Source organism: Electrophorus electricus, chromosome 15, assembly GCF_041902795.1.
Source record: "Electrophorus electricus isolate QZ-2024a chromosome 15, ASM4190279v1, whole genome shotgun sequence".
In the NCBI taxonomy this organism is placed as follows: domain Eukaryota; kingdom Metazoa; phylum Chordata; class Actinopteri; order Gymnotiformes; family Gymnotidae; genus Electrophorus; species Electrophorus electricus.
In genome coordinates, this window is record NC_137511.1 from 21,097,646 (window position 1) to 21,169,734 (window position 72,089).

Consider the following 72,089-nt stretch of genomic DNA (forward strand, 5'->3'; position numbering starts at 1 on the left):
AATGCGTTATAAGAAGAATCTTTACTTTGAAACTCTGTTCTTTACCTTTTTCACACTATGAAACAGCTTTCTATTCGCCTTAAACACTGTTTCAGGGCAAGAGATTGTGCTTTGTACTAAAATGTAATGCATTATGAGAAGAATCTTTACTTTGAAACTCTGTCCTTTACCTTTTTCACACTTTGAAACATCTTTATATTCACCTTAAACACTGTTTCAGGGCAATAGATTGTGCGATGGACTAAAATGTAATGCGTTATAAGAAGAATCTTTACTTTGAAACTGTCCATTACCTTTTTCATAATTTGAAACAGCTTTCTATTCGCCTTAAACACTGTTTCAGGGCAAGAGCTTGTGTTTTCGACTAAAACGTAATGCTTTTTAAGAAGAATCCTTACTTTGAAACTGTGTTCTTTACCTTTTTAACACTATGAAACAGCTTTCTATTCGCCTTAAATACTGTTTCAGGGCAACAGATTGTGCTTTAGACTAAAATTTAATGCATTATAAGAAGAATCTTTACTTTGAAACTGTCCATTACCTTTTTCACACTATGAAAGAGCTTTGTATTCACCTTAAACACTGTTTCAGGGCAAGAGATTGTGCTTTGTACTAAAATGTAATGCATTATAAGAAGAATCTTTACTTTGAAATTCTGTGCTTTACCTTTTTCACATTATGAAACAGCTTTGTATTCAACTTAAACATTGTTTCAGCGCAAGAGATTGTGCTTTGTACTAAAATGTATTGCATTATAAGAAAAATCTTAAATTGAAATTCTGTCCTTTACCTTTTTCACACTTTGAAACATCTTTATATTCACCTTAAACACTGTTTCAGGGCAATAGATTGTGCGATGGACTAAAATGTAATGCGTTATAAGAAGAATCTTTACTTTGAAACTGTCCATTACCTTTTTCATAATTTGAAACAGCTTTGTATTCGCCTTAAACACTGTTTCAGGGCAAGAGATTGTGTTTTAGACTAAAACGTAATGCTTTATATGAAGAATCTTATTTTGAAACTCTTTTCTTTACCTTTTTCACACTATGAAACAGCTTTGTATTCGCCTTAAACACTGTTTCAGTTCAAGAGATTGTGCTTTGGACTAAATTGTAATGCATTATAAGAAGAATCTTTACTTTGAAACTCTGTGCTTTACCTTTTTCACACTATGAAACAGCTTTGTATTCGACTTAAACATTGTTTCAGCGCAAGAGATTGTGCTTTGTACTAAAAGGTAAAGCATTATAAGTTGAATCTTTACTTCGAAACTCTGTTCTTTACCTTTTTCCCACTGTGAAACAATATTGTAATCGCCTTAAACACTGTTTCAGGGCAAGAGATTGTGTTTTCGACTAAAACGTAATGCTTTTTAAGAAGAATCCTTACTTTGAAACTCTGTGCTTTACCTTTTTCACACTATGAAACAGCTTTGTATTCACCTTAAACACTGTTTCAGGGCAAGAGATTGTGCTTTGGACTAAATTGTAATGCATTATAAGAAGAATCTTTACTTTGAAATTCTGTGCTTTACCTTTTTCACACTATGAAACAGCTTTGTATTCGACTTAAACATTGTTTCAGCGCAAGAGATTGTGCTTTGTACTAAAATGTATTGCATTATAAGAAAAATATTAAATTGAAATTCTGTTCTTTACCTTTTTCACACTGTGAAACAATATTGTAATCACCTTAAACACTGTTTCAGGGCAAGAGATTGTGTTTTCGAATAAAACATAATGCTTTTTAAGAAGAATCCTTACTTTGAAACTCTGTTCTTTACATTTTTAACAGTATGAAACAGCTTTGTATTCGCCTTAAACACTGTTTCAGGGCAAGAGATTGTGCTTTAGACTAAAAGGTAAAGCGTTATAAGAAGAATCTTTACTTCAAAACTCTGTTCTTTACCTTTTTCACACTATGAAACAGCTTTCTATTCGCCTTAAATACTGTTTCAGGGCAAGAGATTGTGCTTTGTACTAAAATGTAATGCGTTATAAGAAGAATCTTTACTTTGAAACTCTGTTCTTTACCTTTTTCACACTATGAAACAGCTTTCTATTCGCCTTAAACACTGTTTCAGGGCAAGAGATTGTGCTTTGTACTAAAATGTAATGCATTATGAGAAGAATCTTTACTTTGAAACTCTGTCCTTTACCTTTTTCACACTTTGAAACATCTTTATATTCACCTTAAACACTGTTTCAGGGCAATAGATTGTGCGATGGACTAAAATGTAATGCGTTATAAGAAGAATCCTTACTTTGAAACTGTCCATTACCTTTTTCATAATTTGAAACAGCTTTCTATTCGCCTTAAACACTGTTTCAGGGCAAGAGCTTGTGTTTTCGACTAAAACGTAATGCTTTTTAAGAAGAATCCTTACTTTGAAACTGTGTTCTTTACCTTTTTAACACTATGAAACAGCTTTCTATTCGCCTTAAATACTGTTTCAGGGCAACAGATTGTGCTTTAGACTAAAATTTAATGCATTATAAGAAGAATCTTTACTTTGAAACTGTCCATTACCTTTTTCACACTATGAAAGAGCTTTGTATTCACCTTAAACACTGTTTCAGGGCAAGAGATTGTGCTTAGTACTAAAATGTAATGCATTATAAGAAGAATCTTTACTTTGAAACTCTGTGCCTTACCTTTTTCACTCTATGAAACAGCTTTGTATTCACCTTAATCACTGTTTCAGGGCAAGAGATTGTGCTTTGTACTAAAATGTAATGCATTATAAGAAGAATCTTTACTTTGAAATTCTGTGCTTTACCTTTTTCACATTATGAAACAGCTTTGTATTCAACTTAAACATTGTTTCAGCGCAAGAGATTGTGCTTTGTACTAAAATGTATTGCATTATAAGAAAAATCTTAAATTGAAATTCTGTCCTTTACCTTTTTCACACTTTGAAACATCTTTATATTCACCTTAAACACTGTTTCAGGGCAATAGATTGTGCGATGGACTAAAATGTAATGCGTTATAAGAAGAATCTTTACTTTGAAACTGTGCTTTACCTTTTTCACACTATGAAACAGCTTTGTATTCGACTTAAACATTGTTTCAGCGCAAGAGATTGTGCTTTGTACTAAAAGGTAAAGCATTATAAGTTGAATCTTTACTTCGAAACTGTTCTTTACCTTTTTCACACTGTGAAACAATATTGTAATCGCCTTAAACACTGTTTCAGGGCAAGAGATTGTGTTTTCGACTAAAACGTAATGCTTTTTAAGAAGAATCCTTACTTTGAAACTCTGTGCTTTACCTTTTTCACACTATGAAACAGCTTTGTATTTGCCTTAAACACTGTTTCAGGGCAAGAGATTGTGCTTTGGACTAAATTGTAATGCATTATAAGAAGAATCTTTACTTTGAAACTCTGTGCTTTACCTTTTTCACACTATGAAACAGCTTTGTATTCGACTTAAACATTGTTTCAGCGCAAGAGATTGTGCTTTGTACTAAAATGTATTGCATTATAAGAAAAATATTAAATTGAAATTCTGTTCTTTACCTTTTTCACACTGTGAAACAATATTGTAATCACCTTAAACACTGTTTCAGGGCAAGAGATTGTGTTTTCGAATAAAACGTAATGCTTTTTAAGAAGAATCCTTACTTTGAAACTCTGTTCTTTACCTTTTTCACAGTATGAAACAGCTTTGTATTTGCCTTAAACACTGTTTCAGGGCAAGAGCTTGTGTTTTCGACTAAAACGTAATGCTTTTTAAGAAGAATCCTTACTTTGAAACTCTGTTCTTTACCTTTTTAACAGTATGAAACAGCTTTGTATTCGCCTTAAACACTGTTTCAGGGCAAGAGATTGTGCTTTAGACTAAAAGGTAAAGCGTTATAAGAAGAATCTTTACTTCAAAACTCTGTTCTTTACCTTTTTCACACTATGAAACAGCTTTCTATTCGCCTTAAATACTGTTTCAGGGCAAGATATTGTGCTTTGTACTAAAATGTAATGCGTTATAAGAAGAATCCTTACTTTGAAACTCTGTTCTTTACCTTTTTCACAGTATGAAACAGCTTTGTATTTGCCTTAAACACTGTTTCAGGGCAAGAGATTGTGTTTTCGACTAAAACGTAATGCTTTTTAAGAAGAATCCTTACTTTGAAACCCTGTTCTTTACCTTTTTCACACTATGAAACAGCTTTATATTCACCTTAAACACTGTTTCAGGGCAAGAGATTGTGCTTTAGACTAAAACGTAAAGCATTATAAGAAGAATCTTTACTTTGAAACTCTGTTCTTTACCTTTTTCACACTATGAAACAGCTTTCTATTCGCCTTAAACACTGTTTCAGGGCAAGAGATTGTGCTTTGTACTAAAATGTAATGCATTATGAGAAGAATCTTTACTTTGAAACTCTGTCCTTTACCTTTTTCACACTTTGAAACATCTTTATATTCACCTTAAACACTGTTTCAGGGCAATAGATTGTGCGATGGACTAAAATGTAATGCGTTATAAGAAGAATCTTTACTTTGAAACTCTGTTCTTTGCCTTTTTCACACTATGAAACAGCTTTCTATTCGCCTTAAACACTGTTTCAGGGCAAGAGATTGTGTTTTAGACTAAAATGTAATGCTTTATAAGAAGAATCTTATTTTGAAACTCTTTTCTTTACCTTTTTCAAACTATGAAACAGCTTTCTATTCGCCTTAAACACTGTTTCAGGGCAAGAGCTTGTGTTTTCGACTAAAACGTAATGCTTTTTAAGAAGAATCCTTACTTTGAAACTGTGTTCTTTACCTTTTTAACACTATGAAACAGCTTTCTATTCGCCTTAAATACTGTTTCAGGGCAAGAGATTGTGCTTTAGACTAAAATTTAATGCATTATAAGAAGAATCTTTACTTTGAAACTGTCCATTACCTTTTTCACACTATGAAAGAGCTTTGTATTCACCTTAAACACTGTTTCAGGGCAAGAGATTGTGCTTTGTACTAAAATGTAATGCATTATAAGAAGAATCTTTACTTTGAAACTCTGTGCCTTACCTTTTTCACTCTATGAAACAGCTTTGTATTCACCTTAATCACTGTTTCAGGGCAAGAGATTGTGCTTTGTACTAAAATGTAATGCATTATAAGAAGAATCTTTACTTTGAAATTCTGTTCTTTACCTTTTTCACACTGTGAAACAATATTGTAATCACCTTAAACACTGTTTCAGGGCAAGAGATTGTGTTTTCGAATAAAACGTAATGCTTTTTAAGAAGAATCCTTACTTTGAAACTCTGTTCTTTACCTTTTTCACAGTATGAAACAGCTTTGTATTTGCCTTAAACACTGTTTCAGGGCAAGAGCTTGTGTTTTCGACTAAAACGTAATGCTTTTTAAGAAGAATCCTTACTTTGAAACTCTGTTCTTTACCTTTTTAACAGTATGAAACAGCTTTGTATTCGCCTTAAACACTGTTTCAGGGCAAGAGATTGTGCTTTAGACTAAAAGGTAAAGCGTTATAAGAAGAATCTTTACTTCAAAACTCTGTTCTTTACCTTTTTCACACTATGAAACAGCTTTCTATTCGCCTTAAACACTGTTTCAGGGCAAGAGATTGTGCTTTGTACTAAAATGTAATGCATTATGAGAAGAATCTTTACTTTGAAACTCTGTCCTTTACCTTTTTCACACTTTGAAACATCTTTATATTCACCTTAAACACTGTTTCAGGGCAATAGATTGTGCGATGGACTAAACTGTAATGCGTTATAAGAAGAATCTTTACTTTGAAACTCTGTTCTTTGCCTTTTTCACACTATGAAACAGCTTTCTATTCGCCTTAAACACTGTTTCAGGGCAAGAGATTGTGTTTTAGACTAAAATGTAATGCTTTATAAGAAGAATCTTATTTTGAAACTCTTTTCTTTACCTTTTTCAAACTATGAAACAGCTTTCTATTCGCCTTAAACACTGTTTCAGGGCAAGAGCTTGTGTTTTCGACTAAAACGTAATGCTTTTTAAGAAGAATCCTTACTTTGAAACTCTGTTCTTTACCTTTTTAACACTATGAAACAGCTTTCTATTCGCCTTAAATACTGTTTCAGGGCAAGAGATTGTGCTTTAGACTAAAATTTAATGCATTATAAGAAGAATCTTTACTTTGAAACTGTCCATTACCTTTTTCACACTATGAAAGAGCTTTGTATTCACCTTAAACACTGTTTCAGGGCAAGAGATTGTGCTTTGTACTAAAATGTAATGCATTATAAGAAGAATCTTTACTTTGAAACTCTGTGCCTTACCTTTTTCACTCTATGAAACAGCTTTGTATTCACCTTAATCACTGTTTCAGGGCAAGAGATTGTGCTTTGTACTAAAATGTAATCCATTATAAGAAGAATCTTTACTTTGAAATTCTGTCCTTTACCTTTTTCACACTTTGAAACAGCTTTATATTCACCTTAAACACTGTTTCAGGGCAATAGATTGTGCGATGGACTAAAATGTAATGCGTTATAAGAAGAATCTTTACTTTGAAACTGTCCATTACCTTTTTCATAATTTGAAACAGCTTTGTATTCGCCTTAAACACTGTTTCAGGGCAAGAGATTGTGTTTTAGACTAAAACGTAATGCTTTATATGAAGAATCTTATTTTGAAACTCTTTTCTTTACCTTTTTCACACTATGAAACAGCTTTGTATGCGCCTTAAACACTGTTTCAGTTCAAGAGATTGTGCTTTGGACTAAATTGTAATGCATTATAAGAAGAATCTTTACTTTGAAACTCTGTGCTTTACCTTTTTCACACTATGAAACAGCTTTGTATTCGACTTAAACATTGTTTCAGCGCAAGAGATTGTGCTTTGTACTAAAAGGTAAAGCATTATAAGTTGAATCTTTACTTCGAAACTCTGTTCTTTACCTTTTTCACACTGTGAAACAATATTGTAATCGCCTTAAACACTGTTTCAGGGCAAGAGATTGTGTTTTCGACTAAAACGTAATGCTTTTTAAGAAGAATCCTTACTTTGAAACTCTGTGCTTTACCTTTTTCACACTATGAAACAGCTTTGTATTTGCCTTAAACACTGTTTCAGGGCAAGAGATTGTGCTTTGGACTAAATTGTAATGCATTATAAGAAGAATCTTTACTTTGAAACTCTGTGCTTTACCTTTTTCACACTATGAAACAGCTTTGTATTCGACTTAAACATTGTTTCAGCGCAAGAGATTGTGCTTTGTACTAAAATGTATTGCATTATAAGAAAAATATTAAATTGAAATTCTGTTCTTTACCTTTTTCACACTGTGAAACAATATTGTAATCACCTTAAACACTGTTTCAGGGCAAGAGATTGTGTTTTCGAATAAAACGTAATGCTTTTTAAGAAGAATCCTTACTTTGAAACTCTGTTCTTTACCTTTTTCACAGTATGAAACAGCTTTGTATTTGCCTTAAACACTGTTTCAGGGCAAGAGCTTGTGTTTTCGACTAAAACGTAATGCTTTTTAAGAAGAATCCTTACTTTGAAACTCTGTTCTTTACCTTTTTAACAGTATGAAAAAGCTTTGTATTCGCCTTAAACACTGTTTCAGGGCAAGAGATTGTGCTTTAGACTAAAAGGTAAAGCGTTATAAGAAGAATCTTTACTTCAAAACTCTGTTCTTTACCTTTTTCACACTATGAAATAGCTTTCTATTCGCCTTAAATACTGTTTCAGGGCAAGAGATTGTGCTTTGTACTAAAATGTAATGCGTTATAAGAAGAATCCTTACTTTGAAACTGTTCTTTACCTTTTTCACAGTATGAAACAGCTTTGTATTTGCCTTAAACACTGTTTCAGGGCAAGAGATTGTGTTTTCGACTAAAACGTAATGCTTTTTAAGAAGAATCCTTACTTTGAAACTGTGTTCTTTACCTTTTTAACACTATGAAACAGCTTTCTATTCGCCTTAAATACTGTTTCAGGGCAATAGATTGTGCGATGGACTAAAATGTAATGCGTTATAAGAAGAATCTTTACTTTGAAACTGTCCATTACCTTTTTCATAATTTGAAACAGCTTTGTATTCGCCTTAAACACTGTTTCAGGGCAAGAGATTGTGTTTTAGACTAAAACGTAATGCTTTATATGAAGAATCTTATTTTGAAACTCTTTTCTTTACCTTTTTCACACTATGAAACAGCTTTGTATTCGCCTTAAACACTGTTTCAGTTCAAGAGATTGTGCTTTGGACTAAATTGTAATGCATTATAAGAAGAATCTTTACTTTGAAACTCTGCGCTTTACCTTTTTCACACTATGAAACAGCTTTGTATTCGACTTAAACATTGTTTCAGCGCAAGAGATTGTGCTTTGTACTAAAAGGTAAAGCATTATAAGTTGAATCTTTAATTTGAAACTGTCCATTACCTTTTTCACACTATGAAAGAGCTTTGTATTCACCTTAAACACTGTTTCAGGGCAAGAGATTGTGCTTTGTACTAAAATGTAATGCATTATAAGAAGAATCTTTACTTTGAAACTCTGTGCCTTACCTTTTTCACTCTATGAAACAGCTTTGTATTCACCTTAATCACTGTTTCAGGGCAAGAGATTGTGCTTTGTACTAAAATGTAATGCATTATAAGAAGAATCTTTACTTTGAAATTCTGTTCTTTACCTTTTTCACACTGTGAAACAATATTGTAATCACCTTAAACACTGTTTCAGGGCAAGAGATTGTGTTTTCGAATAAAACGTAATGCTTTTTAAGAAGAATCCTTACTTTGAAACTCTGTTCTTTACCTTTTTCACAGTATGAAACAGCTTTGTATTTGCCTTAAACACTGTTTCAGGGCAAGAGCTTGTGTTTTCGACTAAAACGTAATGCTTTTTAAGAAGAATCCTTACTTTGAAACTCTGTTCTTTACCTTTTTAACAGTATGAAACAGCTTTGTATTCGCCTTAAACACTGTTTCAGGGCAAGAGATTGTGCTTTAGACTAAAAGGTAAAGCGTTATAAGAAGAATCTTTACTTCAAAACTCTGTTCTTTACCTTTTTCACACTATGAAACAGCTTTCTATTCGCCTTAAACACTGTTTCAGGGCAAGAGATTGTGCTTTGTACTAAAATGTAATGCATTATGAGAAGAATCTTTACTTTGAAACTCTGTCCTTTACCTTTTTCACACTTTGAAACATCTTTATATTCACCTTAAACACTGTTTCAGGGCAATAGATTGTGCGATGGACTAAAATGTAATGCGTTATAAGAAGAATCTTTACTTTGAAACTCTGTTCTTTGCCTTTTTCACACTATGAAACAGCTTTCTATTCGCCTTAAACACTGTTTCAGGGCAAGAGATTGTGTTTTAGACTAAAATGTAATGCTTTATAAGAAGAATCTTATTTTGAAACTCTTTTCTTTACCTTTTTCAAACTATGAAACAGCTTTCTATTCGCCTTAAACACTGTTTCAGGGCAAGAGCTTGTGTTTTCGACTAAAACGTAATGCTTTTTAAGAAGAATCCTTACTTTGAAACTCTGTTCTTTACCTTTTTAACACTATGAAACAGCTTTCTATTCGCCTTAAATACTGTTTCAGGGCAAGAGATTGTGCTTTAGACTAAAATTTAATGCATTATAAGAAGAATCTTTACTTTGAAACTGTCCATTACCTTTTTCACACTATGAAAGAGCTTTGTATTCACCTTAAACACTGTTTCAGGGCAAGAGATTGTGCTTTGTACTAAAATGTAATGCATTATAAGAAGAATCTTTACTTTGAAACTCTGTGCCTTACCTTTTTCACTCTATGAAACAGCTTTGTATTCACCTTAATCACTGTTTCAGGGCAAGAGATTGTGCTTTGTACTAAAATGTAATGCATTATAAGAAGAATCTTTACTTTGAAATTCTGTCCTTTACCTTTTTCACACTTTGAAACAGCTTTATATTCACCTTAAACACTGTTTCAGGGCAATAGATTGTGCGATGGACTAAAATGTAATGCGTTATAAGAAGAATCTTTACTTTGAAACTGTCCATTACCTTTTTCATAATTTGAAACAGCTTTGTATTCGCCTTAAACACTGTTTCAGGGCAAGAGATTGTGTTTTAGACTAAAACGTAATGCTTTATATGAAGAATCTTATTTTGAAACTCTTTTCTTTACCTTTTTCACACTATGAAACAGCTTTGTATGCGCCTTAAACACTGTTTCAGTTCAAGAGATTGTGCTTTGGACTAAATTGTAATGCATTATAAGAAGAATCTTTACTTTGAAACTCTGTGCTTTACCTTTTTCACACTATGAAACAGCTTTGTATTCGACTTAAACATTGTTTCAGCGCAAGAGATTGTGCTTTGTACTAAAAGGTAAAGCATTATAAGTTGAATCTTTACTTCGAAACTCTGTTCTTTACCTTTTTCACACTGTGAAACAATATTGTAATCGCCTTAAACACTGTTTCAGGGCAAGAGATTGTGTTTTCGACTAAAACGTAATGCTTTTTAAGAAGAATCCTTACTTTGAAACTCTGTTCTTTACCTTTTTCACACTATGAAACAGCTTTGTATTCGACTTAAACATTGTTTCAGCGCAAGAGATTGTGCTTTGTACTAAAATGTATTGCATTATAAGAAAAATATTAAATTGAAATTCTGTTCTTTACCTTTTTCACACTGTGAAACAATATTGTAATCACCTTAAACACTGTTTCAGGGCAAGAGATTGTGTTTTCGAATAAAACGTAATGCTTTTTAAGAAGAATCCTTACTTTGAAACTCTGTTCTTTACCTTTTTCACAGTATGAAACAGCTTTGTATTTGCCTTAAACACTGTTTCAGGGCAAGAGCTTGTGTTTTCGACTAAAACGTAATGCTTTTTAAGAAGAATCCTTACTTTGAAACTCTGTTCTTTACCTTTTTAACAGTATGAAAAAGCTTTGTATTCGCCTTAAACACTGTTTCAGGGCAAGAGATTGTGCTTTAGACTAAAAGGTAAAGCGTTATAAGAAGAATCTTTACTTCAAAACTCTGTTCTTTACCTTTTTCACACTATGAAATAGCTTTCTATTCGCCTTAAATACTGTTTCAGGGCAAGAGATTGTGCTTTGTACTAAAATGTAATGCGTTATAAGAAGAATCCTTACTTTGAAACTGTTCTTTACCTTTTTCACAGTATGAAACAGCTTTGTATTTGCCTTAAACACTGTTTCAGGGCAAGAGATTGTGTTTTCGACTAAAACGTAATGCTTTTTAAGAAGAATCCTTACTTTGAAACTGTGTTCTTTACCTTTTTAACACTATGAAACAGCTTTCTATTCGCCTTAAATACTGTTTCAGGGCAATAGATTGTGCGATGGACTAAAATGTAATGCGTTATAAGAAGAATCTTTACTTTGAAACTGTCCATTACCTTTTTCATAATTTGAAACAGCTTTGTATTCGCCTTAAACACTGTTTCAGGGCAAGAGATTGTGTTTTAGACTAAAACGTAATGCTTTATATGAAGAATCTTATTTTGAAACTCTTTTCTTTACCTTTTTCACACTATGAAACAGCTTTGTATTCGCCTTAAACACTGTTTCAGTTCAAGAGATTGTGCTTTGGACTAAATTGTAATGCATTATAAGAAGAATCTTTACTTTGAAACTCTGCGCTTTACCTTTTTCACACTATGAAACAGCTTTGTATTCGACTTAAACATTGTTTCAGCGCAAGAGATTGTGCTTTGTACTAAAAGGTAAAGCATTATAAGTTGAATCTTTAATTTGAAACTCTGTCCTTTACCTTTTTCACACTTTGAAACATCTTTATATTCACCTTAAACACTGTTTCAGGGCAATAGATTGTGCGATGGACTAAAATGTAATGCGTTATAAGAAGAATCTTTACTTTGAAACTCTGTTCTTTGCCTTTTTCACACTATGAAACAGCTTTCTATTCGCCTTAAACACTGTTTCAGGGCAAGAGATTGTGTTTTAGACTAAAATGTAATGCTTTATAAGAAGAATCTTATTTTGAAACTCTTTTCTTTACCTTTTTCAAACTATGAAACAGCTTTCTATTCGCCTTAAACACTGTTTCAGGGCAAGAGCTTGTGTTTTCGACTAAAACGTAATGCTTTTTAAGAAGAATCCTTACTTTGAAACTCTGTTCTTTACCTTTTTAACACTATGAAACAGCTTTCTATTCGCCTTAAATACTGTTTCAGGGCAAGAGATTGTGCTTTAGACTAAAATTTAATGCATTATAAGAAGAATCTTTACTTTGAAACTGTCCATTACCTTTTTCACACTATGAAAGAGCTTTGTATTCACCTTAAACACTGTTTCAGGGCAAGAGATTGTGCTTTGTACTAAAATGTAATGCATTATAAGAAGAATCTTTACTTTGAAACTCTGTGCCTTACCTTTTTCACTCTATGAAACAGCTTTGTATTCACCTTAATCACTGTTTCAGGGCAAGAGATTGTGCTTTGTACTAAAATGTAATGCATTATAAGAAGAATCTTTACTTTGAAATTCTGTGCTTTACCTTTTTCACACTATGAAACAGCTTTGTATTCAACTTAAACATTGTTTCAGCGCAAGAGATTGTGCTTTGTACTAAAATGTATTGCATTATAAGAAAAATCTTAAATTGAAATTCTGTCCTTTACCTTTTTCACACTTTGAAACATCTTTATATTCACCTTAAACACTGTTTCAGGGCAATAGATTGTGCGATGGACTAAAATGTAATGCGTTATAAGAAGAATCTTTACTTTGAAACTGTCCATTACCTTTTTCATAATTTGAAACAGCTTTGTATTCGCCTTAAACACTGTTTCAGGGCAAGAGATTGTGTTTTAGACTAAAACGTAATGCTTTATATGAAGAATCTTATTTTGAAACTCTTTTCTTTACCTTTTTCACACTATGAAACAGCTTTGTATGCGCCTTAAACACTGTTTCAGTTCAAGAGATTGTGCTTTGGACTAAATTGTAATGCATTATAAGAAGAATCTTTACTTTGAAACTCTGTGCTTTACCTTTTTCACACTATGAAACAGCTTTGTATTCGACTTAAACATTGTTTCAGCGCAAGAGATTGTGCTTTGTACTAAAAGGTAAAGCATTATAAGTTGAATCTTTACTTCGAAACTCTGTTCTTTACCTTTTTCACACTGTGAAACAATATTGTAATCGCCTTAAACACTGTTTCAGGGCAAGAGATTGTGTTTTCGACTAAAACGTAATGCTTTTTAAGAAGAATCCTTACTTTGAAACTCTGTGCTTTACCTTTTTCACACTATGAAACAGCTTTGTATTTGCCTTAAACACTGTTTCAGGGCAAGAGATTGTGCTTTGGACTAAATTGTAATGCATTATAAGAAGAATCTTTACTTTGAAACTCTGTGCTTTACCTTTTTCACACTATGAAACAGCTTTGTATTCGACTTAAACATTGTTTCAGCGCAAGAGATTGTGCTTTGTACTAAAATGTATTGCATTATAAGAAAAATATTAAATTGAAATTCTGTTCTTTACCTTTTTCACACTGTGAAACAATATTGTAATCACCTTAAACACTGTTTCAGGGCAAGAGATTGTGTTTTCGAATAAAACGTAATGCTTTTTAAGAAGAATCCTTACTTTGAAACTCTGTTCTTTACCTTTTTCACAGTATGAAACAGCTTTGTATTTGCCTTAAACACTGTTTCAGGGCAAGAGCTTGTGTTTTCGACTAAAACGTAATGCTTTTTAAGAAGAATCCTTACTTTGAAACTCTGTTCTTTACCTTTTTAACAGTATGAAACAGCTTTGTATTCGCCTTAAACACTGTTTCAGGGCAAGAGATTGTGCTTTAGACTAAAAGGTAAAGCGTTATAAGAAGAATCTTTACTTCAAAACTCTGTTCTTTACCTTTTTCACACTATGAAACAGCTTTCTATTCGCCTTAAATACTGTTTCAGGGCAAGATATTGTGCTTTGTACTAAAATGTAATGCGTTATAAGAAGAATCCTTACTTTGAAACTCTGTTCTTTACCTTTTTCACAGTATGAAACAGCTTTGTATTTGCCTTAAACACTGTTTCAGGGCAAGAGATTGTGTTTTCGACTAAAACGTAATGCTTTTTAAGAAGAATCCTTACTTTGAAACCCTGTTCTTTACCTTTTTCACACTATGAAACAGCTTTATATTCACCTTAAACACTGTTTCAGGGCAAGAGATTGTGCTTTAGACTAAAACGTAAAGCATTATAAGAAGAATCTTTACTTTGAAACTCTGTTCTTTACCTTTTTCACACTATGAAACAGCTTTCTATTCGCCTTAAACACTGTTTCAGGGCAAGAGATTGTGCTTTGTACTAAAATGTAATGCATTATGAGAAGAATCTTTACTTTGAAACTCTGTCCTTTACCTTTTTCACACTTTGAAACATCTTTATATTCACCTTAAACACTGTTTCAGGGCAATAGATTGTGCGATGGACTAAAATGTAATGCGTTATAAGAAGAATCTTTACTTTGAAACTCTGTTCTTTGCCTTTTTCACACTATGAAACAGCTTTCTATTCGCCTTAAACACTGTTTCAGGGCAAGAGATTGTGTTTTAGACTAAAATGTAATGCTTTATAAGAAGAATCTTATTTTGAAACTCTTTTCTTTACCTTTTTCAAACTATGAAACAGCTTTCTATTCGCCTTAAACACTGTTTCAGGGCAAGAGCTTGTGTTTTCGACTAAAACGTAATGCTTTTTAAGAAGAATCCTTACTTTGAAACTCTGTTCTTTACCTTTTTAACACTATGAAACAGCTTTCTATTCGCCTTAAATACTGTTTCAGGGCAAGAGATTGTGCTTTAGACTAAAATTTAATGCATTATAAGAAGAATCTTTACTTTGAAACTGTCCATTACCTTTTTCACACTATGAAAGAGCTTTGTATTCACCTTAAACACTGTTTCAGGGCAAGAGATTGTGCTTTGTACTAAAATGTAATGCATTATAAGAAGAATCTTTACTTTGAAACTCTGTGCCTTACCTTTTTCACTCTATGAAACAGCTTTGTATTCACCTTAATCACTGTTTCAGGGCAAGAGATTGTGCTTTGTACTAAAATGTAATGCATTATAAGAAGAATCTTTACTTTGAAATTCTGTTCTTTACCTTTTTCACACTGTGAAACAATATTGTAATCACCTTAAACACTGTTTCAGGGCAAGAGATTGTGTTTTCGAATAAAACGTAATGCTTTTTAAGAAGAATCCTTACTTTGAAACTCTGTTCTTTACCTTTTTCACAGTATGAAACAGCTTTGTATTTGCCTTAAACACTGTTTCAGGGCAAGAGCTTGTGTTTTCGACTAAAACGTAATGCTTTTTAAGAAGAATCCTTACTTTGAAACTCTGTTCTTTACCTTTTTAACAGTATGAAACAGCTTTGTATTCGCCTTAAACACTGTTTCAGGGCAAGAGATTGTGCTTTAGACTAAAAGGTAAAGCGTTATAAGAAGAATCTTTACTTCAAAACTCTGTTCTTTACCTTTTTCACACTATGAAACAGCTTTCTATTCGCCTTAAATACTGTTTCAGGGCAAGAGATTGTGCTTTGTACTAAAATGTAATGCGTTATAAGAAGAATCCTTACTTTGAAACTCTGTTCTTTACCTTTTTCACAGTATGAAACAGCTTTGTATTTGCCTTAAACACTGTTTCAGGGCAAGAGATTGTGTTTTCGACTAAAACGTAATGCTTTTTAAGAAGAATCCTTACTTTGAAACCCTGTTCTTTACCTTTTTCACACTTTGAAACATCTTTATATTCACCTTAAACACTGTTTCAGGGCAATAGATTGTGCGATGGACTAAAATGTAATGCGTTATAAGAAGAATCTTTACTTTGAAACTCTGTTCTTTGCCTTTTTCACACTATGAAACAGCTTTCTATTCGCCTTAAACACTGTTTCAGGGCAAGAGATTGTGTTTTAGACTAAAATGTAATGCTTTATAAGAAGAATCTTATTTTGAAACTCTTTTCTTTACCTTTTTCAAACTATGAAACAGCTTTCTATTCGCCTTAAACACTGTTTCAGGGCAAGAGCTTGTGTTTTCGACTAAAACGTAATGCTTTTTAAGAAGAATCCTTACTTTGAAACTCTGTTCTTTACCTTTTTAACACTATGAAACAGCTTTCTATTCGCCTTAAATACTGTTTCAGGGCAAGAGATTGTGCTTTAGACTAAAATTTAATGCATTATAAGAAGAATCTTTACTTTGAAACTGTCCATTACCTTTTTCACACTATGAAAGAGCTTTGTATTCACCTTAAACACTGTTTCAGGGCAAGAGATTGTGCTTTGTACTAAAATGTAATGCATTATAAGAAGAATCTTTACTTTGAAACTCTGTGCCTTACCTTTTTCACTCTATGAAACAGCTTTGTATTCACCTTAATCACTGTTTCAGGGCAAGAGATTGTGCTTTGTACTAAAATGTAATGCATTATAAGAAGAATCTTTACTTTGAAATTCTGTCCTTTACCTTTTTCACACTTTGAAACAGCTTTATATTCACCTTAAACACTGTTTCAGGGCAATAGATTGTGCGATGGACTAAAATGTAATGCGTTATAAGAAGAATCTTTACTTTGAAACTGTCCATTACCTTTTTCATAATTTGAAACAGCTTTGTATTCGCCTTAAACACTGTTTCAGGGCAAGAGATTGTGTTTTAGACTAAAACGTAATGCTTTATATGAAGAATCTTATTTTGAAACTCTTTTCTTTACCTTTTTCACACTATGAAACAGCTTTGTATGCGCCTTAAACACTGTTTCAGTTCAAGAGATTGTGCTTTGGACTAAATTGTAATGCATTATAAGAAGAATCTTTACTTTGAAACTCTGTGCTTTACCTTTTTCACACTATGAAACAGCTTTGTATTCGACTTAAACATTGTTTCAGCGCAAGAGATTGTGCTTTGTACTAAAAGGTAAAGCATTATAAGTTGAATCTTTACTTCGAAACTCTGTTCTTTACCTTTTTCACACTGTGAAACAATATTGTAATCGCCTTAAACACTGTTTCAGGGCAAGAGATTGTGTTTTCGACTAAAACGTAATGCTTTTTAAGAAGAATCCTTACTTTGAAACTCTGTGCTTTACCTTTTTCACACTATGAAACAGCTTTGTATTTGCCTTAAACACTGTTTCAGGGCAAGAGATTGTGCTTTGGACTAAATTGTAATGCATTATAAGAAGAATCTTTACTTTGAAACTCTGTGCTTTACCTTTTTCACACTATGAAACAGCTTTGTATTCGACTTAAACATTGTTTCAGCGCAAGAGATTGTGCTTTGTACTAAAATGTATTGCATTATAAGAAAAATATTAAATTGAAATTCTGTTCTTTACCTTTTTCACACTGTGAAACAATATTGTAATCACCTTAAACACTGTTTCAGGGCAAGAGATTGTGTTTTCGAATAAAACGTAATGCTTTTTAAGAAGAATCCTTACTTTGAAACTCTGTTCTTTACCTTTTTCACAGTATGAAACAGCTTTGTATTTGCCTTAAACACTGTTTCAGGGCAAGAGCTTGTGTTTTCGACTAAAACGTAATGCTTTTTAAGAAGAATCCTTACTTTGAAACTCTGTTCTTTACCTTTTTAACAGTATGAAAAAGCTTTGTATTCGCCTTAAACACTGTTTCAGGGCAAGAGATTGTGCTTTAGACTAAAAGGTAAAGCGTTATAAGAAGAATCTTTACTTCAAAACTCTGTTCTTTACCTTTTTCACACTATGAAATAGCTTTCTATTCGCCTTAAATACTGTTTCAGGGCAAGAGATTGTGCTTTGTACTAAAATGTAATGCGTTATAAGAAGAATCCTTACTTTGAAACTCTGTTCTTTACCTTTTTCACAGTATGAAACAGCTTTGTATTTGCCTTAAACACTGTTTCAGGGCAAGAGATTGTGTTTTCGACTAAAACGTAATGCTTTTTAAGAAGAATCCTTACTTTGAAACTGTGTTCTTTACCTTTTTAACACTATGAAACAGCTTTCTATTCGCCTTAAATACTGTTTCAGGGCAATAGATTGTGCGATGGACTAAAATGTAATGCGTTATAAGAAGAATCTTTACTTTGAAACTGTCCATTACCTTTTTCATAATTTGAAACAGCTTTGTATTCGCCTTAAACACTGTTTCAGGGCAAGAGATTGTGTTTTAGACTAAAACGTAATGCTTTATATGAAGAATCTTATTTTGAAACTCTTTTCTTTACCTTTTTCACACTATGAAACAGCTTTGTATTCGCCTTAAACACTGTTTCAGTTCAAGAGATTGTGCTTTGGACTAAATTGTAATGCATTATAAGAAGAATCTTTACTTTGAAACTCTGCGCTTTACCTTTTTCACACTATGAAACAGCTTTGTATTCGACTTAAACATTGTTTCAGCGCAAGAGATTGTGCTTTGTACTAAAAGGTAAAGCATTATAAGTTGAATCTTTAATTTGAAACTCTGTCCTTTACCTTTTTCACACTTTGAAACATCTTTATATTCACCTTAAACACTGTTTCAGGGCAATAGATTGTGCGATGGACTAAAATGTAATGCGTTATAAGAAGAATCTTTACTTTGAAACTCTGTTCTTTGCCTTTTTCACACTATGAAACAGCTTTCTATTCGCCTTAAACACTGTTTCAGGGCAAGAGCTTGTGTTTTCGACTAAAACGTAATGCTTTTTAAGAAGAATCCTTACTTTGAAACTCTGTTCTTTACCTTTTTAACACTATGAAACAGCTTTCTATTCGCCTTAAATACTGTTTCAGGGCAAGAGATTGTGCTTTAGACTAAAATTTAATGCATTATAAGAAGAATCTTTACTTTGAAACTGTCCATTACCTTTTTCACACTATGAAAGAGCTTTGTATTCACCTTAAACACTGTTTCAGGGCAAGAGATTGTGCTTTGTACTAAAATGTAATGCATTATAAGAAGAATCTTTACTTTGAAACTCTGTGCCTTACCTTTTTCACTCTATGAAACAGCTTTGTATTCACCTTAATCACTGTTTCAGGGCAAGAGATTGTGCTTTGTACTAAAATGTAATGCATTATAAGAAGAATCTTTACTTTGAAATTCTGTGCTTTACCTTTTTCACACTATGAAACAGCTTTGTATTCAACTTAAACATTGTTTCAGCGCAAGAGATTGTGCTTTGTACTAAAATGTATTGCATTATAAGAAAAATCTTAAATTGAAATTCTGTCCTTTACCTTTTTCACACTTTGAAACATCTTTATATTCACCTTAAACACTGTTTCAGGGCAATAGATTGTGCGATGGACTAAAATGTAATGCGTTATAAGAAGAATCTTTACTTTGAAACTGTCCATTACCTTTTTCATAATTTGAAACAGCTTTGTATTCGCCTTAAACACTGTTTCAGGGCAAGAGATTGTGTTTTAGACTAAAACGTAATGCTTTATATGAAGAATCTTATTTTGAAACTCTTTTCTTTACCTTTTTCACACTATGAAACAGCTTTGTATGCGCCTTAAACACTGTTTCAGTTCAAGAGATTGTGCTTTGGACTAAATTGTAATGCATTATAAGAAGAATCTTTACTTTGAAACTCTGTGCTTTACCTTTTTCACACTATGAAACAGCTTTGTATTCGACTTAAACATTGTTTCAGCGCAAGAGATTGTGCTTTGTACTAAAAGGTAAAGCATTATAAGTTGAATCTTTACTTCGAAACTCTGTTCTTTACCTTTTTCACACTGTGAAACAATATTGTAATCGCCTTAAACACTGTTTCAGGGCAAGAGATTGTGTTTTCGACTAAAACGTAATGCTTTTTAAGAAGAATCCTTACTTTGAAACTCTGTGCTTTACCTTTTTCACACTATGAAACAGCTTTGTATTTGCCTTAAACACTGTTTCAGGGCAAGAGATTTTGCTTTGGACTAAATTGTAATGCATTATAAGAAGAATCTTTACTTTGAAACTCTGTGCTTTACCTTTTTCACACTATAAAACAGCTTTGTATTCAACTTAAACATTGTTTCAGCGCAAGAGATTGTGCTTTGTACTAAAATGTATTGCATTATAAGAAAAATATTAAATTGAAATTCTGTTCTTTACCTTTTTCACACTGTGAAACAATATTGTAATCACCTTAAACACTGTTTCAGGGCAAGAGATTGTGTTTTCGAATAAAACGTAATGCTTTTTAAGAAGAATCCTTACTTTGAAACTCTGTTCTTTACCTTTTTCACAGTATGAAACAGCTTTGTATTTGCCTTAAACACTGTTTCAGGGCAAGAGCTTGTGTTTTCGACTAAAACGTAATGCTTTTTAAGAAGAATCCTTACTTTGAAACTCTGTTCTTTACCTTTTTAACAGTATGAAAAAGCTTTGTATTCGCCTTAAACACTGTTTCAGGGCAAGAGATTGTGCTTTAGACTAAAAGGTAAAGCGTTATAAGAAGAATCTTTACTTCAAAACTCTGTTCTTTACCTTTTTCACAATATGAAACAGCTTTCTATTCGCCTTAAATACTGTTTCAGGGCAAGAGATTGTGCTTTGTACTAAAATGTAATGCGTTATAAGAAGAATCCTTACTTTGAAACTCTGTTCTTTACCTTTTTCACAGTATGAAACAGCTTTGTATTTGCCTTAAACACTGTTTCAGGGCAAGAGATTGTGTTTTCGACTAAAACGTAATGCTTTTTAAGAAGAATCCTTACTTTGAAACTCTGTTCTTTACCTTTTTCACACTATGAAACATCTTTATATTCACCTTAAACACTGTTTCAGGGCAATAGATTGTGCGATGGACTAAAATGTAATGCGTTATAAGAAGAATCTTTACTTTGAAACTCTGTTCTTTACCTTTTTCACACTATGAAACAGCTTTCTATTCGCCTTAAACACTGTTTCAGGGCAAGAGATTGTGTTTTAGACTAAAATGTAATGCTTTATAAGAAGAATCCTTACTTTGAAACTCTGTTCTTTACCTTTTTAACACTATGAAACAGCTTTCTATTCGCCTTAAATACTGTTTCAGGGCAAGAGATTGTGCTTTAGACTAAAATTTAATGCATTATGAGAAGAATCTTTACTTTGAAACTGTCCATTACCTTTTTCACACTATGAAAGAGCTTTGTATTCACCTTAAACACTGTTTCAGGGCAAGAGATTGTGCTTTGTACTAAAATGTAATGCATTATAAGAAGAATCTTTACTTTGAAACTCTGTGCCTTACCTTTTTCACTCTATGAAACAGCTTTGTATTCACCTTAATCACTGTTTCAGGGCAAGAGATTGTGCTTTGTACTAAAATGTAATGCATTATAAGAAGAATCTTTACTTTGAAATTCTGTGCTTTACCTTTTTCACACTATGAAACAGCTTTGTATTCAACTTAAACATTGTTTCAGCGCAAGAGATTGTGCTTTGTACTAAAATGTATTGCATTATAAGAAAAATCTTAAATTGAAATTCTGTCCTATACCTTTTTCACACTTTGAAACATCTTTATATTCACCTTAAACACTGTTTCAGGGCAATAGATTGTGCGATGGACTAAAATGTAATGCGTTATAAGAAGAATCTTTACTTTGAAACTGTCCATTACCTTTTTCATAATTTGAAACAGCTTTGTATTCGCCTTAAACATTGTTTCAGCGCAAGAGATTGTGCTTTGTACTAAAATGTATTGCATTATAAGAAAAATATTAAATTGAAATTCTGTTCTTTACCTTTTTCACACTGTGAAACAATATTGTAATCACCTTAAACACTGTTTCAGGGCAAGAGATTGTGTTTTCGAATAAAACGTAATGCTTTTTAAGAAGAATCCTTACTTTGAAACTCTGTGCTTTACCTTTTTCACACTATGAAACAGCTTTGTATTTGCCTTAAACACTGTTTCAGGGCAAGAGATTTTGCTTTGGACTAAATTGTAATGCATTATAAGAAGAATCTTTACTTTGAAACTCTGTGCTTTACCTTTTTCACACTATGAAACAGCTTTGTATTCAACTTAAACATTGTTTCAGCGCAAGAGATTGTGCTTTGTACTAAAATGTATTGCATTATAAGAAAAATATTAAATTGAAATTCTGTTCTTTACCTTTTTCACACTGTGAAACAATATTGTAATCACCTTAAACACTGTTTCAGGGCAAGAGATTGTGTTTTCGAATAAAACGTAATGCTTTTTAAGAAGAATCCTTACTTTGAAACTCTGTTCTTTACCTTTTTCACAGTATGAAACAGCTTTGTATTTGCCTTAAACACTGTTTCAGGGCAAGAGCTTGTGTTTTCGACTAAAACGTAATGCTTTTTAAGAAGAATCCTTACTTTGAAACTCTGTTCTTTACCTTTTTAACAGTATGAAAAAGCTTTGTATTCGCCTTAAACACTGTTTCAGGGCAAGAGATTGTGCTTTAGACTAAAAGGTAAAGCGTTATAAGAAGAATCTTTACTTCAAAACTCTGTTCTTTACCTTTTTCACAATATGAAACAGCTTTCTATTCGCCTTAAATACTGTTTCAGGGCAAGAGATTGTGCTTTGTACTAAAATGTAATGCGTTATAAGAAGAATCCTTACTTTGAAACTCTGTTCTTTACCTTTTTCACAGTATGAAACAGCTTTGTATTTGCCTTAAACACTGTTTCAGGGCAAGAGATTGTGTTTTCGACTAAAACGTAATGCTTTTTAAGAAGAATCCTTACTTTGAAACTCTGTTCTTTACCTTTTTCACACTATGAAACATCTTTATATTCACCTTAAACACTGTTTCAGGGCAATAGATTGTGCGATGGACTAAAATGTAATGCGTTATAAGAAGAATCTTTACTTTGAAACTCTGTTCTTTACCTTTTTCACACTATGAAACAGCTTTCTATTCGCCTTAAACACTGTTTCAGGGCAAGAGATTGTGTTTTAGACTAAAATGTAATGCTTTATAAGAAGAATCCTTACTTTGAAACTCTGTTCTTTACCTTTTTAACACTATGAAACAGCTTTCTATTCGCCTTAAATACTGTTTCAGGGCAAGAGATTGTGCTTTAGACTAAAATTTAATGCATTATGAGAAGAATCTTTACTTTGAAACTGTCCATTACCTTTTTCACACTATGAAAGAGCTTTGTATTCACCTTAAACACTGTTTCAGGGCAAGAGATTGTGCTTTGTACTAAAATGTAATGCATTATAAGAAGAATCTTTACTTTGAAACTCTGTGCCTTACCTTTTTCACTCTATGAAACAGCTTTGTATTCACCTTAATCACTGTTTCAGGGCAAGAGATTGTGCTTTGTACTAAAATGTAATGCATTATAAGAAGAATCTTTACTTTGAAATTCTGTGCTTTACCTTTTTCACACTATGAAACAGCTTTGTATTCAACTTAAACATTGTTTCAGCGCAAGAGATTGTGCTTTGTACTAAAATGTATTGCATTATAAGAAAAATCTTAAATTGAAATTCTGTCCTATACCTTTTTCACACTTTGAAACATCTTTATATTCACCTTAAACACTGTTTCAGGGCAATAGATTGTGCGATGGACTAAAATGTAATGCGTTATAAGAAGAATCTTTACTTTGAAACTGTCCATTACCTTTTTCATAATTTGAAACAGCTTTGTATTCGCCTTAAACATTGTTTCAGCGCAAGAGATTGTGCTTTGTACTAAAATGTATTGCATTATAAGAAAAATATTAAATTGAAATTCTGTTCTTTACCTTTTTCACACTGTGAAACAATATTGTAATCACCTTAAACACTGTTTCAGGGCAAGAGATTGTGTTTTCGAATAAAACGTAATGCTTTTTAAGAAGAATCCTTACTTTGAAACTCTGTTCTTTACCTTTTTCACAGTATGAAACAGCTTTGTATTTGCCTTAAACACTGTTTCAGGGCAAGAGCTTGTGTTTTCGACTAAAACGTAATGCTTTTTAAGAAGAATCCTTACTTTGAAACTCTGTTCTTTACCTTTTTAACAGTATGAAACAGCTTTGTATTCGCCTTAAACACTGTTTCAGGGCAAGAGATTGTGCTTTAGACTAAAAGGTAAAGCGTTATAAGAAGAATCTTTACTTCAAAACTCTGTTCTTTACCTTTTTCACACTATGAAACAGCTTTCTATTCGCCTTAAATACTGTTTCAGGGCAAGAGATTGTGCTTTGTACTAAAATGTAATGCGTTATAAGAAGAATCTTTACTTTGAAACTGTCCATTACCTTTTTCATAATTTGAAACAGCTTTGTATTCGCCTTAAACATTGTTTCAGCGCAAGAGATTGTGCTTTGTACTAAAATGTATTGCATTATAAGAAAAATATTAAATTGAAATTCTGTTCTTTACCTTTTTCACACTGTGAAACAATATTGTAATCACCTTAAACACTGTTTCAGGGCAAGAGATTGTGTTTTCGAATAAAACGTAATGCTTTTTAAGAAGAATCCTTACTTTGAAACTCTGTTCTTTACCTTTTTCACAGTATGAAACAGCTTTGTATTTGCCTTAAACACTGTTTCAGGGCAAGAGCTTGTGTTTTCGACTAAAACGTAATGCTTTTTAAGAAGAATCCTTACTTTGAAACTCTGTTCTTTACCTTTTTAACAGTATGAAACAGCTTTGTATTCGCCTTAAACACTGTTTCAGGGCAAGAGATTGTGCTTTAGACTAAAAGGTAAAGCGTTATAAGAAGAATCTTTACTTCAAAACTCTGTTCTTTACCTTTTTCACACTATGAAACAGCTTTCTATTCGCCTTAAATACTGTTTCAGGGCAAGAGATTGTGCTTTGTACTAAAATGTAATGCGTTATAAGAAGAATCCTTACTTTGAAACTCTGTTCTTTACCTTTTTCACAGTATGAAACAGCTTTGTATTTGCCTTAAACACTGTTTCAGGGCAAGAGATTGTGTTTTCGACTAAAACGTAATGCTTTTTAAGAAGAATCCTTACTTTGAAACTCTGTTCTTTACCTTTTTCACACTATGAAACAGCTTTATATTCGCCTTAAACACTGTTTCAGGGCAAGAGATTGTGCTTTAGACTAAAACGTAAAGCATTATAAGAAGAATCTTTACTTTGAAACTCTGTTCTTTACCTTTTTCACACTATGAAACAGCTTTGTATTCACCTTAATCACTGTTTCAGGGCAAGAGATTGTGCTTTGTACTAAAATGTAATGCATTATAAGAAGAATCTTTACTTTGAAACTCTGTGCCTTACCTTTTTCACTCTATGAAACAGCTTTGTATTCACCTTAATCACTGTTTCAGGGCAAGAGATTGTGCTTTGTACTAAAATGTAATGCATTATAAGAAGAATCTTTACTTTGAAATTCTGTGCTTTACCTTTTTCACACTATGAAACAGCTTTGTATTCAACTTAAACATTGTTTCAGCGCAAGAGATTGTGCTTTGTACTAAAATGTATTGCATTATAAGAAAAATCTTAAATTGAAATTCTGTCCTATACCTTTTTCACACTTTGAAACATCTTTATATTCACCTTAAACACTGTTTCAGGGCAATAGATTGTGCGATGGACTAAAATGTAATGCGTTATAAGAAGAATCTTTACTTTGAAACTGTCCATTACCTTTTTCATAATTTGAAACAGCTTTGTATTCGCCTTAAACATTGTTTCAGCGCAAGAGATTGTGCTTTGTACTAAAATGTATTGCATTATAAGAAAAATATTAAATTGAAATTCTGTTCTTTACCTTTTTCACACTGTGAAACAATATTGTAATCACCTTAAACACTGTTTCAGGGCAAGAGATTGTGTTTTCGAATAAAACGTAATGCTTTTTAAGAAGAATCCTTACTTTGAAACTCTGTTCTTTACCTTTTTCACAGTATGAAACAGCTTTGTATTTGCCTTAAACACTGTTTCAGGGCAAGAGCTTGTGTTTTCGACTAAAACGTAATGCTTTTTAAGAAGAATCCTTACTTTGAAACTCTGTTCTTTACCTTTTTAACAGTATGAAACAGCTTTGTATTCGCCTTAAACACTGTTTCAGGGCAAGAGATTGTGCTTTAGACTAAAAGGTAAAGCGTTATAAGAAGAATCTTTACTTCAAAACTCTGTTCTTTACCTTTTTCACACTATGAAACAGCTTTCTATTCGCCTTAAATACTGTTTCAGGGCAAGAGATTGTGCTTTGTACTAAAATGTAATGCGTTATAAGAAGAATCTTTACTTTGAAACTGTCCATTACCTTTTTCATAATTTGAAACAGCTTTGTATTCGCCTTAAACATTGTTTCAGCGCAAGAGATTGTGCTTTGTACTAAAATGTATTGCATTATAAGAAAAATATTAAATTGAAATTCTGTTCTTTACCTTTTTCACACTGTGAAACAATATTGTAATCACCTTAAACACTGTTTCAGGGCAAGAGATTGTGTTTTCGAATAAAACGTAATGCTTTTTAAGAAGAATCCTTACTTTGAAACTCTGTTCTTTACCTTTTTCACAGTATGAAACAGCTTTGTATTTGCCTTAAACACTGTTTCAGGGCAAGAGCTTGTGTTTTCGACTAAAACGTAATGCTTTTTAAGAAGAATCCTTACTTTGAAACTCTGTTCTTTACCTTTTTAACAGTATGAAACAGCTTTGTATTCGCCTTAAACACTGTTTCAGGGCAAGAGATTGTGCTTTAGACTAAAAGGTAAAGCGTTATAAGAAGAATCTTTACTTCAAAACTCTGTTCTTTACCTTTTTCACAGTATGAAACAGCTTTGTATTTGCCTTAAACACTGTTTCAGGGCAAGAGATTGTGTTTTCGACTAAAACGTAATGCTTTTTAAGAAGAATCCTTACTTTGAAACTCTGTTCTTTACCTTTTTCACACTATGAAACAGCTTTATATTCGCCTTAAACACTGTTTCAGGGCAAGAGATTGTGCTTTAGACTAAAACGTAAAGCATTATAAGAAGAATCTTTACTTTGAAACTCTGTTCTTTACCTTTTTCACACTATGAAACAGCTTTCTATTCGCCTTAAACACTGTTTCAGGGCAAGAGATTGTGCTTTGTACTAAAATGTAATTCATTATGAGAAGAATCTTTACTTTGAAACTCTGTCCTTTACCTTTTTCACACTTTGAAACATCTTTATATTCACCTTAAACACTGTTTAAGGGCAATAGATTGTGCGATGGACTAAAATGTAATGCGTTATAAGAAGAATCTTTACTTTGAAACTGTCCATTACCTTTTTCATAATTTGAAACAGCTTTGCATTCGCCTTAAACACTGTTTCAGGGCAAGAGATTGTGCTTTAGACTAAAAGGTAAAGCGTTATAAGAAGAATCTTTACTTCAAAACTCTGTTCTTTACCTTTTTCACACTATGAAACAGCTTTCTATTCGCCTTAAATACTGTTTCAGGGCAAGAGATTGTGCTTTGTACTAAAATGTAATGCGTTATAAGAAGAATCCTTACTTTGAAACTCTGTTCTTTACCTTTTTCACAGTATGAAACAGCTTTGTATTTGCCTTAAACACTGTTTCAGGGCAAGAGATTGTGTTTTCGACTAAAACGTAATGCTTTTTAAGAAGAATCCTTACTTTGAAACTCTGTTCTTTACCTTTTTCACACTATGAAACAGCTTTGTATTCACCTTAATCACTGTTTCAGGGCAAGAGATTGTGCTTTGTACTAAAATGTAATGCATTATAAGAAGAATCTTTACTTTGAAACTCTGTGCCTTACCTTTTTCACTCTATGAAACAGCTTTGTATTCACCTTAATCACTGTTTCAGGGCAAGAGATTTTGCTTTGTACTAAAATGTAATGCATTATAAGAAGAATCTTTACTTTGAAATTCTGTGCTTTACCTTTTTCACACTATGAAACAGCTTTGTATTCAACTTAAACATTGTTTCAGCGCAAGAGATTGTGCTTTGTACTAAAATGTATTGCATTATAAGAAAAATCTTAAATTGAAATTCTGTCCTATACCTTTTTCACACTTTGAAACATCTTTATATTCACCTTAAACACTGTTTCAGGGCAATAGATTGTGCAATGGACTAAAATGTAATGCGTTATAAGAAGAATCTTTACTTTGAAACTGTCCATTACCTTTTTCATAATTTGAAACAGCTTTGTATTCGCCTTAAACATTGTTTCAGCGCAAGAGATTGTGCTTTGTACTAAAATGTATTGCATTATAAGAAAAATATTAAATTGAAATTCTGTTCTTTACCTTTTTCACACTGTGAAACAATATTGTAATCACCTTAAACACTGTTTCAGGGCAAGAGATTGTGTTTTCGAATAAAACGTAATGCTTTTTAAGAAGAATCCTTACTTTGAAACTCTGTTCTTTACCTTTTTCACAGTATGAAACAGCTTTGTATTTGCCTTAAACACTGTTTCAGTGCAAGAGCTTGTGTTTTCGACTAAAACGTAATGCTTTTTAAGAAGAATCCTTACTTTGAAACTCTGTTCTTTACCTTTTTAACAGTATGAAACAGCTTTGTATTCGCCTTAAACACTGTTTCAGGGCAAGAGATTGTGCTTTAGACTAAAAGGTAAAGCGTTATAAGAAGAATCTTTACTTCAAAACTCTGTTCTTTACCTTTTTCACACTATGAAACAGCTTTCTATTCGCCTTAAATACTGTTTCAGGGCAAGAGATTGTGCTTTGTACTAAAATGTAATGCGTTATAAGAAGAATCTTTACTTTGAAACTGTCCATTACCTTTTTCATAATTTGAAACAGCTTTGTATTCGCCTTAAACATTGTTTCAGCGCAAGAGATTGTGCTTTGTACTAAAATGTATTGCATTATAAGAAAAATATTAAATTGAAATTCTGTTCTTTACCTTTTTCACACTGTGAAACAATATTGTAATCACCTTAAACACTGTTTCAGGGCAAGAGATTGTGTTTTCGAATAAAACGTAATGCTTTTTAAGAAGAATCCTTACTTTGAAACTCTGTTCTTTACCTTTTTCACAGTATGAAACAGCTTTGTATTTGCCTTAAACACTGTTTCAGGGCAAGAGCTTGTGTTTTCGACTAAAACGTAATGCTTTTTAAGAAGAATCCTTACTTTGAAACTCTGTTCTTTACCTTTTTAACAGTATGAAACAGCTTTGTATTCGCCTTAAACACTGTTTCAGGGCAAGAGATTGTGCTTTAGACTAAAAGGTAAAGCGTTATAAGAAGAATCTTTACTTCAAAACTCTGTTCTTTACCTTTTTCACACTATGAAACAGCTTTCTATTCGCCTTAAATACTGTTTCAGGGCAAGAGATTGTGCTTTGTACTAAAATGTAATGCGTTATAAGAAGAATCCTTACTTTGAAACTCTGTTCTTTACCTTTTTCACAGTATGAAACAGCTTTGTATTTGCCTTAAACACTGTTTCAGGGCAAGAGATTGTGTTTTCGACTAAAACGTAATGCTTTTTAAGAAGAATCCTTACTTTGAAACTCTGTTCTTTACCTTTTTCACACTATGAAACAGCTTTATATTCGCCTTAAACACTGTTTCAGGGCAAGAGATTGTGCTTTAGACTAAAACGTAAAGCATTATAAGAAGAATCTTTACTTTGAAACTCTGTTCTTTACCTTTTTCACACTATGAAACAGCTTTCTATTCGCCTTAAACACTGTTTCAGGGCAAGAGATTGTGCTTTGTACTAAAATGTAATTCATTATGAGAAGAATCTTTACTTTGAAACTCTGTCCTTTACCTTTTTCACACTTTGAAACATCTTTATATTCACCTTAAACACTGTTTAAGGGCAATAGATTGTGCGATGGACTAAAATGTAATGCGTTATAAGAAGAATCTTTACTTTGAAACTGTCCATTACCTTTTTCATAATTTGAAACAGCTTTGCATTCACCTTAAACACTGTTTCAGGGCAAGAGATTGTGTTTTAGACTAAAATGTAATGCTTTATAAGAAGAATCTTATTTTGAAACTCTTTTCTTTACCTTTTTCACACTATGAAACAGCTTTCTATTCACCTTAAACACTGTTTCAGGGCAAGAGCTTGTGTTTTTGACTAAAACGTAATGCTTTTTAAGAAGAATCCTTACTTTGAAACTCTGTTCTTTACCTTTTTAACACTATGAAACAGCTTTCTATTCGCCTTAAATACTGTTTCAGGGCAAGAGATTGTGCTTTGTACTAAAATGTAATGCATTATAAGAAGAATCTTTACTTTGAAACTCTGTGCTTTACCTTTTTCACACTATGAAACAGCTTTGTATTCAACTTAAACATTGTTTCAGCGCAAGAGATTGTGCTTTGTACTAAAATGTATTGCATTATAAGAAAAATCTTAAATTGAAATTCTGTCCTTTACCTTTTTCACACTTTGAAACATCTTTATATTCACCTTAAACACTGTTTCAGGGCAATAGATTGTGCGATGGACTAAAATGTAATGCGTTATAAGAAGAATCTTTACTTTGAAACTGTCCATTACCTTTTTCATAATTTGAAACAGCTTTGTATTCGCCTTAAACACTGTTTCAGGGCAAGAGATTGTGTTTTAGACTAAAACGTAATGCTTTATATGAAGAATCTTATTTTGAAACTCTTTTCTTTACCTTTTTCACACTATGAAACAGCTTTGTATTCGCCTTAAACACTGTTTCAGTTCAAGAGATTGTGCTTTGGACTAAATTGTAATGCATTATAAGAAGATTGTTTACTTTGAAACTCTGTGCTTTACCTTTTTCACACTATGAAACAGCTTTGTATTCGACTTAAACATTGTTTCAGCGCAAGAGATTGTGCTTTGTACTAAAATGTATTGCATTATAAGAAAAATCTTAAATTGAAATTCTGTTCTTTACCTTTTTCACACTGTGAGACAATATTGTAATCGCCTTAAACACTGTTTCAGGGCAAGAGATTGTGTTTTCAACTAAAACGTAATGCTTTTTAAGAAGAATCCTTACTTTGAAACTCTGTTCTTTACCTTTTTCACAGTATGAAACAGCTTTGTATTTGCCTTAAACACTGTTTCAGGGCAAGAGATTGTGTTTTCGACTAAAACGTAATGCTTTTTAAGAAGAATCCTTACTTTGAAACTCTGTTCTTTACCTTTTTCACACTATGAAACAGCTTTGTGTTCGCCTTAAACACTGTTTCAGGGCAAGAGATTGTGCTTTGGACTAAATTGTAATGCATTATAAGAAGAATCTTTACTTTGAAACTCTGTTCTTTACCTTTTTCACACTATGAAACAGCTTTGTGTTCGCCTTAAACACTGTTTCAGGGCAAGAGATTTTGCTTTGGACTAAAACGTAAAGCATTATAAGAAGAATCTTTACTTTGAAACTCTGTTCTTTACCTTTTTCACACTATGAAACAGCTTTCTATTCACCTTAAACACTGTTTCAGGGCAAGAGATTGTGCTTTGTACTAAAATGTAATGCATTATGAGAAGAATCTTTACTTTGAAACTCTGTCCTTTACCTTTTTCACACTTTGAAACATCTTTATATTCACCTTAAACACTGTTTCAGGGCAATAGATTGTGCGATGGACTAAAATGTAATGCGTTATAAGAAGAATCTTTACTTTGAAACTGTCCATTACCTTTTTCATAATTTGAAACAGCTTTGCATTCACCTTAAACACTGTTTCAGGGCAAGAGATTGTGTTTTAGACTAAAATGTAATGCTTTATAAGAAGAATCTTATTTTGAAACTCTTTTCTTTACCTTTTTCACACTATGAAACAGCTTTCTATTCGCCTTAAACACTGTTTCAGGGCAAGAGCTTGTGTTTTCGACTAAAACGTAATGCTTTTTAAGAAGAATCCTTTCTTTGAAACTCTGTTCTTTACCTTTTTCACACTATGAAACAGCTTTGTATTCGACTTAAACATTGTTTCAGCGCAAGAGATTGTGCTTTGTACTAAAATGTATTGCATTATAAGAAAAATCTTAAATTGAAATTCTGTTCTTTACCTTTTTCACACTGTGAAACAATATTGTAATCGCCTTAAACACTGTTTCAGGGCAAGAGATTGTGTTTTCAACTAAAACGTAATGCTTTTTAAGAAGAATCCTTACTTTGAAACTCTGTTCTTTACCTTTTTCACAGTATGAAACAACTTTGTATTTGCCTTAAACACTGTTTCAGGGCAAGAGATTGTGTTTTCGACTAAAACGTAATGCTTTTTAAGAAGAATCCTTACTTTGAAACTCTGTTCTTTACCTTTTTCACACTATGAAACAGCTTTGTGTTCACCTTAAACACTGTTTCAGGGCAAGAGATTGTGCTTTGGACTAAATTGTAATGCATTATAAGAAGAATCTTTACTTTGAAACTCTGTTCTTTACCTTTTTCACACTATGAAACAGCTTTCTATTCGCCTTAAACACTGTTTCAGGGCAAGAGATTGTGCTTTGTACTAAAATGTAATGCATTATGAGAAGAATCTTTACTTTGAAACTCTGTCCTTTACCTTTTTCACACTTTGAAACATCTTTATATTCGCCTTAAACACTGTTTCAGGGCAATAGATTGTGCGATGGACTAAAATGTAATGCGTTATAAGAAGAATCTTTACTTTGAAACTGTCCATTACCTTTTTCATAATTTGAAACAGCTTTGCATTCACCTTAAACACTGTTTCAGGGCAAGAGATTGTGTTTTAGACTAAAATGTAATGCTTTATAAGAAGAATCTTATTTTGAAACTCTTTTCTTTACCTTTTTCACACTATGAAACAGCTTTCTATTCACCTTAAACACTGTTTCAGGGCAAGAGCTTGTGTTTTCGACTAAAAGGTAATGCTTTTTAAGAAGAATCCTTACTTTGAAACTCTGTGCCTTACCTTTTTCACACTATGAAACAGCTTTGTATTCACCTTAAACACTGTTTCAGGGCAAGAGATTGTGCTTTGTACTAAAATGTAATGCATTATAAGAAGAATCTTTACTTTGAAACTCTGTGCTTTACCTTTTTCACACTATGAAACAGCTTTGTATTCAACTTAAACATTGTTTCAGCGCAAGAGATTGTGCTTTGTACTAAAATGTATTGCATTATAAGAAAAATCTTAAATTGAAATTCTGTCCTTTACCTTTTTCACACTTTGAAACATCTTTATATTCACCTTAAACACTGTTTCAGGGCAATAGATTGTGCGATGGACTAAAATGTAATGCGTTATAAGAAGAATCTTTACTTTGAAACTGTCCATTACCTTTTTCATAATTTGAAACAGCTTTGTATTCGCCTTAAACACTGTTTCAGGGCAAGAGATTGTGTTTTAGACTAAAACGTAATGCTTTATATGAAGAATCTTATTTTGAAACTCTTTTCTTTACCTTTTTCACACTATGAAACAGCTTTGTATTCGACTTAAACATTGTTTCAGCGCAAGAGATTGTGCTTTGTACTAAAATGTATTGCATTATAAGAAAAATCTTAAATTGAAATTCTGTTCTTTACCTTTTTCACACTGTGAAACAATATTGTAATCGCCTTAAACACTGTTTCAGGGCAAGAGATTGTGTTTTCAACTAAAACGTAATGCTTTTTAAGAAGAATCCTTACTTTGAAACTCTGTTCTTTACCTTTTTCACAGTATGAAACAGCTTTGTATTTGCCTTAAACACTGTTTCAGGGCAAGAGATTGTGTTTTCGACTAAAACGTAATGCTTTTTAAGAAGAATCCTTACTTTGAAACTCTGTTCTTTACCTTTTTCACACTATGAAACAGCTTTGTGTTTGCCTTAAACACTGTTTCAGGGCAAGAGATTGTGCTTTGGACTAAATTGTAATGCATTATAAGAAGAATCTTTACTTTGAAACTCTGTTCTTTACCTTTTTAACAGTATGAAACAGCTTTGTATTTGCCTTAAACACTGTTTCAGGGCAAGAGATTGTGCTTTAGACTAAAAGGTAAAGCATTATAAGTTGAATCTTTACTTCGAAACTCTGTTCTTTACCTTTTTCACACTATGAAACAGCTTTCTATTCACCTTAAATACTGTTTCAGGGCAAGAGATTGTGCTTTGTACTAAAATTTAATGCATTATAAGAAGAATCTTTACTTTGAAACTGTCCATTACCTTTTTCACACTATGAAAGAGCTTTGTATTCGCCTTAAACACTGTTTCAGGGCAAGAGATTGTGCTTTAGACTAAAACGTAAAGCATTATAAGAAGAATCTTTACTTTGAAACTCTGTTCTTTACCTTTTTCACACTATGAAACAGCTTTCTATTCGCCTTAAACACTGTTTCAGGGCAAGAGATTGTGCTTTGTACTAAAATGTAATGCATTATGAGAAGAATCTTTACTTTGAAACTCTGTCCTTTACCTTTTTCACACTTTGAAACATCTTTATATTCACCTTAAACACTGTTTCAGGGCAATAGATTGTGCGATGGACTAAAATGTAATGCGTTATAAGAAGAATCTTTACTTTGAAACTGTCCATTACCTTTTTCATAATTTGAAACAGCTTTGCATTCACCTTAAACACTGTTTCAGGGCAAGAGATTGTGTTTTAGACTAAAATGTAATGCTTTATAAGAAGAATCTTATTTTGAAACTCTTTTCTTTACCTTTTTCACACTATGAAACAGCTTTCTATTCACCTTAAACACTGTTTCAGGGCAAGAGCTTGTGTTTTCGACTAAAAGGTAATGCTTTTTAAGAAGAATCCTTACTTTGAAACTCTGTGCCTTACCTTTTTCACACTATGAAACAGCTTTGTATTCACCTTAAACACTGTTTCAGGGCAAGAGATTGTGCTTTGTACTAAAATGTAATGCATTATAAGAAGAATCTTTACTTTGAAACTCTGTGCTTTACCTTTTTCACACTATGAAACAGCTTTGTATTCAACTTAAACATTGTTTCAGCGCAAGAGATTGTGCTTTGTACTAAAATGTATTGCATTATAAGAAAAATCTTAAATTGAAATTCTGTCCTTTACCTTTTTCACACTTTGAAACATCTTTATATTCACCTTAAACACTGTTTCAGGGCAATAGATTGTGCGATGGACTAAAATGTAATGCGTTATAAGAAGAATCTTTACTTTGAAACTGTCCATTACCTTTTTCATAATTTGAAACAGCTTTGTATTCGCCTTAAACACTGTTTCAGGGCAAGAGATTGTGTTTTAGACTAAAACGTAATGCTTTATATGAAGAATCTTATTTTGAAACTCTTTTCTTTACCTTTTTCACACTATGAAACAGCTTTGTATTCGCCTTAAACACTGTTTCAGTTCAAGAGATTGTGCTTTGGACTAAATTGTAATGCATTATAAGAAGATTCTTTACTTTGAAACTCTGTGCTTTACCTTTTTCACACTATGAAACAGCTTTGTATTCGACTTAAACATTGTTTCAGCGCAAGAGATTGTGCTTTGTACTAAAATGTATTGCATTATAAGAAAAATCTTAAATTGAAATTCTGTTCTTTACCTTTTTCACACTGTGAAACAATATTGTAATCGCCTTAAACACTGTTTCAGGGCAAGAGATTGTGTTTTCGACTAAAACGTAATGCTTTTTAAGAAGAATCCTTACTTTGAAACTCTGTTCTTTACCTTTTTCACACTATGAAACAGCTTTGTGTTTGCCTTAAACACTGTTTCAGGGCAAGAGATTGTGCTTTGGACTAAATTGTAATGCATTATAAGAAGAATCTTTACTTTGAAACTCTGTGCTTTACCTTTTTCACACTATGAAACAGCTTTCTATTCGCCTTAAACACTGTTTCAGGGCAAGAGATTGTGCTTTGTACTAAAATGTAATGCATTATGAGAAGAATCTTTACTTTGAAACTCTGTCCTTTACCTTTTTCACATTTGAAACATCTTTATATTCACCTTAAACACTGTTTCAGGGCAATAGATTGTGCGATGGACTAAAATGTAATGCGTTATAAGAAGAATCTTTACTTTGAAACTGTCCATTACCTTTTTCATAATTTGAAACAGCTTTGCATTCACCTTAAACACTGTTTCAGGGCAAGAGATTGTGTTTTAGACTAAAATGTAATGCTTTATAAGAAGAATCTTATTTTGAAACTCTTTTCTTTACCTTTTTCACACTATGAAACAGCTTTCTATTCGCCTTAAACACTGTTTCAGGGCAAGAGCTTGTGTTTTCGACTAAAACGTAATGCTTTTTAAGAAGAATCCTTACTTTGAAACTCTGTTCTTTACCTTTTTAACAGTATGAAACAGCTTTGTATTTGCCTTAAACACTGTTTCAGGGCAAGAGATTGTGCTTTAGACTAAAAGGTAAAGCATTATAAGTTGAATCTTTACTTCGAAACTCTGTTCTTTACCTTTTTCACACTATGAAACAGCTTTCTATTCACCTTAAATACTGTTTCAGGGCAAGAGATTGTGCTTTGTACTAAAATTTAATGCATTATAAGAAGAATCTTTACTTTGAAACTGTCCATTACCTTTTTCACACTATGAAAGAGCTTTGTATTCGCCTTAAACACTGTTTCAGGGCAAGAGATTGTGCTTTAGACTAAAACGTAAAGCATTATAAGAAGAATCTTTACTTTGAAACTCTGTTCTTTACCTTTTTCACACTATGAAACAGCTTTCTATTCGCCTTAAACACTGTTTCAGGGCAAGAGATTGTGCTTTGTACTAAAATGTAATGCATTATGAGAAGAATCTTTACTTTGAAACTCTGTCCTTTACCTTTTTCACACTTTGAAACATCTTTATATTCACCTTAAACACTGTTTCAGGGCAATAGATTGTGCGATGGACTAAAATGTAATGCGTTATAAGAAGAATCTTTACTTTGAAACTGTCCATTACCTTTTTCATAATTTGAAACAGCTTTGCATTCACCTTAAACACTGTTTCAGGGCAAGAGATTGTGTTTTAGACTAAAATGTAATGCTTTATAAGAAGAATCTTATTTTGAAACTCTTTTCTTTACCTTTTTCACACTATGAAACAGCTTTCTATTCACCTTAAACACTGTTTCAGGGCAAGAGCTTGTGTTTTCGACTAAAAGGTAATGCTTTTTAAGAAGAATCCTTACTTTGAAACTCTGTGCCTTACCTTTTTCACACTATGAAACAGCTTTGTATTCACCTTAAACACTGTTTCAGGGCAAGAGATTGTGCTTTGTACTAAAATGTAATGCATTATAAGAAGAATCTTTACTTTGAAACTCTGTGCTTTACCTTTTTCACACTATGAAACAGCTTTGTATTCAACTTAAACATTGTTTCAGCGCAAGAGATTGTGCTTTGTACTAAAATGTATTGCATTATAAGAAAAATCTTAAATTGAAATTCTGTCCTTTACCTTTTTCACACTTTGAAACATCTTTATATTCACCTTAAACACTGTTTCAGGGCAATAGATTGTGCGATGGACTAAAATGTAATGCGTTATAAGAAGAATCTTTACTTTGAAACTGTCCATTACCTTTTTCATAATTTGAAACAGCTTTGTATTCGCCTTAAACACTGTTTCAGGGCAAGAGATTGTGTTTTAGACTAAAACGTAATGCTTTATATGAAGAATCTTATTTTGAAACTCTTTTCTTTACCTTTTTCACACTATGAAACAGCTTTGTATTCGCCTTAAACACTGTTTCAGTTCAAGAGATTGTGCTTTGGACTAAATTGTAATGCATTATAAGAAGATTCTTTACTTTGAAACTCTGTGCTTTACCTTTTTCACACTATGAAACAGCTTTGTATTCGACTTAAACATTGTTTCAGCGCAAGAGATTGTGCTTTGTACTAAAATGTATTGCATTATAAGAAAAATCTTAAATTGAAATTCTGTTCTTTACCTTTTTCACACTGTGAAACAATATTGTAATCGCCTTAAACACTGTTTCAGGGCAAGAGATTGTGTTTTCAACTAAAACGTAATGCTTTTTAAGAAGAATCCTTACTTTGAAACTCTGTTCTTTACCTTTTTCACAGTATGAAACAACTTTGTATTTGCCTTAAACACTGTTTCAGGGCAAGAGATTGTGTTTTCGACTAAAACGTAATGCTTTTTAAGAAGAATCCTTACTTTGAAACTCTGTTCTTTACCTTTTTCACACTATGAAACAGCTTTGTGTTCACCTTAAACACTGTTTCAGGGCAAGATATTGTGCTTTGGACTAAATTGTAATGCATTATAAGAAGAATCTTTACTTTGAAACTCTGTTCTTTACCTTTTTCACACTATGAAACAGCTTTCTATTCGCCTTAAACACTGTTTCAGGGCAAGAGATTGTGCTTTGTACTAAAATGTAATGCATTATGAGAAGAATCTTTACTTTGAAACTCTGTCCTTTACCTTTTTCACACTTTGAAACATCTTTATATTCGCCTTAAACACTGTTTCAGGGCAATAGATTGTGCGATGGACTAAAATGTAATGCGTTATAAGAAGAATCTTTACTTTGAAACTGTCCATTACCTTTTTCATAATTTGAAACAGCTTTGCATTCACCTTAAACACTGTTTCAGGGCAAGAGATTGTGTTTTAGACTAAAATGTAATGCTTTATAAGAAGAATCTTATTTTGAAACTCTTTTCTTTACCTTTTTCACACTATGAAACAGCTTTCTATTCACCTTAAACACTGTTTCAGGGCAAGAGCTTGTGTTTTCGACTAAAAGGTAATGCTTTTTAAGAAGAATCCTTACTTTGAAACTCTGTGCCTTACCTTTTTCACACTATGAAACAGCTTTGTATTCACCTTAAACACTGTTTCAGGGCAAGAGATTGTGCTTTGTACTAAAATGTAATGCATTATAAGAAGAATCTTTACTTTGAAACTCTGTGCTTTACCTTTTTCACACTATGAAACAGCTTTGTATTCAACTTAAACATTGTTTCAGCGCAAGAGATTGTGCTTTGTACTAAAATGTATTGCATTATAAGAAAAATCTTAAATTGAAATTCTGTCCTTTACCTTTTTCACACTTTGAAACATCTTTATATTCACCTTAAACACTGTTTCAGGGCAATAGATTGTGCGATGGACTAAAATGTAATGCGTTATAAGAAGAATCTTTACTTTGAAACTGTCCATTACCTTTTTCATAATTTGAAACAGCTTTGTATTCGCCTTAAACACTGTTTCAGGGCAAGAGATTGTGTTTTAGACTAAAACGTAATGCTTTATATGAAGAATCTTATTTTGAAACTCTTTTCTTTACCTTTTTCACACTATGAAACAGCTTTGTATTCGACTTAAACATTGTTTCAGCGCAAGAGATTGTGCTTTGTACTAAAATGTATTGCATTATAAGAAAAATCTTAAATTGAAATTCTGTTCTTTACCTTTTTCACACTGTGAAACAATATTGTAATCGCCTTAAACACTGTTTCAGGGCAAGAGATTGTGTTTTCAACTAAAACGTAATGCTTTTTAAGAAGAATCCTTACTTTGAAACTCTGTTCTTTACCTTTTTCACAGTATGAAACAGCTTTGTATTTGCCTTAAACACTGTTTCAGGGCAAGAGATTGTGTTTTCGACTAAAACGTAATGCTTTTTAAGAAGAATCCTTACTTTGAAACTCTGTTCTTTACCTTTTTCACACTATGAAACAGCTTTGTGTTTGCCTTAAACACTGTTTCAGGGCAAGAGATTGTGCTTTGGACTAAATTGTAATGCATTATAAGAAGAATCTTTACTTTGAAACTCTGTGCTTTACCTTTTTCACACTATGAAACAGCTTTCTATTCGCCTTAAACACTGTTTCAGGGCAAGAGATTGTGCTTTGTACTAAAATGTAATGCATTATGAGAAGAATCTTTACTTTGAAACTCTGTCCTTTACCTTTTTCACATTTGAAACATCTTTATATTCACCTTAAACACTGTTTCAGGGCAATAGATTGTGCGATGGACTAAAATGTAATGCGTTATAAGAAGAATCTTTACTTTGAAACTGTCCATTACCTTTTTCATAATTTGAAACAGCTTTGCATTCACCTTAAACACTGTTTCAGGGCAAGAGATTGTGTTTTAGACTAAAATGTAATGCTTTATAAGAAGAATCTTATTTTGAAACTCTTTTCTTTACCTTTTTCACACTATGAAACAGCTTTCTATTCGCCTTAAACACTGTTTCAGGGCAAGAGCTTGTGTTTTCGACTAAAACGTAATGCTTTTTAAGAAGAATCCTTACTTTGAAACTCTGTTCTTTACCTTTTTAACAGTATGAAACAGCTTTGTATTTGCCTTAAACACTGTTTCAGGGCAAGAGATTGTGCTTTAGACTAAAAGGTAAAGCATTATAAGTTGAATCTTTACTTCGAAACTCTGTTCTTTACCTTTTTCACACTATGAAACAGCTTTCTATTCACCTTAAATACTGTTTCAGGGCAAGAGATTGTGCTTTGTACTAAAATTTAATGCATTATAAGAAGAATCTTTACTTTGAAACTGTCCATTACCTTTTTCACACTATGAAAGAGCTTTGTATTCACCTTAAACACTGTTTCAGGGCAAGAGATTGTGCTTTGTACTAAAATGTAATGCATTATAAGAAGAATCTTTACTTTGAAACTCTGTGCCTTACCTTTTTCACACTATGAAACAGCTTTGTATTCACCTTAAACACTGTTTCAGGGCAAGAGATTGTGCTTTGTACTAAAATGTAATGCATTATAAGAAGAATCTTTACTTTGAAACTCTGTGCCTTACCTTTTTCACACTATGAAACAGCTTTGTATTCAACTTAAACATTGTTTCAGCGCAAGAGATTGTGCTTTGTACTAAAATGTATTGCATTATAAGAAAAATCTTAAATTGAAATTCTGTCCTTTACCTTTTTCACACTTTGAAACATCTTTATATTCACCTTAAACACTGTTTCAGGGCAATAGATTATGCGATGGACTAAAATGTAATGCGTTATAAGAAGAATCTTTACTTTGAAACTGTCCATTACCTTTTTCATAATTTGAAACAGCTTTGTATTCACCTTAAACACTGTTTCAGGGCAAGAGTTTGTGTTTTAGACTAAAACGTAATGCTTTATATGAAGAATCTTATTTAGAAACTCTTTTCTTTACCTTTTTCACACTATGAAACAGCTTTGTATTCGCCTTAAACACTGTTTCAGTTCAAGAGATTGTGCTTTGGACTAAATTGTAATGCATTATAAGAAGAATCTTTACTTTGAAACTCTGTGCTTTACCTTTTTCACACTATGAAACAGCTTTGTATTCGACTTAAACATTGTTTCAGCGCAAGAGATTGTGCTTTGTACTAAAATGTATTGCATTATAAGAAAAATATTAAATTGAAATTCTGTTCTTTACCTTTTTCACACTGTGAAACAATATTGTAATCGCCTTAAACACTGTTTCAGGGCAAGAGATTGTGTTTTCAACTAAAACGTAATGCTTTTTAAGAAGAATCCTTACTTTGAAACTCTGTTCTTTACCTTTTTCACAGTATGAAACAGCTTTGTATTTGCCTTAAACACTGTTTCAGGGCAAGAGATTGTGTTTTCGACTAAAACGTAATGCTTTTTAAGAAGAACCCTTACTTTGAAACTCTGTTCTTTACCTTTTTCACACTATGAAACAGCTTTGTGTTCGCCTTAAACACTGTTTCAGGGCAAGAGATTGTGCTTTGGACTAAATTGTAATGCATTATAAGAAGAATCTTTACTTTGAAACTCTGTGCTTTACCTTTTTCACACTATGAAACAGCTTTCTATTCGCCTTAAACACTGTTTCAGGGCAAGAGATTGTGCTTTGTACTAAAATGTAATGCATTATGAGAAGAATCTTTACTTTGAAACTCTGTCCTTTACCTTTTTCACACTTTGAAACATCTTTATATTCACCTTAAACACTGTTTCAGGGCAATAGATTGTGCGATGGACTAAAATGTTATGCGTTATAAGAAGAATCTTTACTTTGAAACTGTCCATTACCTTTTTCATAATTTGAAACAGCTTTGCATTCACCTTAAACACTGTTTCAGGGCAAGAGATTGTGTTTTAGACTAAAATGTAATGCTTTATAAGAAGAATCTTATTTTGAAACTCTTTTCTTTACCTTTTTCACACTATGAAACAGCTTTCTATTCGCCTTAAACACTGTTTCAGGGCAAGAGCTTGTGTTTTCGACTAAAACGTAATGCTTTTTAAGAAGAATCCTTACTTTGAAACTCTGTTCTTTACCTTTTTAACAGTATGAAACAGCTTTGTATTTGCCTTAAACACTGTTTCAGGGCAAGAGATTGTGCTTTAGACTAAAAGGTAAAGCATTATAAGTTGAATCTTTACTTCGAAACTCTGTTCTTTACCTTTTTCACACTATGAAACAGCTTTCTATTCACCTTAAATACTGTTTCAGGGCAAGAGATTGTGCTTTGTACTAAAATTTAATGCATTATAAGAAGAATCTTTACTTTGAAACTGTCCATTACCTTTTTCACACTATGAAAGAGCTTTGTATTCACGTTAAACACTGTTTCAGGGCAAGAGATTGTGCTTTGTACTAAAATGTAATGCATTATAAGAAGAATCTTTACTTTGAAACTCTGTGCCTTACCTTTTTCACACTATGAAACAGCTTTGTATTCACCTTAAACACTGTTTCAGGGCAAGAGATTGTGCTTTGTACTAAAATGTAATGCATTATAAGAAGAATCTTTACTTTGAAACTCTGTGCTTTACCTTTTTCACACTATGAAACAGCTTTGTATTCAACTTAAACATTGTTTCAGCGCAAGAGATTGTGCTTTGTACTAAAATGTATTGCATTATAAGAAAAATCTTAAATTGAAATTCTGTCCTTTACCTTTTTCACACTGTGAAACAATATAGTAATCACCTTAAACACTGTTTCAGGGCAAGAGATTGTGTTTTCGACTAAAACGTAATGCTTTTTAAGAAGAATCCTTACTTTGAAACTCTGTTCTTTACCTTTTTCACACTATGAAACAGCTTTATATTCGCCTTAAACACTGTTTCAGGGCAAGAGATTGTGCTTTAGACTAAAAGGTAAAGCATTATAAGAAGAATCTTTACTTCGAAACTCTGTTCTTTACCTTTTTCACACTATGAAACAGCTTTGTGTTCGCCTTAAACACTGTTTCAGGGCAAGAGATTGTGCTTTGGACTAAATTGTAATGCATTATAAGAAGAATCTTTACTTTGAAACTCTGTGCTTTACCTTTTTCACACTATGAAACAGCTTTCTATTCGCCTTAAACACTGTTTCAGGGCAAGAGATTGTGCTTTGTACTAAAATGTAATGCATTATGAGAAGAATCTTTACTTTGAAACTCTGTCCTTTACCTTTTTCACACTTTGAAACATCTTTATATTCACCTTAAACACTGTTTCAGGGCAATAGATTGTGCGATGGACTAAAATGTTATGCGTTATAAGAAGAATCTTTACTTTGAAACTGTCCATTACCTTTTTCATAATTTGAAACAGCTTTGCATTCACCTTAAACACTGTTTCAGGGCAAGAGATTGTGTTTTAGACTAAAATGTAATGCTTTATAAGAAGAATCTTATTTTGAAACTCTTTTCTTTACCTTTTTCACACTATGAAACAGCTTTCTATTCGCCTTAAACACTGTTTCAGGGCAATGAGCTTGTGTTTTCGACTAAAACTTAATGCTTTTTAAGAAGAATCCTTACTTTGAAACTCTGTTCTTTACCTTTTTAACAGTATGAAACAGCTTTGTATTTGCCTTAAACACTGTTTCAGGGCAAGAGATTGTGCTTTAGACTAAAAGGTAAAGCATTATAAGTTGAATCTTTACTTCGAAACTGTTCTTTACCTTTTTCACACTATGAAACAGCTTTCTATTCACCTTAAATACTGTTTCAGGGCAAGAGATTGTGCTTTGTACTAAAATTTAATGCATTATAAGAAGAATCTTTACTTTGAAACTGTCCATTACCTTTTTCACACTATGAAAGAGCTTTGTATTCACCTTAAACACTGTTTCAGGGCAAGAGATTGTGCTTTGTACTAAAATGTAATGCATTATAAGAAGAATCTTTACTTTGAAACTCTGTGCCTTACCTTTTTCACACTATGAAACAGCTTTGTATTCAACTTAAACATTGTTTCAGCGCAAGAGATTGTGCTTTGTACTAAAATGTATTGCATTATAAGAAAAATCTTAAATTGAAATTCTGTCCTTTACCTTTTTCACACTTTGAAACATCTTTATATTCACCTTAAACACTGTTTCAGGGCAATAGATTATGCGATGGACTAAAATGTAATGCGTTATAAGAAGAATCTTTACTTTGAAACTGTCCATTACCTTTTTCATAATTTGAAACAGCTTTGTATTCACCTTAAACACTGTTTCAGGGCAAGAGATTGTGTTTTAGACTAAAACGTAATGCTTTATATGAAGAATCTTATTTTGAAACTCTTTTCTTTACCTTTTTCACACTATGAAACAGCTTTGTATTCGCCTTAAACACTGTTTCAGTTCAAGAGATTGTGCTTTGGACTAAATTGTAATGCATTATAAGAAGAATCTTTACTTTGAAACTCTGTGCTTTACCTTTTTCACACTATGAAACAGCTTTGTATTCGACTTAAACATTGTTTCAGCGCAAGAGATTGTGCTTTGTACTAAAATGTATTGCATTATAAGAAAAATATTAAATTGAAATTCTGTTCTTTACCTTTTTCACACTGTGAAACAATATAGTAATCACCTTAAACACTGTTTCAGGGCAAGAGATTGTGTTTTCGACTAAAACGTAATGCTTTTTAAGAAGAATCCTTACTTTGAAACTCTGTTCTTTACCTTTTTCACACTATGAAACAGCTTTATATTCGCCTTAAACACTGTTTCAGGGCAAGAGATTGTGCTTTAGACTAAAAGGTAAAGCATTATAAGAAGAATCTTTACTTCGAAACTCTGTTCTTTACCTTTTTCACACTATGAAACAGCTTTGTATTCAACTTAAACATTGTTTCAGCGCAAGAGATTGTGCTTTGTACTAAAATGTATTGCATTATAAGAAAAATCTTAAATTGAAATTCTGTTCTTTACCTTTTTCACACTGTGAAACAATATTGTAATCGCCTTAAACACTGTTTCAGGGCAAGAGATTGTGTTTTCAACTAAAACGTAATGCTTTTTAAGAAGAATCCTTACTTTGAAACTCTGTTCTTTACCTTTTTCACAGTATGAAACAGCTTTGTATTTGCCTTAAACACTGTTTCAGGGCAAGAGATTGTGTTTTCGACTAAAACGTAATGCTTTTTAAGAAGAACCCTTACTTTGAAACTCTGTTCTTTACCTTTTTCACACTATGAAACAGCTTTGTGTTCGCCTTAAACACTGTTTCAGGGCAAGAGATTGTGCTTTGGACTAAATTGTAATGCATTATAAGAAGAATCTTTACTTTGAAACTCTGTGCTTTACCTTTTTCACACTATGAAACAGCTTTCTATTCGCCTTAAACACTGTTTCAGGGCAAGAGATTGTGCTTTAGACTAAAAGGTAAAGCATTATAAGTTGAATCTTTACTTCGAAACTCTGTTCTTTACCTTTTTCACACTATGAAACAGCATTCTATTCACCTTAAATACTGTTTCAGGGCAAGAGATTGTGCTTTGTACTAAAATTTAATGCATTATAAGAAGAATCTTTACATTGAAACTGTCCATTACCTTTTTCACACTATGAAAGAGCTTTGTATTCACGTTAAACACTGTTTCAGGGCAAGAGATTGTGCTTTGTACTAAAATGTAATGCATTATAAGAAGAATCTTTACTTTGAAACTCTGTGCCTTACCTTTTTCACACTATGAAACAGCTTTGTATTCACCTTAAACACTGTTTCAGGGCAAGAGATTGTGCTTTGTACTAAAATGTAATGCATTATAAGAAGAATCTTTACTTTGAAACTCTGTGCTTTACCTTTTTCACACTATGAAACAGCTTTGTATTCAACTTAAACATTGTTTCAGCGCAAGAGATTGTGCTTTGTACTAAAATGTATTGCATTATAAGAAAAATCTTAAATTGAAATTCTGTCCTTTACCTTTTTCACACTTTGAAACATCTTTATATTCACCTTAAACACTGTTTCAGGGCAATAGATTGTGCGATGGACTAAAATGTAATGCGTTATAAGAAGAATCTTTACTTTGAAACTGTCCATTACCTTTTTCATAATTTGAAACAGCTTTGTATTCGCCTTAAACACTGTTTCAGGGCAAGAGATTGTGTTTTAGACTAAAACGTAATGCTTTATATGAAGAATCTTATTTTGAAACTCTTTTCTTTACCTTTTTCACACTATGAAACAGCTTTGTATTCGACTTAAACATTGTTTCAGCGCAAGAGATTGTGCTTTGTACTAAAATGTATTGCATTATAAGAAAAATCTTAAATTGAAATTCTGTTCTTTACCTTTTTCACACTGTGAAACAATATTGTAATCGCCTTAAACACTGTTTCAGGGCAAGAGATTGTGTTTTCAACTAAAACGTAATGCTTTTTAAGAAGAATCCTTACTTTGAAACTCTGTTCTTTACCTTTTTCACAGTATGAAACAGCTTTGTATTTGCCTTAAACACTGTTTCAGGGCAAGAGATTGTGTTTTCGACTAAAACGTAATGCTTTTTAAGAAGAATCCTTACTTTGAAACTCTGTTCTTTACCTTTTTCACACTATGAAACAGCTTTGTGTTTGCCTTAAACACTGTTTCAGGGCAAGAGATTGTGCTTTGGACTAAATTGTAATGCATTATAAGAAGAATCTTTACTTTGAAACTCTGTGCTTTACCTTTTTCACACTATGAAACAGCTTTCTATTCGCCTTAAACACTGTTTCAGGGCAAGAGATTGTGCTTTGTACTAAAATGTAATGCATTATGAGAAGAATCTTTACTTTGAAACTCTGTCCTTTACCTTTTTCACATTTGAAACATCTTTATATTCACCTTAAACACTGTTTCAGGGCAATAGATTGTGCGATGGACTAAAATGTAATGCGTTATAAGAAGAATCTTTACTTTGAAACTGTCCATTACCTTTTTCATAATTTGAAACAGCTTTGCATTCACCTTAAACACTGTTTCAGGGCAAGAGATTGTGTTTTAGACTAAAATGTAATGCTTTATAAGAAGAATCTTATTTTGAAACTCTTTTCTTTACCTTTTTCACACTATGAAACAGCTTTCTATTCGCCTTAAACACTGTTTCAGGGCAAGAGCTTGTGTTTTCGACTAAAACGTAATGCTTTTTAAGAAGAATCCTTACTTTGAAACTCTGTTCTTTACCTTTTTAACAGTATGAAACAGCTTTGTATTTGCCTTAAACACTGTTTCAGGGCAAGAGATTGTGCTTTAGACTAAAAGGTAAAGCATTATAAGTTGAATCTTTACTTCGAAACTCTGTTCTTTACCTTTTTCACACTATGAAACAGCTTTCTATTCACCTTAAATACTGTTTCAGGGCAAGAGATTGTGCTTTGTACTAAAATTTAATGCATTATAAGAAGAATCTTTACTTTGAAACTGTCCATTACCTTTTTCACACTATGAAAGAGCTTTGTATTCACCTTAAACACTGTTTCAGGGCAAGAGATTGTGCTTTGTACTAAAATGTAATGCATTATAAGAAGAATCTTTACTTTGAAACTCTGTGCCTTACCTTTTTCACACTATGAAACAGCTTTGTATTCACCTTAAACACTGTTTCAGGGCAAGAGATTGTGCTTTGTACTAAAATGTAATGCATTATAAGAAGAATCTTTACTTTGAAACTCTGTGCCTTACCTTTTTCACACTATGAAACAGCTTTGTATTCAACTTAAACATTGTTTCAGCGCAAGAGATTGTGCTTTGTACTAAAATGTATTGCATTATAAGAAAAATCTTAAATTGAAATTCTGTCCTTTACCTTTTTCACACTTTGAAACATCTTTATATTCACCTTAAACACTGTTTCAGGGCAATAGATTATGCGATGGACTAAAATGTAATGCGTTATAAGAAGAATCTTTACTTTGAAACTGTCCATTACCTTTTTCATAATTTGAAACAGCTTTGTATTCACCTTAAACACTGTTTCAGGGCAAGAGATTGTGTTTTAGACTAAAACGTAATGCTTTATATGAAGAATCTTATTTAGAAACTCTTTTCTTTACCTTTTTCACACTATGAAACAGCTTTGTATTCGCCTTAAACACTGTTTCAGTTCAAGAGATTGTGCTTTGGACTAAATTGTAATGCATTATAAGAAGAATCTTTACTTTGAAACTCTGTGCTTTACCTTTTTCACACTATGAAACAGCTTTGTATTCGACTTAAACATTGTTTCAGCGCAAGAGATTGTGCTTTGTACTAAAATGTATTGCATTATAAGAAAAATATTAAATTGAAATTCTGTTCTTTACCTTTTTCACACTGTGAAACAATATAGTAATCACCTTAAACACTGTTTCAGGGCAAGAGATTGTGTTTTCGACTAAAACGTAATGCTTTTTAAGAAGAATCCTTACTTTGAAACTCTGTTCTTTACCTTTTTCACACTATGAAACAGCTTTGTATTCACCTTAAACACTGTTTCAGGGCAAGAGATTGTGCTTTGTACTAAATTGTAATGCATTATAAGAAGAATCTTGACTTTGAAACTGTCCATTACCTTTTTCACACTATGAAAGAGCTTTGTGTTCACCTTAAACACTGTTTCAGGGCAAGAGATTGTGCTTTGTACTAAAATGTAATGCATTATAAGAAGAATCTTTACTTTGAAACTCTGTGCCTTACCTTTTTCACAGTATGAAACAGCTTTGTATTTGCCTTAAACACTGTTTCAGGGAAAGAGATTGTGTTTTCGACTAAAACGTAATGCTTTTTAAGAAGAATCCTTACTTTGAAACTCTGTTCTTTACCTTTTTCACACTATGAAACAGCTTTATATTCGCCTTAAACACTGTTTCAGGGCAAGAGATTGTGCTTTAGACTAAAACGTAAAGCATTATAAGAAGAATCTTTACTTTGAAACTCTGTTCTTTACCTTTTTCACACTATGAAACAGCTTTCTATTCGCCTTAAACACTGTTTCAGGGCAAGAGATTGTGCTTTGTACTAAAATGTAATGCATTATGAGAAGAATCTTTACTTTGAAACTCTGTCCTTTACCTTTTTCACACTTTGAAACATCTTTATATTCACCTTAAACACTGTTTCAGGGCAATAGATTGTGCGATGGACTAAAATGTAATGCGTTATAAGAAGAATCTTTACTTTGAAACTGTCCATTACCTTTTTCATAATTTGAAACAGCTTTGCATTCACCTTAAACACTGTTTCAGGGCAAGAGATTGTGTTTTAGACTAAAATGTAATGCTTTATAAGAAGAATCTTATTTTGAAACTCTTTTCTTTACCTTTTTCACACTATGAAACAGCTTTCTATTCGCCTTAAACACTGTTTCAGGGCAAGAGCTAGGGTTTTCGACTAAAACGTAATGCTTTTTAAGAAGAATCCTTACTTTGAAACTCTGTGCCTTACCTTTTTCACACTATGAAACAGCTTTGTATTCACCTTAAACACTGTTTCAGGGCAAGAGATTGTGCTTTGTACTAAAATGTAATGCATTATAAGAAGAATCTTTACTTTGAAACTCTGTGCTTTACCTTTTTCACACTATGAAACAGCTTTGTATTCAACTTAAACATTGTTTCAGCGCAAGAGATTGTGCTTTGTACTAAAATGTATTGCATTATAAGAAAAATCTTAAATTGAAATTCTGTCCTTTACCTTTTTCACACTTTGAAACATCTTTATATTCACCTTAAACACTGTTTCAGGGCAATAGATTGTGCGATGGACTAAAATGTAATGCGTTATAAGAAGAATCTTTACTTTGAAACTGTCCATTACCTTTTTCATAATTTGAAACAGCTTTGTATTCGCCTTAAACACTGTTTCAGGGCAAGAGATTGTGTTTTAGACTAAAACGTAATGCTTTATATGAAGAATCTTATTTTGAAACTCTTTTCTTTACCTTTTTCACACTAAGAAACAGCTTTGTATTCGCCTTAAACACTGTTTCAGTTCAAGAGATTGTGCTTTGGACTAAATTGTAATGCATTATAAGAAGATTCTTTACTTTGAAACTCTGTGCTTTACCTTTTTCACACTATGAAACAGCTTTGTATTCGACTTAAACATTGTTTCAGCGCAAGAGATTGTGCTTTTTACTAAAATGTATTGCATTATAAGAAAAATCTTAAATTGAAATTCTGTTCTTTACCTTTTTCACACTGTGAAACAATATTGTAATCGCCTTAAACACTGTTTCAGGGCAAGAGATTGTGTTTTCAACTAAAACGTAATGCTTTTTAAGAAGAATCCTTACTTTGAAACTCTGTTCTTTACCTTTTTCACAGTATGAAACAGCTTTGTATTTGCCTTAAACACTGTTTCAGGGCAAGAGATTGTGTTTTCGACTAAAACGTAATGCTTTTTAAGAAGAACCCTTACTTTGAAACTCTGTTCTTTACCTTTTTCACACTATGAAACAGCTTTGTGTTCGCCTTAAACACTGTTTCAGGGCAAGAGATTGTGCTTTGGACTAAATTGTAATGCATTATAAGAAGAATCTTTACTTTGAAACTCTGTGCTTTACCTTTTTCACACTATGAAACAGCTTTCTATTCGCCTTAAACACTGTTTCAGGGCAAGAGATTGTGCTTTGTACTAAAATGTAATGCATTATGAGAAGAATCTTTACTTTGAAACTCTGTCCTTTACCTTTTTCACACTTTGAAACATCTTTATATTCACCTTAAACACTGTTTCAGGGCAATAGATTGTGCGATGGACTAAAATGTTATGCGTTATAAGAAGAATCTTTACTTTGAAACTGTCCATTACCTTTTTCATAATTTGAAACAGCTTTGCATTCACCTTAAACACTGTTTCAGGGCAAGAGATTGTGTTTTAGACTAAAATGTAATGCTTTATAAGAAGAATCTTATTTTGAAACTCTTTTCTTTACCTTTTTCACACTATGAAACAGCTTTCTATTCGCCTTAAACACTGTTTCAGGGCAAGAGCTTGTGTTTTCGACTAAAACGTAATGCTTTTTAAGAAGAATCCTTACTTTGAAACTCTGTTCTTTACCTTTTTAACAGTATGAAACAGCTTTGTATTTGCCTTAAACACTGTTTCAGGGCAAGAGATTGTGCTTTAGACTAAAAGGTAAAGCATTATAAGTTGAATCTTTACTTCGAAACTCTGTTCTTTACCTTTTTCACACTATGAAACAGCTTTCTATTCACCTTAAATACTGTTTCAGGGCAAGAGATTGTGCTTTGTACTAAAATTTAATGCATTATAAGAAGAATCTTTACTTTGAAACTGTCCATTACCTTTTTCACACTATGAAAGAGCTTTGTATTCACCTTAAACACTGTTTCAGGGCAAGAGATTGTGCTTTGTACTAAAATGTAATGCATTATAAGAAGAATCTTTACTTTGAAACTCTGTGCCTTACCTTTTTCACACTATGAAACAGCTTTGTATTCACCTTAAACACTGTTTCAGGGCAAGAGATTGTGCTTTGTACTAAAATGTATTGCATTATAAGAAAAATCTTAAATTGAAATTCTGTCCTTTACCTTTTTCACACTTTGAAACATCTTTATATTCACCTTAAACACTGTTTCAGGGCAATAGATTATGCGATGGACTAAAATGTAATGCGTTATAAGAAGAATCTTTACTTTGAAACTGTCCATTACCTTTTTCATAATTTGAAACAGCTTTGTATTCACCTTAAACACTGTTTCAGGGCAAGAGATTGTGTTTTAGACTAAAACGTAATGCTTTATATGAAGAATCTTATTTTGAAACTCTTTTCTTTACCTTTTTCACACTATGAAACAGCTTTGTATTCGCCTTAAACACTGTTTCAGTTCAAGAGATTGTGCTTTGGACTAAATTGTAATGCATTATAAGAAGAATCTTTACTTTGAAACTCTGTGCTTTACCTTTTTCACACTATGAAACAGCTTTGTATTCGACTTAAACATTGTTTCAGCGCAAGAGATTGTGCTTTGTACTAAAATGTATTGCATTATAAGAAAAATATTAAATTGAAATTCTGTTCTTTACCTTTTTCACACTGTGAAACAATATAGTAATCACCTTAAACACTGTTTCAGGGCAAGAGATTGTGTTTTCGACTAAAACGTAATGCTTTTTAAGAAGAATCCTTACTTTGAAACTCTGTTCTTTACCTTTTTCACACTATGAAACAGCTTTATATTCGCCTTAAACACTGTTTCAGGGCAAGAGATTGTGCTTTAGACTAAAAGGTAAAGCATTATAAGAAGAATCTTTACTTCGAAACTCTGTTCTTTACCTTTTTCACACTATGAAACAGCTTTCTTTTCACCTTAAATACTGTTTCAGGGCAAGAGATTGTGCTTTGTATTAAAATGTAATGCGTTATAAGAAGAATCTTTACTTTGAAACTGTCCATTACCTTTTTCACACTATGAAACAGCTTTCTATTCGCCTTAAATACTGTTTCAGGGCAAGAGATTGTGCTTTGTACTAAAATGTATTGCATTATAAGAAAAATCTTAAATTGAAATTCTGTCCTTTACCTTTTTCACACTTTGAAACATCTTTATATTCACCTTAAACACTGTTTCAGGGCAATAGATTGTGCGATGGACTAAATTGTAATGCAATATAAGAAGAATCTTTACTTTGAAACTCTGTGCTTTACCTTTTTCATAATTTGAAACAGCTTTGTATTCGCCTTAAACACTGTTTCAGGGCAAGAGATTGTGTTTTAGACTAAAACGTAATGCTTTATAAGAAGAATCTTATTTTGAAACTCTTTTCTTTACCTTTTTCACACTATGAAACAGCTTTGTATTCGCCTTAAACACTGTTTCAGGGCAAGAGATTGTGCTTTGGACTAAATTGTAATGCAATATAAGAAGAATCTTTACTTTGAAACTCTGTGCTTTACATTTTTCATACTGTGAAACAATATTGTAATCGCCTTAAACACTGTTTCAGGGCAAGAGATTGTGTTTTCGACTAAAACGTAATGCTTTTTAAGAAGAATCCTTACTTTGAAACTCTGTTCTTTACCTTTTTCACAGTATGAAACAGCTTTATATTCACCTTAAACAATGTTTCAGGGCAAGAGATTGTGCTTTAGACTAAAACGTAAAGCATTATAAGAAGAATCTTTACTTTGAAACTCTGTCCTTTACCTTTTTAACACTTTGAAACATCTTTATATTCACCTTAAACACTGTTTCAGGGCAATAGATTGTGCGATGGACTAAAATGTAATGCGTTATAAGAAGAATCTTTACTTTGAAACTGTCCATTACCTTTTTCATAATTTGAAACAGCTTTGCATTCACCTTAAACACTGTTTCAGGGCAAGAGATTGTGTTTTAGACTAAAATGTAATGCTTTATAAGAAGAATCTTATTTTGAAACTCTTTTCTTTACCTTTTTCACACTATGAAACAGCTTTCTATTCGCCTTAAACACTGTTTCAGGGCAAGAGCTTGTGTTTTCGACTAAAACGTAATGCTTTTTAAGAAGAATCCTTACTTTGAAACTCTGTTCTTTACCTTTTTAACAGTATGAAACAGCTTTGTATTTGCCTTAAACACTGTTTCAGGGCAAGAGATTGTGCTTTAGACTAAAAGGTAAAGCATTATAAGTTGAATCTTTACTTCGAAACTCTGTTCTTTACCTTTTTCACACTATGAAACAGCTTTCTATTCACCTTAAATACTGTTTCAGGGCAAGAGATTGTGCTTTGTACTAAAATTTAATGCATTATAAGAAGAATCTTTACTTTGAAACTGTCCATTACCTTTTTCACACTATGAAAGAGCTTTGTATTCACCTTAAACACTGTTTCAGGGCAAGAGATTGTGCTTTGTACTAAAATGTAATGCATTATAAGAAGAATCTTTACTTTGAAACTCTGTGCCTTACCTTTTTCACACTATGAAACAGCTTTGTATTCACCTTAAACACTGTTTCAGGGCAAGAGATTGTGCTTTGTACTAAAATGTATTGCATTATAAGAAAAATCTTAAATTGAAATTCTGTCCTTTACCTTTTTCACACTTTGAAACATCTTTATATTCACCTTAAACACTGTTTCAGGGCAATAGATTATGCGATGGACTAAAATGTAATGCGTTATAAGAAGAATCTTTACTTTGAAACTGTCCATTACCTTTTTCATAATTTGAAACAGCTTTGTATTCACCTTAAACACTGTTTCAGGGCAAGAGATTGTGTTTTAGACTAAAACGTAATGCTTTATATGAAGAATCTTATTTTGAAACTCTTTTCTTTACCTTTTTCACACTATGAAACAGCTTTGTATTCGCCTTAAACACTGTTTCAGTTCAAGAGATTGTGCTTTGGACTAAATTGTAATGCATTATAAGAAGAATCTTTACTTTGAAACTCTGTGCTTTACCTTTTTCACACTATGAAACAGCTTTGTATTCGACTTAAACATTGTTTCAGCGCAAGAGATTGTGCTTTGTACTAAAATGTATTGCATTATAAGAAAAATATTAAATTGAAATTCTGTTCTTTACCTTTTTCACACTGTGAAACAATATAGTAATCACCTTAAACACTGTTTCAGGGCAAGAGATTGTGTTTTCGACTAAAACGTAATGCTTTTTAAGAAGAATCCTTACTTTGAAACTCTGTTCTTTACCTTTTTCACACTATGAAACAGCTTTATATTCGCCTTAAACACTGTTTCAGGGCAAGAGATTGTGCTTTAGACTAAAAGGTAAAGCATTATAAGAAGAATCTTTACTTCAAAACTCTGTTCTTTACCTTTTTCACACTATGAAACAGCTTTCTTTTCACCTTAAATACTGTTTCAGGGCAAGAGATTGTGCTTTGTATTAAAATGTAATGCGTTATAAGAAGAATCTTTACTTTGAAACTGTCCATTACCTTTTTCACACTATGAAACAGCTTTCTATTCGCCTTAAATACTGTTTCAGGGCAAGAGATTGTGCTTTGTACTAAAATGTATTGCATTATAAGAAAAATCTTAAATTGAAATTCTGTCCTTTACCTTTTTCACACTTTGAAACATCTTTATATTCACCTTAAACACTGTTTCAGGGCAATAGATTGTGCGATGGACTAAATTGTAATGCAATATAAGAAGAATCTTTACTTTGAAACTCTGTGCTTTACCTTTTTCATAATTTGAAACAGCTTTGTATTCGCCTTAAACACTGTTTCAGGGCAAGAGATTGTGTTTTAGACTAAAACGTAATGCTTTATAAGAAGAATCTTATTTTGAAACTCTTTTCTTTACCTTTTTCACACTATGAAACAGCTTTGTATTCGCCTTAAACACTGTTTCAGGGCAAGAGATTGTGCTTTGGACTAAATTGTAATGCAATATAAGAAGAATCTTTACTTTGAAACTCTGTGCTTTACCTTTTTCATACTGTGAAACAATATTGTAATCGCCTTAAACACTGTTTCAGGGCAAGAGATTGTGTTTTCGACTAAAACGTAATGCTTTTTAAGAAGAATCCTTACTTTGAAACTCTGTTCTTTACCTTTTTCACAGTATGAAACAGCTTTATATTCACCTTAAACAATGTTTCAGGGCAAGAGATTGTGCTTTAGACTAAAACGTAAAGCATTATAAGAAGAATCTTTACTTTGAAACTCTGTCCTTTACCTTTTTAACACTTTGAAACATCTTTATATTCACCTTAAACACTGTTTCAGGGCAATAGATTGTGCGATGGACTAAAATGTAATGCGTTATAAGAAGAATCTTTACTTTGAAACTGTCCATTACCTTTTTCATAATTTGAAACAGCTTTGCATTCACCTTAAACACTGTTTCAGGGCAAGAGATTGTGTTTTAGACTAAAATGTAATGCTTTATAAGAAGAATCTTATTTTGAAACTCTTTTCTTTACCTTTTTCACACTATGAAACAGCTTTCTATTCGCCTTAAACACTGTTTCAGGGCAAGAGCTTGTGTTTTCGACTAAAACGTAATGCTTTTTAAGAAGAATCCTTACTTTGAAACTCTGTTCTTTACCTTTTTAACAGTATGAAACAGCTTTGTATTCGCCTTAAACACTGTTTCAGGGCAAGAGATTGTGCTTTAGACTAAAATGTAATGCATTATAAGAAGAATCTTTACTTTGAAACTCTGTGCTTTACCTTTTTCACACTATGAAACAGCTTTGTATTCAACTTAAACATTGTTTCAGCGCAAGAGATTGTGCTTTGTACTAAAATGTATTGCATTATAAGAAAAATCTTAAATTGAAATTCTGTCCTTTACCTTTTTCATACTTTGAAACATCTTTATATTCACCTTAAACACTGTTTCAGGGCAAGAGATTGTGCTTTGTACTAAAATGTAATGCTTTTTAAGAAGAATCCTTACTTTGAAATTCTGTCCTTTACCTTTTTCACACTGTGAAACAATATAGTAATCACCTTAAACACTGTTTCAGGGCAAGAGATTGTGTTTTCGACTAAAACGTAATGCTTTTTAAGAAGAATCCTTACTTTGAAACTCTGTTCTTTACCTTTTTCACACTATGAAACAGCTTTATATTCGCCTTAAACACTGTTTCAGGGCAAGAGATTGTGCTTTAGACTAAAAGGTAAAGCATTATAAGAAGAATCTTTACTTCGAAACTCTGTTCTTTACCTTTTTCACACTATGAAACAGCTTTGTGTTCGCCTTAAACACTGTTTCAGGGCAAGAGATTGTGCTTTGGACTAAATTGTAATGCATTATAAGAAGAATCTTTACTTTGAAACTCTGTGCTTTACCTTTTTCACACTATGAAACAGCTTTCTATTCGCCTTAAACACTGTTTCAGGGCAAGAGATTGTGCTTTGTACTAAAATGTAATGCATTATGAGAAGAATCTTTACTTTGAAACTCTGTCCTTTACCTTTTTCACACTTTGACACATCTTTATATTCACCTTAAACACTGTTTCAGGGCAATAGATTGTGCGATGGACTAAAATGTTATGCGTTATAAGAAGAATCTTTACTTTGAAACTGTCCATTACCTTTTTCATAATTTGAAACAGCTTTGCATTCACCTTAAACACTGTTTCAGGGCAAGAGATTGTGTTTTAGACTAAAATGTAATGCTTTATAAGAAGAATCTTATTTTGAAACTCTTTTCTTTACCTTTTTCACACTATGAAACAGCTTTCTATTCGCCTTAAACACTGTTTCAGGGCAATGAGCTTGTGTTTTCGACTAAAACTTAATGCTTTTTAAGAAGAATCCTTACTTTGAAACTCTGTTCTTTACCTTTTTAACAGTATGAAACAGCTTTGTATTTGCCTTAAACACTGTTTCAGGGCAAGAGATTGTGCTTTAGACTAAAAGGTAAAGCATTATAAGTTGAATCTTTACTTCGAAACTCTGTTCTTTACCTTTTTCACACTATGAAACAGCTTTCTATTCACCTTAAATACTGTTTCAGGGCAAGAGATTGTGCTTTGTACTAAAATTTAATGCATTATAAGAAGAATCTTTACTTTGAAACTGTCCATTACCTTTTTCACACTATGAAAGAGCTTTGTATTCACCTTAAACACTGTTTCAGGGCAAGAGATTGTGCTTTGTACTAAAATGTAATGCATTATAAGAAGAATCTTTACTTTGAAACTCTGTGCCTTACCTTTTTCGCACTATGAAACAGCTTTGTATTCAACTTAAACATTGTTTCAGCGCAAGAGATTGTGCTTTGTACTAAAATGTATTGCATTATAAGAAAAATCTTAAATTGAAATTCTGTCCTTTACCTTTTTCACACTTTGAAACATCTTTATATTCACCTTAAACACTGTTTCAGGGCAATAGATTATGCGATGGACTAAAATGTAATGCGTTATAAGAAGAATCTTTACTTTGAAACTGTCCATTACCTTTTTCATAATTTGAAACAGCTTTGTATTCACCTTAAACACTGTTTCAGGGCAAGAGATTGTGTTTTAGACTAAAACGTAATGCTTTATATGAAGAATCTTATTTTGAAACTCTTTTCTTTACCTTTTTCACAATATGAAACAGCTTTGTATTCGCCTTAAACACTGTTTCAGTTCAAGAGATTGTGCTTTGGACTAAATTGTAATGCATTATAAGAAGAATCTTTACTTTGAAACTCTGTGCTTTACCTTTTTCACACTATGAAACAGCTTTGTATTCGACTTAAACATTGTTTCAGCGCAAGAGATTGTGCTTTGTACTAAAATGTATTGCATTATAAGAAAAATATTAAATTGAAATTCTGTTCTTTACCTTTTTCACACTGTGAAACAATATAGTAATCACCTTAAACACTGTTTCAGGGCAAGAGATTGTGTTTTCGACTAAAACGTAATGCTTTTTAAGAAGAATCCTTACTTTGAAACTCTGTTCTTTACCTTTTTCACACTATGAAACAGCTTTATATTCGCCTTAAACACTGTTTCAGGGCAAGAGATTGTGCTTTAGACTAAAAGGTAAAGCATTATAAGAAGAATCTTTACTTCGAAACTCTGTTCTTTACCTTTTTCACACTATGAAACAGCTTTCTTTTCACCTTAAATACTGTTTCAGGGCAAGAGATTGTGCTTTGTATTAAAATGTAATGCGTTATAAGAAGAATCTTTACTTTGAAACTGTCCATTACCTTTTTCACACTATGAAACAGCTTTCTATTCGCCTTAAATACTGTTTCAGGGCAAGAGATTGTGCTTTGTACTAAAATGTATTGCATTATAAGAAAAATCTTAAATTGAAATTCTGTCCTTTACCTTTTTCACACTTTGAAACATCTTTATATTCACCTTAAACACTGTTTCAGGGCAATAGATTGTGCGATGGACTAAATTGTAATGCAATATAAGAAGAATCTTTACTTTGAAACTCTGTGCTTTACCTTTTTCATAATTTGAAACAGCTTTGTATTCGCCTTAAACACTGTTTCAGGGCAAGAGATTGTGTTTTAGACTAAAACGTAATGCTTTATAAGAAGAATCTTATTTTGAAACTCTTTTCTTTACCTTTTTCACACTATGAAACAGCTTTGTATTCGCCTTAAACACTGTTTCAGGGCAAGAGATTGTGCTTTGGACTAAATTGTAATGCAATATAAGAAGAATCTTTACTTTGAAACTCTGTGCTTTACCTTTTTCATACTGTGAAACAATATTGTAATCGCCTTAAACACTGTTTCAGGGCAAGAGATTGTGTTTTCGACTAAAACGTAATGCTTTTTAAGAAGAATCCTTACTTTGAAACTCTGTTCTTTACCTTTTTCACAGTATGAAACAGCTTTATATTCACCTTAAACAATGTTTCAGGGCAAGAGATTGTGCTTTAGACTAAAACGTAAAGCATTATAAGAAGAATCTTTACTTTGAAACTCTGTCCTTTACCTTTTTAACACTTTGAAACATCTTTATATTCACCTTAAACACTGTTTCAGGGCAATAGATTGTGCGATGGACTAAAATGTAATGCGTTATAAGAAGAATCTTTACTTTGAAACTGTCCATTACCTTTTTCATAATTTGAAACAGCTTTGCATTCACCTTAAACACTGTTTCAGGGCAAGAGATTGTGTTTTAGACTAAAATGTAATGCTTTATAAGAAGAATCTTATTTTGAAACTCTTTTCTTTACCTTTTTCACACTATGAAACAGCTTTCTATTCGCCTTAAACACTGTTTCAGGGCAAGAGCTTGTGTTTTCGACTAAAACGTAATGCTTTTTAAGAAGAATCCTTACTTTGAAACTCTGTTCTTTACCTTTTTAACAGTATGAAACAGCTTTGTATTCGCCTTAAACACTGTTTCAGGGCAAGAGATTGTGCTTTAGACTAAAATGTAATGCATTATAAGAAGAATCTTTACTTTGAAACTCTGTGCTTTACCTTTTTCACACTATGAAACAGCTTTGTATTCAACTTAAACATTGTTTCAGCGCAAGAGATTGTGCTTTGTACTAAAATGTATTGCATTATAAGAAAAATCTTAAATTGAAATTCTGTCCTTTACCTTTTTCATACTTTGAAACATCTTTATATTCACCTTAAACACTGTTTCAGGGCAATAGATTGTGCGATGGACTAAAATGTAATGCGTTATAAGAAGAATCTTTACTTTGAAACTGTCCATTACCTTTTTCATAATTTGAAACAGCTTTGTATTCGCCTTAAACACTGTTTCAGGGCAAGAGATTGTGTTTTAGACTAAAACGTAATGCTTTATATGAAGAATCTTATTTTGAAACTCTGTTCTTTACCTTTTTCACAGTATGAAACAGCTTTGTATTTGCCTTAAACACTGTTTCAGGGCAAGAGATTGTGTTTTCGACTAAAACGTAATGCTTTTTAAGAAGAATCCTTACTTTGAAACTCTGTTCTTTACCTTTTTCACACTATGAAACAGCTTTGTATTCGACTTAAACATTGTTTCAGCGCAAGAGATTGTGCTTTGTACTAAAATGTATTGCATTATAAGAAAAATATTAAATTGAAATTCTGTTCTTTACCTTTTTCACACTGTGAAACAATATAGTAATCACCTTAAACACTGTTTCAGGGCAAGAGATTGTGTTTTCGACTAAAACGTAATGCTTTTTAAGAAGAATCCTTACTTTGAAACTCTGTTCTTTACCTTTTTCACAGTATGAAGCAGCTTTGTATTTGCCTTAAACACTGTTTCAGGGCAAGAGATTGTGTTTTCGACTAAAACATAATGCTTTTTAAGAAGAATCCTTACTTTGAAACTCTGTTCTTTACCTTTTTCACACTATGAAACAGCTTTATATTCGCCTTAAACACTGTTTCAGGGCAAGAGATTGTGCTTTAGACTAAAACGTAAAGCATTATAAGAAGAATCTTTACTTTGAAACTCTGTTCTTTACCTTTTTCACACTATGAAACAGCTTTCTATTCGCCTTAAACACTGTTTCAGGGCAAGAGATTGTGCTTTGTACTAAAATGTAATGCATTATGAGAAGAATCTTTACTTTGAAACTCTGTGCTTTACCTTTTTAACACTATGAAACAGCTTTGTATTCGAATTAAACATTGTTTCAGCACAAGAGATTGTGCTTTGTACTAAAATGTATTGCATTATAAGAAAAATATTAAATTGAAATTCTGTTCTTTACCTTTTTCACACTGTGAAACAATATTGTAATCACCTTAAACACTGTTTCAGGGCAAGAGATTGTGTTTTCGACTAAAACGTAATGCTTTTTAAGAAGAATCCTTACTTTGAAACTCTGTTCTTTACCTTTTTCACAGTATGAAACAGCTTTATATTCACCTTAAACAATGTTTCAGGGCAAGAGATTGTGCTTTAGACTAAAACGTAAAGCATTATAAGAAGAATCTTTACTTTGAAACTCTGTCCTTTACCTTTTTAACACTTTGAAACATCTTTATATTCACCTTAAACACTGTTTCAGGGCAATAGATTGTGCGATGGACTAAAATGTAATGCGTTATAAGAAGAATCTTTACTTTGAAACTGTCCATTACCTTTTTCATAATTTGAAACAGCTTTGCATTCACCTTAAACACTGTTTCAGGGCAAGAGATTGTGTTTTAGACTAAAATGTAATGCTTTATAAGAAGAATCTTATTTTGAAACTCTTTTCTTTACCTTTTTCACACTATGAAACAGCTTTCTATTCGCCTTAAACACTGTTTCAGGGCAAGAGCTTGTGTTTTCGACTAAAACGTAATGCTTTTTAAGAAGAATCCTTACTTTGAAACTCTGTTCTTTACCTTTTTAACAGTATGAAACAGCTTTGTATTCGCCTTAAACACTGTTTCAGGGCAAGAGATTGTGCTTTAGACTAAAATGTAATGCATTATAAGAAGAATCTTTACTTTGAAACTCTGTGCTTTACCTTTTTCACACTATGAAACAGCTTTGTATTCAACTTAAACATTGTTTCAGCGCAAGAGATTGTGCTTTGTACTAAAATGTATTGCATTATAAGAAAAATCTTAAATTGAAATTCTGTCCTTTACCTTTTTCATACTTTGAAACATCTTTATATTCACCTTAAACACTGTTTCAGGGCAATAGATTGTGCGATGGACTAAAATGTAATGCGTTATAAGAAGAATCTTTACTTTGAAACTGTCCATTACCTTTTTCATAATTTGAAACAGCTTTGTATTCGCCTTAAACACTGTTTCAGGGCAAGAGATTGTGTTTTAGACTAAAACGTAATGCTTTATATGAAGAATCTTATTTTGAAACTCTGTTCTTTACCTTTTTCACAGTATGAAACAGCTTTGTATTTGCCTTAAACACTGTTTCAGGGCAAGAGATTGTGTTTTCGACTAAAACGTAATGCTTTTTAAGAAGAATCCTTACTTTGAAACTCTGTTCTTTACCTTTTTCACACTATGAAACAGCTTTGTATTCGACTTAAACATTGTTTCAGCGCAAGAGATTGTGCTTTGTACTAAAATGTATTGCATTATAAGAAAAATATTAAATTGAAATTCTGTTCTTTACCTTTTTCACACTGTGAAACAATATAGTAATCACCTTAAACACTGTTTCAGGGCAAGAGATTGTGTTTTCGACTAAAACGTAATGCTTTTTAAGAAGAATCCTTACTTTGAAACTCTGTTCTTTACCTTTTTCACAGTATGAAGCAGCTTTGTATTTGCCTTAAACACTGTTTCAGGGCAAGAGATTGTGTTTTCGACTAAAACATAATGCTTTTTAAGAAGAATCCTTACTTTGAAACTCTGTTCTTTACCTTTTTCACACTATGAAACAGCTTTATATTCGCCTTAAACACTGTTTCAGGGCAAGAGATTGTGCTTTAGACTAAAACGTAAAGCATTATAAGAAGAATCTTTACTTTGAAACTCTGTTCTTTACCTTTTTCACACTATGAAACAGCTTTCTATTCGCCTTAAACACTGTTTCAGGGCAAGAGATTGTGCTTTGTACTAAAATGTAATGCATTATGAGAAGAATCTTTACTTTGAAACTCTGTGCTTTACCTTTTTAACACTATGAAACAGCTTTGTATTCGAATTAAACATTGTTTCAGCACAAGAGATTGTGCTTTGTACTAAAATGTATTGCATTATAAGAAAAATATTAAATTGAAATTCTGTTCTTTACCTTTTTCACACTGTGAAACAATATTGTAATCACCTTAAACACTGTTTCAGGGCAAGAGATTGTGTTTTCGACTAAATCGTAATGCTTTTTAAGAAGAATCCTTACTTTGAAACTCTGTTCTTTACCTTTTTCACACTATGAAACAGCTTTATATTCGCCTTAAACACTGTTTCAGGGCAAGAGATTGTGCTTTAGACTAAAACGTAAAGCATTATAAGAAGAATCTTTACTTCGAAACTCTGTTCTTTACCTTTTTCACACTATGAAACAGCTTTCTGTTCGCCTTAAATACTGTTTCAGGGCAAGAGATTGTGCTTTGTATTAAAATGTAATGCGTTATAAGAAGAATCTTTACTTTGAAACTGTCCATTACCTTTTTCACACTATGAAACAGCTTTCTATTCGCCTTAAATACTGTTTCAGGGCAAGAGATTGTGCTTTGTACTAAAATGTATTGCATTATAAGAAAAATCTTAAATTGAAATTCTGTCCTTTACCTTTTTCACACTTTGAAACATCTTTATATTCACCTTAAACACTGTTTCAGGGCAATAGATTATGCGATGGACTAAAATGTAATGCGTTATAAGAAGAATCTTTACTTTGAAACTGTCCATTACCTTTTTCATAATTTGAAACAGCTTTGTATTCACCTTAAACACTGTTTCAGGGCAAGAGATTGTGTTTTAGACTAAAACGTAATGCTTTATATGAAGAATCTTATTTTGAAACTCTTTTCTTTACCTTTTTCACACTATGAAACAGCTTTGTATTCGCCTTAAACACTGTTTCAGTTCAAGAGATTGTGCTTTGGACTAAATTGTAATGCATTATAAGAAGAATCTTTACTTTGAAACTCTGTGCTTTACCTTTTTCACACTATGAAACAGCTTTGTATTCGACTTAAACATTGTTTCAGCGCAAGAGATTGTGCTTTGTACTAAAATGTATTGCATTATAAGAAAAATATTAAATTGAAATTCTGTTCTTTACCTTTTTCACACTGTGAAACAATATAGTAATCACCTTAAACACTGTTTCAGGGCAAGAGATTGTGTTTTCGACTAAAACGTAATGCTTTTTAAGAAGAATCCTTACTTTGAAACTCTGTTCTTTACCTTTTTCACACTATGAAACAGCTTTATATTCGCCTTAAACACTGTTTCAGGGCAAGAGATTGTGCTTTAGACTAAAAGGTAAAGCATTATAAGAAGAATCTTTACTTCGAAACTCTGTTCTTTACCTTTTTCACACTATGAAACAGCTTTCTTTTCGCCTTAAATACTGTTTCAGGGCAAGAGATTGTGCTTTGTATTAAAATGTAATGCGTTATAAGAAGAATCTTTACTTTGAAACTGTCCATTACCTTTTTCACACTATGAAACAGCTTTCTATTCGCCTTAAATACTGTTTCAGGGCAAGAGATTGTGCTTTGTACTAAAATGTATTGCATTATAAGAAAAATCTTAAATTGAAATTCTGTCCTTTACCTTTTTCACACTTTGAAACATCTTTATATTCACCTTAAACACTGTTTCAGGGAAATAGATTGTGCGATGGACTAAATTGTAATGCAATATAAGAAGAATCTTTACTTTGAAACTCTGTGCTTTACCTTTTTCATAATTTGAAACAGCTTTGTATTCGCCTTAAACACTGTTTCAGGGCAAGAGATTGTGTTTTAGACTAAAACGTAATGCTTTATAAGAAGAATCTTATTTTGAAACTCTTTTCTTTACCTTTTTCACACTATGAAACAGCTTTGTATTCGCCTTAAACACTGTTTCAGGGCAAGAGATTGTGCTTTGGACTAAATTGTAATGCAATATAAGAAGAATCTTTACTTTGAAACTCTGTGCTTTACCTTTTTCATACTGTGAAACAATATTGTAATCGCCTTAAACACTGTTTCAGGGCAAGAGATTGTGTTTTCGACTAAAACGTAATGCTTTTTAAGAAGAATCCTTACTTTGAAACTCTGTTCTTTACCTTTTTCACAGTATGAAACAGCTTTATATTCACCTTAAACAATGTTTCAGGGCAAGAGATTGTGCTTTAGACTAAAACGTAAAGCATTATAAGAAGAATCTTTACTTTGAAACTCTGTCCTTTACCTTTTTAACACTTTGAAACATCTTTATATTCACCTTAAACACTGTTTCAGGGCAAGATATTGTGTTTTAGACTAAAATGTAATGCTTTATAAGAAGAATCTTATTTTGAAACTCTTTTCTTTACCTTTTTCACACTATGAAACAGCTTTCTATTCGCCTTAAACACTGTTTCAGGGCAAGAGCTTGTGTTTTCGACTAAAACGTAATGCTTTTTAAGAAGAATCCTTACTTTGAAACTCTGTTCTTTACCTTTTTAACAGTATGAAACAGCTTTGTATTCGCCTTAAACACTGTTTCAGGGCAAGAGATTGTGCTTTAGACTAAAATGTAATGCATTATAAGAAGAATCTTTACTTTGAAACTCTGTGCTTTACCTTTTTCACACTATGAAACAACTTTGTATTCAACTTAAACATTGTTTCAGCGCAAGAGATTGTGCTTTGTACTAAAATGTATTGCATTATAAGAAAAATCTTAAATTGAAATTCTGTCCGTTACCTTTTTCATACTTTGAAACATCTTTATATTCACCTTAAACACTGTTTCAGGGCAATAGATTGTGCGATGGACTAAAATGTAATGCGTTATAAGAAGAATCTTTACTTTGAAACTGTCCATTACCTTTTTCATAATTTGAAACAGATTTGTATTCGCCTTAAACACTGTTTCAGGGCAAGAGATTGTGTTTTAGACTAAAACGTAATGCTTTATAAGAAGAATCTTATTTTGAAACTCTTTTCTTTACTTTTTTCACACTATGAAACAGCTTTGTATTCACCTTAAACACTGTTTCAGGTCAAGAGATTGTGCTTTGGACTAAATTGTAATGCATTATAAGAAGAATCTTTACTTTGAAACTCTGTTCTTTACCTTTTTCACACTATGAAACAGCTTTGTATTCGAATTAAACATTGTTTCAGCACAAGAGATTGTGCTTTGTACTAAAATGTATTGCATTATAAGAAAAATATTAAATTGAAATTCTGTTCTTTACCTTTTTCACACTGTGAAACAATATTGTAATCACCTTAAACACTGTTTCAGGGCAAGAGATTGTGTTTTCGACTAAAACGTAATGCTTTTTAAGAAGAATCCTTACTTTGAAACTCTGTTCTTTACCTTTTTCACACTATGAAACAGCTTTATATTCGCCTTAAACACTGTTTCAGGGCAAGAGATTGTGCTTTAGACTAAAAGGTAAAGCATTATAAGAAGAATCTTTACTTCGAAACTCTGTTCTTTACCTTTTTCACACTATGAAACAGCTTTCTGTTCGCCTTAAATACTGTTTCAGGGCAAGAGATTGTGCTTTGTATTAAAATGTAATGCGTTATAAGAAGAATCTTTACTTTGAAACTGTCCATTACCTTTTTCACACTATGAAACAGCTTTCTATTCGCCTTAAATACTGTTTCAGGGCAAGAGATTGTGCTTTGTACTAAAATGTATTGCATTATAAGAAAAATCTTAAATTGAAATTCTGTCCTTTACCTTTTTCACACTTTGAAACATCTTTATATTCACCTTAAACACTGTTTCAGGGCAATAGATTGTGCGATGGACTAAATTGTAATGCAATATAAGAAGAATCTTTACTTTGAATCTCTGTGCTTTACCTTTTTCATAATTTGAAACAGCTTTGTATTCGCCTTAAACACTGTTTCAGGGCAAGAGATTGTGTTTTAGACTAAAACGTAATGCTTTATAAGAAGAATCTTATTTTGAAACTTTTCTTTACCTTTTTCACACTATGAAACAGCTTTGTATTCGCCTTAAACACTGTTTCAGGGCAAGAGATTGTGCTTTCGACTAAATTATAATGCAATATAAGAAGAATCTTTACTTTGAAACTCTGTGCTTTACCTTTTTCATACTATGAAACTGCCTTGTATTCGACTTAAACATTGTTTCAGCGCAAGAGATTGTGCTTTGTACTAAAATGTATTGCATTATAAGAAAAATCTTAAATTGAAATTCTGTTCTTTACCTTTTTCACACTGTGAAACAATATTATAATCGCCTTAAACACTGTTTCAGGGCAAGAGATTGTGTTTTCGACTAAAACGTAATGCTTTTTAAGAAGAATCCTTACTTTGAAACTCTGTTCTTTACCTTTTTCACAGTATGAAACAGCTTTATATTCACCTTAAACAATGTTTCAGGGCAAGAGATTGTGCTTTAGACTAAAACGTAAAGCATTATAAGAAGAATCTTTACTTTGAAACTCTGTCCTTTACCTTTTTAACACTTTGAAACATATTTATATTCACCTTAAACACTGTTTCAGGGCAATAGATTGTGCTTTGTACTAAAATGTAATGCGTTATAAGAAGAATCTTTACTTTGAAACTGTCCATTACCTTTTTCATAATTTGAAACAGCTTTGTATTCGCCTTAAACACTGTTTCAGGGCAAGAGATTGTGTTTTAGACTAAAATGTAATGCTTTATAAGAAGAATCTTATTTTGAAACTCTTTTCTTTACCTTTTTCACACTATGAAACAGCTTTCTATTCGCCTTAAACACTGTTTCAGGGCAAGAGCTTGTGTTTTCGACTAAAACGTAATGCTTTTTAAGAAGAATCCTTACTTTGAAACTCTGTTCTTTACCTTTTTCACACTATGAAACAGCTTTGTATTCAACTTAAACATTGTTTCAGCGCAAGAGATTGTGCTTTGTACTAAAATGTATTGCATTCTAAGAAAAATCTTAAATTGAAATTCTGTCCTTTACCTTTTTCATACTTTGAAACATCTTTATATTCACCTTAAACACTGTTTCAGGGCAATAGATTGTGCGATGGACTAAAATGTAATGCGTTATAAGAAGAATCTTTACTTTGAAACTGTCCATTACCTTTTTCATAATTTGAAACAGATTTGTATTCGCCTTAAACACTGTTTCAGGGCAAGAGATTGTGTTTTAGACTAAAACGTAATGCTTTATAAGAAGAATCTTATTTTGAAACTCTTTTCTTTACCTTTTTCACACTATGAAACAGCTTTGTATTCACCTTAAACACTGTTTCAGGTCAAGAGATTGTGCTTTGGACTAAATTGTAATGCATTATAAGAAGAATCTTTACTTTGAAACTCTGTTCTTTACCTTTTTCACACTATGAAACAGCTTTGTATTCGAATTAAACATTGTTTCAGCACAAGAGATTGTGCTTTGTACTAAAATGTATTGCATTATAAGAAAAATATTAAATTGAAATTCTGTTCTTTACCTTTTTCACACTGTGAAACAATATTGTAATCACCTTAAACACTGTTTCAGGGCAAGAGATTGTGTTTTCGACTAAAACGTAATGCTTTTTAAGAAGAATCCTTACTTTGAAACTCTGTTCTTTACCTTTTTCACACTATGAAACAGCTTTATATTCGCCTTAAACACTGTTTCAGGGCAAGAGATTGTGCTTTAGACTAAAAGGTAAAGCATTATAAGAAGAATCTTTACTTCGAAACTCTGTTCTTTACCTTTTTCACACTATGAAACAGCTTTCTGTTCGCCTTAAATACTGTTTCAGGGCAAGAGATTGTGCTTTGTATTAAAATGTAATGCGTTATAAGAAGAATCTTTACTTTGAAACTGTCCATTACCTTTTTCACACTATGAAACAGCTTTCTATTCGCCTTAAATACTGTTTCAGGGCAAGAGATTGTGCTTTGTACTAAAATGTATTGCATTATAAGAAAAATCTTAAATTGAAATTCTGTCCTTTACCTTTTTCACACTTTGAAACATCTTTATATTCACCTTAAACACTGTTTCAGGGCAATAGATTGTGCGATGGACTAAATTGTAATGCAATATAAGAAGAATCTTTACTTTGAATCTCTGTGCTTTACCTTTTTCATAATTTGAAACAGCTTTGTATTCGCCTTAAACACTGTTTCAGGGCAAGAGATTGTGTTTTAGACTAAAACGTAATGCTTTATAAGAAGAATCTTATTTTGAAACTTTTCTTTACCTTTTTCACACTATGAAACAGCTTTGTATTCGCCTTAAACACTGTTTCAGGGCAAGAGATTGTGCTTTCGACTAAATTATAATGCAATATAAGAAGAATCTTTACTTTGAAACTCTGTGCTTTACCTTTTTCATACTATGAAACTGCCTTGTATTCGACTTAAACATTGTTTCAGCGCAAGAGATTGTGCTTTGTACTAAAATGTATTGCATTATAAGAAAAATCTTAAATTGAAATTCTGTTCTTTACCTTTTTCACACTGTGAAACAATATTATAATCGCCTTAAACACTGTTTCAGGGCAAGAGATTGTGTTTTCGACTAAAACGTAATGCTTTTTAAGAAGAATCCTTACTTTGAAACTCTGTTCTTTACCTTTTTCACAGTATGAAACAGCTTTATATTCACCTTAAACAATGTTTCAGGGCAAGAGATTGTGCTTTAGACTAAAACGTAAAGCATTATAAGAAGAATCTTTACTTTGAAACTCTGTCCTTTACCTTTTTAACACTTTGAAACATATTTATATTCACCTTAAACACTGTTTCAGGGCAATAGATTGTGCTTTGTACTAAAATGTAATGCGTTATAAGAAGAATCTTTACTTTGAAACTGTCCATTACCTTTTTCATAATTTGAAACAGCTTTGTATTCGCCTTAAACACTGTTTCAGGGCAAGAGATTGTGTTTTAGACTAAAACGTAATGCTTTATAAGAAGAATCTTATTTTGAAACTCTTTTCTTTACCTTTTTCACACTATGAAACAGCTTTGTATTCGCCTTAAACACTGTTTCAGGGCAAGAGATTGTGCTTTGGACTAAATTGTAATGCATTATAAAAAGAATCTTTACTTTGAAACTCTGTTCTTTACCTTTTTCACACTATGAAACAGCTTTGTATTCGAATTAAACATTGTTTCAGGGCAAGAGATTGTGCTTTGTACTAAAATGTAATGCATTATAAGAAGAATCTTTACTTTGAAACTCTGTGCTTTACCTTTTTCACACTATGAAACAGCTTTGTATTCAACTTAAACATTGTTTCAGCGCAAGAGATTGTGCTTTGTACTAAAATGTATTGCATTATAAGAAAAATCTTAAATTGAAATTCTGTCCTTTACCTTTTTCACACTTTGAAACATCTTTATATTCACCTTAAACACTGTTTCAGGGCAATAGATTGTGCGATGGACTAAATTGTAATGCAATATAAGAAGAATCTTTACTTTGAAACTCTGTGCTTTACCTTTTTCATAATTTGAAACAGCTTTGTATTCGCCTTAAACACTGTTTCAGGGCAAGAGATTGTGTTTTAGACTAAAACGTAATGCTTTATAAGAAGAATCTTATTTTGAAACTCTTTTCTTTACCTTTTTCACACTATGAAACAGCTTTGTATTCGCCTTAAACACTGTTTCAGGGCAAGAGATTGTGCTTTGGACTAAATTGTAATGCAATATAAGAAGAATCTTTACTTTGAAACTCTGTGCTTTACCTTTTTCATACTGTGAAACAATATTGTAATCGCCTTAAACACTGTTTCAGGGCAAGAGATTGTGTTTTCGACTAAAACGTAATGCTTTTTAAGAAGAATCCTTACTTTGAAACTCTGTTCTTTACCTTTTTCACAGTATGAAACAGCTTTATATTCACCTTAAACAATGTTTCAGGGCAAGAGATTGTGCTTTAGACTAAAATGTAATGCATTATAAGAAGAATCTTTACTTTGAAACTCTGTGCTTTACCTTTTTCACACTATGAAACAGCTTTGTATTCAACTTAAACATTGTTTCAGCGCAAGAGATTGTGCTTTGTACTAAAATGTATTGCATTATAAGAAAAATCTTAAATTGAAATTCTGTCCTTTACCTTTTTCATACTTTGAAACATCTTTATATTCACCTTAAACACTGTTTCAGGGCAATAGATTGTGCGATGGACTAAAATGTAATGCGTTATAAGAAGAATCTTTACTTTGAAACTGTCCATTACCTTTTTCATAATTTGAAACAGATTTGTATTCGCCTTAAACACTGTTTCAGGGCAAGAGATTGTGTTTTAGACTAAAACGTAATGCTTTATAAGAAGAATCTTATTTTGAAACTCTTTTCTTTACCTTTTTCACACTATGAAACAGCTTTGTATTCACCTTAAACACTGTTTCAGGTCAAGAGATTGTGCTTTGGACTAAATTGTAATGCATTATAAGAAGAATCTTTACTTTGAAACTCTGTTCTTTACCTTTTTCACACTATGAAACAGCTTTGTATTCGAATTAAACATTGTTTCAGCACAAGAGATTGTGCTTTGTACTAAAATGTATTGCATTATAAGAAAAATATTAAATTGAAATTCTGTTCTTTACCTTTTTCACACTGTGAAACAATATTGTAATCACCTTAAACACTGTTTCAGGGCAAGAGATTGTGTTTTCGACTAAAACGTAATGCTTTTTAAGAAGAATCCTTACTTTGAAACTCTGTTCTTTACCTTTTTCACACTATGAAACAGCTTTATATTCGCCTTAAACACTGTTTCAGGGCAAGAGATTGTGCTTTAGACTAAAAGGTAAAGCATTATAAGAAGAATCTTTACTTCGAAACTCTGTTCTTTACCTTTTTCACACTATGAAACAGCTTTCTGTTCGCCTTAAATACTGTTTCAGGGCAAGAGATTGTGCTTTGTATTAAAATGTAATGCGTTATAAGAAGAATCTTTACTTTGAAACTGTCCATTACCTTTTTCACACTATGAAACAGCTTTCTATTCGCCTTAAATACTGTTTCAGGGCAAGAGATTGTGCTTTGTACTAAAATGTATTGCATTATAAGAAAAATCTTAAATTGAAATTCTGTCCTTTACC